This window comes from Hyperolius riggenbachi, chromosome 10 (assembly GCF_040937935.1).
Source record: "Hyperolius riggenbachi isolate aHypRig1 chromosome 10, aHypRig1.pri, whole genome shotgun sequence".
Classification (NCBI taxonomy): domain Eukaryota; kingdom Metazoa; phylum Chordata; class Amphibia; order Anura; family Hyperoliidae; genus Hyperolius; species Hyperolius riggenbachi.
The window spans coordinates 268,323,581-268,393,891 of NC_090655.1; the positions used below are offsets into that span (position 1 = coordinate 268,323,581).

At 47.1% G+C, this 70,311-nt stretch overlaps 2 protein-coding genes across 2 annotated transcripts; both read right to left on the reverse strand.

The window, feature by feature from the left end:
- Positions 1-6,514: 6,514 nt before the first annotated feature.
- On the reverse strand, positions 6,515-43,487 carry LOC137537184 (zinc finger protein 665-like). Its single transcript, XM_068259296.1, has 4 exons — positions 43,392-43,487; positions 42,697-43,279; positions 38,133-39,158; positions 6,515-7,923 (listed from the first exon to the last, which is right to left on the reverse strand). The coding sequence occupies exons 1-4, from the start codon at positions 43,485-43,487 to the stop codon at positions 7,166-7,168; spliced, it is 2,463 nt and encodes an 820-aa protein (XP_068115397.1). The 3' UTR covers positions 6,515-7,165.
- On the reverse strand, positions 8,392-12,949 carry LOC137535856 (S-antigen protein-like). Its single transcript, XM_068257739.1, has 5 exons — positions 12,866-12,949; positions 11,074-11,152; positions 10,730-10,827; positions 9,779-10,617; positions 8,392-8,401 (listed from the first exon to the last, which is right to left on the reverse strand). Exons 1-5 carry the CDS (start codon positions 12,947-12,949, stop codon positions 8,392-8,394), a joined length of 1,110 nt encoding a protein of 369 aa, XP_068113840.1.
- Positions 43,488-70,311: the final 26,824 nt, after the last annotated feature.

Genomic DNA, 70,311 nt, shown 5'->3' on the forward strand with positions numbered 1-70,311 from the left:
CATTTCCAGCACAGGTGGGAGGAGTCAGATGAGAAAGCGGCTATTTGTCTGGGGGTCAAATGCCATCTAAACAAGATTTTTCCTGAGGTTTCCCAGTGTGTATTACATTTGGAAATGAACAGTGTGGTCCTATTAGCTAGGAGTAGTTGTTCAGTAGTTATGTTGCTACCCAGGTCTAGTGCTCAAACAGCAGAGTAGCGTTGTAGCGGGGAGGTTTGTGCTGTATTCAATGTTTTATACCAAACAGCCATGCTGCTTTTAGTAAGGCCCTTACTGTTTAACATGGTAGCTATTTTGGCATGTAGACGTGGGGTAGTTAGGCCTTTTGTTTTGACCAAATGAAAAATTCTATGATATGTAAATAGTTGGGAGTAGGGCAAGGAAAACTGTTTGGTGAGTGTGAGGAAGGATTTGAGGTGGTTATTATCGAAGAGATTGTGTAGATGGTCTATTCCTGCTTTTTCCCTGTTTAGTACATGGGATTCAAAGATCACCCAGGGTTTCAGCGACGTTGGGGCCCACCAGTGTCTTATGGTGTCCAGGAGTGAGGCCCTGTGGTACAACTCTAGGTTGGGGAGACCCATCCCTCCTACTGTCTTTGCTAGGGTCATTACCTGGAATGAGGTGCGGATTTTCTTCCCTTTCCATATAAAAGTGTTGACACATTTCCTTATATCAGTAAACCAGGATTTGGGGATCAGTACATGTACCGTGCGGAAGACATAAAGTATCTTGGGTAAGAGAAATTGCTTAAAGGCTGCGATCCGTCCTGACCTGGACAACCAAAGGTTGGACATAGCTGAGCATTCTTTCCGTATAGCCTCCAGTAGAGGTACATAGTTTAGTTTAAACAAATTAGTTGCTTGTCTGGCTAGTTGTATGCCCAAATAAGTTACCGCTTCATCAGCCCAAGGGAACGAGAATGACTTTAAGAGGGACGTTTTTAACTGCTGGGAAATATTTAGGCCCAACACAAAGGATTTTGTTTGATTAAGTTTGTATAGCGAGGCCGCGGAGAAACTCTGGAGGTCTTGTAGAAGGGCAGGTACGGACGAGGTTGGATTTGATACAATTAAAGCAACGTCGTCTGCGAACATGCTGATTACATGTTTGAGGCCCCCCTGTTCTATGCCTGAAATAGCTGGGTTGGATCTAATTTTCTGGGCAATTGTTTCCATTAGTAAAACAAATATCGGGGATAGTGGGCAGCCCTGTCTTGTTCCATTAGTTATGGTGAAGGATTTGGAGATAAAGCCTGCTGCATTGACTCGGGCGGATGAAGCGGTATAGAGAGCCATTATTGCTGACTTAACAGTTCCCGCGAAACCAAATTTGTCTAACGTGGCTTTGAGAAAGGCGCCAGTGAACTCTGTCGAACGCCTTCTCAGCATCTAGTGTCAGTAGCAATGAAGGCGTCCGACAGAGCTCAATGTGTCTCAGTATATTCAACATGCGCCTAGTAGCGTCGGAAGCCTGACGACCCCTAGTGAAACCCACCTGGTCCTGCGCGAGCAGTGTCGGGGTGATTTCCATGAGCCTATTGGCTATTAGTTTCGCGTATAATTTAACGTCCGAATTCAAAAGGGAAATGGGTCTATAGTTAGATGTAATCGTAGGATCCTTCCCTTGTTTGGGAATCACAGTGATCGTGGCTTCCAAATATTCTGCAGGAATTAAGCCACTATGGGCAAACTCATGGAAAAGGTCTACCAGAAGAGGGGAGATGATATGATTCATAGCCAAGAAAAACTCTCCGCTAAACCCATCAGGCCCTGGAGCCTTATTTCGTTTCAAGGACCTAATTGCTTTGGTAATTTCCTCCATAGCAAATGGTTGATTTAACCGGTCTAGTTGAGATGTGTTTAACGATGGTAGTTTAATGGAGTCCAAAAAGGAGGTAATAGTTTCATCTGTGGGCTGGGGGGTGTTAATATCATCTTTAAGGTTGTATAGTTTGGAGTAATAATCACAGAAGAGATCCGCTATCTGCTTGGGATTATAAACCATCTGTTTCGTTGTTGGGTGCAGTAGCGAATGTATTTTGGCTTTGACTTGTTTATGCTTTATGTATTTAGCTAGGTGGGCCCCGGCTTTGTTGCCTTGAAAGTATGAATTAAGTTTGGCTTTATGAATATTAAACTCGTATTTAGTCTGCAACAACACCTGCAGGTCGTGTCGTGATTGAAAGAGCTGTCTTTCTATCTGGCAGGATGAGTTCTGCTTGTGTAGTCTTTCCTGGCTTCGAATCAGGTCGAGTAACTTGGTAATTTTGTAGAGTCTCTCTCTCTTCTGGATCGCGCCCTGCCTAATCAAAATGCCTCTCATGAAGGCTTTGTATGCTGCCCATATTGTTGAGGATTTCAACGTGGGGTTGCGGTTGGTGTCTATAAATTCTTGGCTCATTTTGGACAAACTGTCTAAGAATTCCGGGTTGGAGATGAGAGATGCATTAAATCTCCACATGAAGGGCTTCGGTGTTGTTAGGTTGTCTCTTAACTCAATATGGATAGGGGCATGGTCTGTCCAAAGCATATTACCAATTGATGAGTCTATTACTGATTGTAGTAGGAGCTTATCTGTAAGAAATAGGTCTATTCCCGTATGAGTTTTATGAACGTTCGAGAAGTATGTATAATCGCGATCTGAGGCGTGTAATATTCGCTACGGATCGTAAAGATCGTTCCAATTCATTAACTTGTCGATAGTTTGTTGGGGGGATTTATGTGAGTGATCTATTGTAGCTGGGCAGGCGTTGAAGTCTCCTCCCAGTAGTAACCGGCCTGTTTGGCAGGCTTTGGTTTTGGTGCATAATTTTTGCAAGAATGCTTTTTGGCCAGCGTTTGGCGCATATAGTGCGACTAAAGTAATAGGCTCATCGTTGACATGACCAGCAAAAATGACGTATCTACCGTTGGGGTCAGTGATTACTGTATCTGGGGTGACCTTTAGATCTCGATGGAAAGCCATCATAACTCCTCTCTTTTTTTTTGTAAATGAGCTATGATAAATGAGGGGGAAGTTAATGTTGGTACAAAGATGGGTATCTTTCCCAAGAAGGTGTGTCTCCTGTATAAAGAGGATCTGGGATTTTTGCGTCTTGGCCTCATTCCACAAGAGGTGGCGTCTATAAGGAGTATTCAGTCCCCGAACATTTAATGACAGGATTTTTAGTGGCATATCTTCAAGAAAAGGAAAGCTAACAATCTCTGGCTGACATACACCCACTTATATAGCATATTTCGCACATTTGACCACCTATACATCAACATACAGAATTTGAGAGGAGAGATAGTAAACAAATAAACCTTAATACAACAACATAAACTCTTTACAGAACCGGAGGGAGAATCCCTCATGCGTCAGCACCTTAACGGTAGTGTGACACTGTTCTCTGTCCACTATCGGTGGTAGGGGGGTAAAGGGAGCAAAAAGCGCTCAATTTTTGCATGACGGCAGAAGTATACACCGCGCACCCATGTGCCGGGGGGATATGGAAGTCAGCGCGAAGATTGTTTGTTCCAGTCAGGTAATACCTTGGCAGATCTAGGAGGTGGTCTGTATGGAGGGGTAACCTGTTGGACTTGTATATGCAACTGCTTGAAGAGGGTCAGACCAGCTTCGGTGTCCACGATTACGTATTTCTTATTTTTGTACGAAAATCTCAACTTTGTAGGGAAGCCCCAGTTATACGGGATCTGAAGCTGCTGAAGGGCTTTTGTAAACGGCTGTAGATCTTTCCTGAGTTTCAGCGTGGCAGCAGAGAGATCTGCATAAATCTGAATGTTCTTATATTGCTCTGGCAGAGACGCTTCCTTCCTTGTTGCTTGCACTATGCCTTCTTTAACATGGTAGAACATAAAGCGTGCAATTACATCCCTGGGTACAGAGTCCGTCAGGAAAGGTGGTTTGGGGAGACGGTGCGCCCTGTCTATGGTTAACTCGATCTCTGACGTGCCTGGCATGAGGGCTTTAGTGAGGTTGTGTAAGAAGTGCTTTAGCTCATGCTCTTGCACTTGTTCTGGGATGCCTCTGAACTTCAAATTGTTCCGGCGGTTCCTATCCTCTAGATCAGCGGACTTTGCCTTTAACCATCTAATATCTTCTGTAGAGGCTGTAGCTGTGTCCACCATAACATTAAATTCTTTCACCACCTCGCTCACCTTCTCCTCCACTGTATTTATTCTATTGCCCAAGGCTGCTATCTCTGTATGAATTCCTGCGTTTTGTGATGATATTTCTGCCAATAAAGAGGAGTGGAATGGTAAAAGAATGTCTTTTATAAAGGTTTGTGTGGCGTTAGTGTCAGTGGCAGGAAAGGCCTCTATGGAGAGTGACATGCTGTCTGGGTGTGCTGCCATGAGGTTCTGGCTGCTTACCGAGGCTCCGGAGTCCATCCTCGGTCTGGATTTGGCTGGGCTGCCTGTGGGTGAAGTGTCGCCGTTCTGCTGTGGGCACTCGTCCTGCTCTGTGTGTTTTCTTCGCCGCGCGAGGAAACTGCCTGTGTTAGGGCGGCGTCTCCTGCTAGCGCGGCGCCATCTTGGGCCTGTTCTGTCCGCCTAGACCGAAAGAAGTCCGTCAGTTTGCGGGGGGCTGGCGGGCCCTGCTTCCTCTTCTTCGAGACATCTGTCTCTAGCGGCATCTCCTCCACACTCTGCATGTCTTCCCCGGCTGGGTTGGAGTCGCTGTGAGCCACTAGGTCTGCCGTCCTGCGGGAGCCTCTCTACAGCGCGTCCGTTCCTTCCACAGCGGAAGCCACGCCCCCCCGTGAAGAGAAAGTTGAGAGACGCAAGACCCAACACTCTGGATGAGCTAAAGGCTGCTATCGAAGCATCCTGGGCCTCCATAACACCTGATCAGTGCCACAGGCTGATTGCCTCCATACCACGCCGCATTGAAGCAGTAATTTCTGCAAAAGGATTCCCGACCAAGTATTGAGTGCTTAACTGAACATAATTATTTGAAGGTTGACTTTTTTTGTTTTAAAAAAAACACTTTTCTTTTATTGGTCGGATGAAATATGCTAATTTTTTGAGATAGGAATTTTGGGTTTTCATGAGCTGTATGCCAAAATTATCAATATTAAAACAATAAAAGGCTTAAACTACTTCAGTTGTATGTAATGGATCTAAAATATATGAAAGTCTAATGTTTATCAGTACATTACAGAAAATAATGAACTTTATCACAATATGCTAATTTTTTGAGAAGAACCTGTATAACCCAGCCCGAACATCTGCGCAAAACTCCTGCCTAACAACAAACTGAACCCCTGCAGGAAGATGTCACATACAACCTGGCCAAACAGCAACACACCAAGGCAGCAAGGAATGCAATACAGTATGCGTGCAACAGTCACCTGAGTCCTTAGAGCTGAGGCAATCAAGGCAAAGTTATCACAATACAGATGCGTGGTCAGACAGGCCGGAATCAGGGCAGGCAGCGTTCATGCAGTTTCCTTAGACAGTCTGAGGTTGGCAACAGATAGTCAGGTAGAAGCGTGGTCAGAAGCAAGCCGGGTCGGTAACAGATGATCACAGAACAGGCCAGGTCAATTACGGGAATCCAATCTGCAAGAAGCTGATCCAGAGACACAGAACTCTGGAACAGACACTTGGTGTGAGCGCAATCTCAGCTACAAGCCCACCATTGGCTATCACGGGCGAAGACTGAGGGCGCTCACCTTTCCCATATACTAGGACTAACCAATCAACAAAAACCAGATTCAAAACCATCCAATCATATTGCGGCGTGTCAGCTGATACGCATGCTGCTATTGTTTACAGCGGCAGAGCGCGTACTGAGGACACGTCCGCCACTTGGCCAATAGGGAAGGAGCGCCATGCCCTCCACTTACCTCAGAGCACCGCCACCTGTCAGGAGCTTGCGCCCCAGCATGGTTATCAGCGTTCTGCCGCCATGATCGGCAAGATCTTACAGATGCATTGCCAAACAAATTAAAATGTCCTTTGTGATCAACCACTCATATATGATGTGGACACTCTATAGAAATAAATATAAATGGTTCCCCAACTCCCATCATCTTTGGAAAATAATGGAAACCTCAAGATCCGATATTTGCTCTTTAGATGGATCATATAAATGGTGGAGAAAGAATAACCTATCCTATATAATAAAACCCATGTCCCTGCATCCTCCTGTGTACATGTGTCCTTGCGTCCTCCCCTGTGTCCATGCGTCCTCCTGTGTCCCTGCGTCCTCCTGTGTCCCCGCGTCCTCCTGTGTCCATGTGTCCCTGCATCCTCCTGTGTCTCTGTGTCCTCCTGTGTCCATGCGTCCTCCTGTGTCCCCGCGTCCTGCTGTGTCCCTCGGTGTCCCTGCATCCTCCTGTGTCCCCGCATCCTCCTGTGTCCATGTGTCCTCCTGTGTCCCTGCATCCTCCTGTGTCCCCGTGTCCTCCTGTGTCCCTGCATCCTCCTGTGTCCCTCGGTGTGCCTGCGTCCTGTGTCCGAGCGTCCTCCTGTGACCCTGCATCCTCCTGTGTCCCTGCGTCCTCCTGTGTCCCTGCGTCCTCCGGTGTCCCTGTGTTTTGGCTAGAGCACATGTGTGACAGGTGGGCAGAGTCTGCCCACCTGTCACATGCGTGACAGGTGGGCAGAGTTTGGACAGCACAGGAGACTGGTGCAGGGGGTGTGTTCGACGGTGCGTGCGCAATGTGACTTGCATGTGATTGTGCACTGACCATGCATGTGTGCGTTGCAGCAGCAGATCCAGCTGCCGTGGTCCTGGCCAGTTTATCTTCATAGAAATATAGGCATGTAGAAAGCGCGAGCGGAGATAACTGTATGCTGCAGGAAGAGAGCATCTCTTCTCTCAGCCAGTCCTGAGCACAGGGAGGGGAGGGGCCCGGCACAGAAGGCCACGTGTTTATGTCCGGGTGGCTGGAGGAGCACATGGGTTAGTAACCTATACAGCATATATGGCAGCTGTCCACCCCAGTCTTCCTCTCCCTCACTCCCTATTCTCAGCACTCTCATCAGTAACCTGTGCTGTGCCTGTGAGGCAAAGTATTAACTTCAACTCTCCTGAACATTTTTAATAATCCCACAGTATTCTACAGAGTACATATTCATGTCACTACCTGTTCCCCAGAGAAGCACAAAATCTTACCCAAGTCCTCCTGTGATATTTCCCACACTCAGCACGATTAGGGCTTCTCACCAGTATGAGAACCTTCATGTATAATAAGGCTTGATTTACTACTGAAAACATTTCCCACACACAGCTTCTCATCAGTGTGAGTTCTCTCATGTCTGACAAGACTTGTTTTACGTCCAAAACATTTCCCACACTCAACACATGAATATGGCTTCTCACCAGTGTGAGATCTCTCATGTATAACAAGGTGTGATTTACGCCCAAAACATTTCCCACACTCAGCACATGAATAGGGCTTCTCACCAGTGTGAGATCTCACATGTCTAACAAGATGTATTTTAATCCCAAAACATTTCCCACACTCGGCACATGAATATGGCTTATCACCAGTGTGAGTTATCTCATGGTTGGCAAGGCCTCCTTTGTCTCCAAAACATTTCCCACATTCAGCGCATGAATACGGCTTCTCGCCAGTGTGAGTTCGTTCATGTATGTCAAGACTTATTTTACGCCCAAAACATTTCCCACACTCCGCACATGTATAGGGCTTCTCACCAGTGTGAGTTCTCTCATGATTGACAAGCTGTGATTTACACCTAAAACTTTTCCCACACTCAGAACATGAATAAGGCTTCTCACCAGTGTGAGTTCTCTCATGACTGACAAGCAGCGATTTACGCCCAAATCTTTTCCCACACTCAGAACATGAATAAGGCTTCTCACCGGTGTGAGTTCTCTCATGACTAATAAGACTGTTTTTCTGCCCAAAACATTTCCCACACTCACCACATGAATAGGGCTTCTCACCTGTGTGAGTTCTGTCATGCATGTCAAGATTACTTTTATGCCCAAAACATTTCCCACACTCAGCACATGAATAGGGCTTCTCATCAGTGTGAGATCTCTCATGTATGACAATATATGATTTATGAGTAAAACTTTTCCCACACTCAGCACATGAATAGGGCTTCTCACCCGTGTGACATCTCTCATGTCTTACAAGCTCTGATTTCCAAACAAAACATTTCCCACACCAGGAACAGGAATAAGACCCTCCAGTAGGGGGAGAGCTGTGCTGGGTATGGGGCCACTCAGGGTTAGACAGGTGAGGGGAGTCTGGGGGAATATTTGGGGTCACCAGGATATCTGCAGGAGACTCTTGTCCAGTGACATCATCATCCGTTGTACAGTCTGTGGATACAGAGAGAAGAGTCTCTGAGAGGTTCCTGATGCCGGGACTCTGCCCTGCAAATAGAGAAACATCATCACTTCCTGTTAGAGAATTCTGAGGGGAAGAACAATTATTATTAGGGATGAAAGGAAAGAGGATAGTCGGCACTGCTGTACAACTTCCTTTATTTGGCAATGAGCAGACAAGTAGGCTGTGTGTTACATCATCACCTCACAGTCCATAAGAAGAGACTAAACACGTACGGGGGGAGGGGGGGGGATAATGGAGGGTGCTGGGAGCCTGATGACAGTGCTTCTTCTGAGGCTATACAATACAATACATAGATCAATAGGGAGGGTCAGTGAACTGCTGATAATTCCAAGTTGATGCAAAGTTTATGCAGCTTGGAAATGGGCCAGATGCAGCAGCTGCATACAATTACATATCATTAGCATACAATTTGCACCATCTCAGAGTTATCAGCATGTCACTGCCCATCAATAGTTATCAGCCTGACAGAGAACTGCAGAAGGTTGTGCTTATTACAGGCGGCCAATCACATGACTATGTCCAAAAGAAAGACAGGGCAGCAGTCACATGACCAGGGTGTATGAGCGTGCAGAGAGTCACCCGAGTATCAGCTTCAGATCACAGTGTGCTGCATGGCTGAACAAGAGCCAGGAAGACTGGAAACAGCGGCTGCAGCCACCGGAGCAGCATTATAATGGGACTTTTGTATCTTTTGCATTGAACCCAATACAGTCAATTTCAAGTAGAAGAGCTGTGCGGGATTGTTGTGGAGAATCACAGGACTATAACTTGCATGCAAATTCTATGTAGCCCCTTCATTACTTCCTCTACTAATCCTGTGTGCCCTAATGCCTAGCCTCCTCTGCCCTGTATGTGCCTAAAATAAAACTCCCGCACCAAATGCCCTTATCCACCCTCTAAATGCCAAATCCTCACCTCATAACCCGGTACCCAAATGACGGCCAGTTGTAGCTGATCGTCTACAATGACTAATTCCTATATAGAAGCTGATTGGCTCCAACATGCATCAGGTGGTGGGTCTTAGTGTTTCTTTTTGCTGGCTGCAAAAGTTGGGTAGTCTGCACTGGCTGATGGGCAGTGACAGGTAGTGGGTTTAGCAGCAGATGGTGGGTGATGCTGGCTGGTGACAGTAAGTAGTGAGAGATTATATTTTTAAAGTTTACATTTCCCTGGTGGTAGTGGGTGGAATGATTCGAAAAACATCATCATCCTCTCCTAGAGTCAGGCTGAAAGCTGCCTGCAGGGGGCGCATTCCTCCCTCCCTTCCCTCACTCACAGCCCATGATACCGCTCTACACTGGCCACATATGTAAGGGGTGGGGCCTCTTCCAACTGCAGAATCATCATAACCCCCGGTCTAAATGGCCGGCCAAGTTTACTAATCATGTGGGAAGGGGGGGGAGTAAACAGCCAACAAGTGGCTCCACAGAGCTCCCATACCTTAAAAGCTCCACATTAAAGGAGCATGAAGAGCAAAGAGTGGAACTTGGTGGCGCTCCAGGTGCAAGTCTGGAATGGCTGTGCCTAAAAAAATACACCGACTCACCTGCTCTGCCCTCTGCAAGAATGTCCTGCACTTTAATTGTCTCCATCACATCTCCATCCTCCTCAGACTGCTGGTCACTCCTCACATACGTCTCTTCCTCTTCCTTAATTTTCCTCATCATGTCACCCTCCTCCATAGACTGCTGATCACTCCTCACATACGTTTCTTCTTCTTCCTCTTTAATTGTCCTCATCATGTCACCCTCCTTTGCAGACAGCTGATCACTCCTCACATACGTCTCTTCTTTATCCTCTTTAATTATCCTCATAATGTTACCCTCCTCCATATAATGCTGATCACTCCTCACATACATCTCTTCTTCTTCCTTAATTTTCCTCATCGTGTCACCCTCCTCCATAGACTGCTGATCACTCCTCACATATGTCTCTTGTTCTTTCTCTATAATTGCCCTCATCATGTCACCCTCCTCCATAGACTGCTGATCACTCCTCACATACGTTTCTTCTTCCTCCTCTTTAATTGTCCTCATAATGTCACCCTTCTTTGCAGACAGTTGATCAGTCCTCACATAGGTCTCTTCTTCCTCCTCTTTAATTATCCTCATCTTGTCACTCTCCTCCATATAATGCTGATCACTCCTCACATACATCTCTTCTTCTTCCTTAATTTTCCTCTTCATGTCACCCTCCTCCACAGACTGCTGATCACTCCTCACATACGTCTCTTCCTCTTCCTCTGTAACCCCAGCATTCATACATATCAGATTTCCGCCCTCAGTACAAGAAATGAGAGAGAATTTAAATTGCGAACACAGATAACAGCATATGCAGAAATAAACAATGTCACACAGCTTGTGGTCTCTGGGGACTTTTAGCCCCATCTACCTGATTATGGTGACGGATGGTGCGGTCTTCCTGTGGACAATCTTCACAATAAAGAGGACCTGTACATCTCTCTGGTGGGTCTCTGTTACTGGATCCATCTGTAGGAAGCACACACACTGACTGAATACATTGTCTCTATGTGTTTATCAGATGATGGGAGATCTAGGTGGAATAAAGAGGACCTGTACATCTCTCTGGTGGGTTTCTGTTACTGGACACATCTGTAGGAAACATACACACTGACTGAATGCATTGTCTCTATGTGTTTAGCAGATTATGGAGGGAGCTGGGAGGAGCCTCCATACTGCTCTCTCCTTTTCTAAGAAATGAAAGTCTCCTCTTACCCGGTGATGTGAGGGGCGGCTGATTCTCCATCATGGTGTCCTTGTAGAGGTCCTTGTGTCCTTCTCTATACTGCCTCTCCTGCATGGAGAAATAGACGGTGACATTCTCACACCGTATAGGAACCTGACACACACAATGATACAGTCACCTCCCAGACACACCCCTTCTTGTACTGGATAATTTCCATAATTCCCAGCACCTCTCCTGTCAGAGGCTCTATCACCTTCCCGATGACTTCCAGAATCTTCTGCTTGTTGTGTCCCTCAGATAAAATTACATTACATACTGGAGGATATTGGCAATGCTGGGGGACACAGAGGGTGGGGGGGGTAGGGGCATTACTGGGGTGGGGGACATTACATACTGAAGGGTAATGGCAATGCTGGGGAAAACATGGGGGACATGGCTATACTGAGAAAGAAATAGCATAACTGGGGTGGGGGACATTACATACTGGAGGATAATAGCAATGCTGGGAGACACGGGGGGACATTACATACTGGAGGATAATGGCAATGCTGGGGGACACAGGGAGGACATGTCTATACTGGGGGAGAAATGGCATTACTGGGGTGGGGGACATTACATATTGGAGGATATTAGCAATGCTGGGAGACACGGGGGGACATTACATACTGGAGGATAATAGCAATGCTGGGGACACAGGGAGGACATGTCTATACTGGGGGAGAAATGGCATTACTGGGGTGGGGGACATTACATATTGGAGGATAATGGCAATGCTGGGGGACACAGGGGGGACATGGCTATACTGGGGGAGAAATGGCATTACTGGGGTGTGGACATTACATACTGGAGGATAATGGTAATGCTGGGGACACAGGGAGGACATGGCTAAACTGGGGGAGAAATGGCATTACTGGGGTGGGGGACATTACATACTGGAGGATAATGGCAATGCTGGGGGACACAGGGAGGACATGGCTAAACTGGGGAAGAAATGGCATTACTGGGGTGGGGGACATTACATACTGGAGGATAATGGCAATGCTGGGGGACACAGGATGGACATGGCTATACTGGGGGAGAAATGGCATAACTGGGGTGGGGGACATTTCATAATGGAGGGTACTGGCAATGCTGGGGGACACAGGGAGGACATGGGTATACTGGGAAATAAATGGCATTACTGCGGTGGGGATATTACATACTAGAGGATAATGGCAATGCTGGGGACACAGGGAGGACATGGCTATACTGGGGGAGAAATGGCATTAATGGGGTGGGGATATTACATACTGGAGGATAATGGCAATGCTGGGGGACACAGGGAGGACATGGCTATACTGGATGGACATTCTGTCCTGTCTCTATCATATGACTGAGCTGAATTAATACTAGGAAGAGGAAATGGCAACTATAGTCAGCACTAGTCTAATTTAGTGGAACCAACAGGAATCCCCAAAATCACTTCCATTGCAAGAAATAGAGGTCTCCGCAATTACTATCCATGCCACCAATCAGCTAAACTTTTATGAGGCCCTTAGCTCCTGTAGGCACTCTTAATCAATGCCACCTGCCCCTACCCTATAGATATGAGTTAATTGGGCAATTTTTATTCTCATGCAATTAACACTGCACATAGTTCATGGGCACTGAGATAAAGTCAGAGTTTGGAGGAATACAAGAAGTTAATGGTGAATACATTAAGTACTAACTGGGCCCCCTATGCTCCAGGGCCCCATAGCAGCTGCTATAGTTATTGCTGCGCCCCTGATATCCACCCCGACCTCTGCTCTGCTCGATATATAACAAAAGTCACACGATTACCTCTTCTCCTTCACCCCCTGCAACTTCTCTTCCGGCTGTGGTACACCTCTTCCTACCTGTGACATCACTTCCTTTCTGTGACATCACTTTTTATCACTTCCTGTGCGCGATATCGCCATCTAGTGGTGAATAGACTAACTGCAGCCTCTGTTTGTGGAATCTCCTGCACTCAGCAATCTATTATTATTATTACTACTATTATTGTTATCATTTTCTGTTGCTACACAACAGCCTCATCTACAGACATATCACATATAGAAAGAACAATAATAATGAATAATAAAGAATACTAACAATAATATAAATCATTATTAGTCCCCAGATGGTTGCTGGATGTGTAGAGCTGCCATATGGATGTGTTGCCATAGTTACAGGAAGTGTCAGTTTCTTGCAGCAAACAGACATGATTATATAGGTGGAAGAGGACTTTGCCTGTATCCCCTCCCACATTGTAACCACTCCCTCATCTATGGGTGGACTTGGGGCGGGCACTTTGCACTGACACCTCTATATACATGCTCAGACTGCCATTATCCATACCTCCCAACTTTTTGAAATGAGAAAGTGGGACACTTAAGCCACACCTATGCCACACCCTGACCACGCCCCCATCACAACCCTAGTCACGCTTACCATAAAGATTTCATAAGAAAAATGTTCTTTTATCATTCAAACCACACTGATCCTTTCTATCCTGGTTCATTTTCCTTCATATTAACATTTTAAAATTAGTAATATATCAATTTAAAGGATGAGAATAAAGTTTAGAGTCAATTTAACACATTTTTTAGTAGAGAAATATATATATATTTACATAGAAAGAGGGCCAAAGTCCTGAAAGAGGGACAAATGAGGGGGAAAAAGGGACATAGGGACAGGGCTCCCAAAGAGGGACTGTCCCTCCGAAAGAGGGACAGTTGGGAGCTATGATTATCATGTTAGCTATGAGTAAGGACTGATAGTCCGAAACATGTCAGCTATGTACGCTTGCCATGGTTGTTCTTGGATACGTCCATAATAAAGGATTTACGTTTTACTGACAAGTGCGGACCTCTTCTCTTCTTCCCAGTACTTTGGATTTGCTGCCCAGGTCCAGCACTGCAGTAAAGAGTGGTGGAGTAGAGCGGTGTTCACCTTGCCTTGTATACTTGAATCCAGCTATACACCTGCTCCTCCACCCTATCCGAGGATTCCATACATCCATTATTGGCTTTTTAATGGCTACAAAGGAGCAACGTTCCCTCAGGAGCAATACCCTTGCTTCTGCCCTGCCAAACGCTATTGGCAGGGGACACCAAAGAGATGGCAAGGACCAGAATCCGGAGGGACCCTCCGCGCCACCGTGGCTTCTGCAAAATCCACACTGCAGGGAAGTGAAACTGCTGCGGCTCCTTTAAAAGATGATCACCGCTTTTCAGCCTCCCCAACTCCATTACCTGACTGAGGATCGGGATGACAGAGGTGAACCTGCGGGTGTTGGTGCAGCAGTGATTGGACCGACAGTGTCACTGAGGGCATGGTCGCATCTACAGAAAGACTGTGAGTACCAGCGAATGGTGGGAGCAGGGGAAGTGAGCCGCCGGTGCTCCAACGTTTTGTCCTACTCGTCGATTTTGCCTACTTTACCTTCTGCGCGTGCTCAGTACTTTCCACGCCCACTCTGCACATGCGCATTTAGTTTTTCTCATTTCCCCTCATCGTTTTACCCTACGGGTGTGCGGAATAATAGCCTGTGATTGGAGGGAGTGCAGCGGCAAGTGTGTCCTAATGAGCAGGCCCCTTTCTAGGGGCCGTGCAGCCGCCCTGAGCACAGATTAATCATCTATAACTGCTACATTTTCAAACTTATTTCCATTATTACTTTATTAGCAATAACATACAGTGAAACACATATACAATCAGCCTATTTCCATAGTAGGTTAATTCGATTTGTAGGTCTCCTCGATGGAGTGTCCATCATTCTGTCATTAGCGTAGGACATTTTGACAATGTAGGACAAAACGTTGGAGCCTCGGCATTCGATTGGGTCTTGGTCTAGTCACTCACAGAGGAGGGAAGTGACGTCAGACCAAGGTGCACGCCCCAAGGATCGCTCCAGTGTGATGAGTAGTGAATTGGCAGCTTCTGGAGGAGCCGTGTATCAGCCTAAAGCAGCCCATACACTCAGCCGATTTTCTGGCCGACCGATCGATCGCGATCGATCGATCGATCGATCGATCGCAAATCGGTTGGCCAATCGACCGATCGACGGCCGATTTCGATCGATTTCGATGGATTTCCATCGAACTAGCAGGGTGGAAAATGTAGGTCGATCTGATGAGATTGCTTATCAGTTTGCATTGGCCTTAATGGAAATCTGATGGCAAAAAAATGCCATCAGATCGAATTTCAACAGATTTCAAACTGAAATCTATTGGAATTCTATCCTGGTAAAAAATGTTCTAAAAACGCATCAGATAGATCATCAGATGCATTTCTTATCTGTCTGCTGCCAATCTGACGAGTGTATGGGCACCTTAAGCCTCAGTACAGAGACATGGTAAGCGATCTCTTGAATGCTCCCACTTCTGCCAGCACTGCTTATCTCAACACTCAGCCATCTGTTGCTGCTTATCCCTGCTTATCTGCTGTTATCTTATCTGTGTTCCCTGCTGCTAACAGTGAGGTCGTTCATGAGAAGCACTCACATGGACTCCTTGTCACTGAGACAGATTCGTCTAGCCAACAGACTGTTTCTCTGTGTATACAACCATACCTCCCAACTTTTTGAGATGAGAAAAAGGGACACTTAAGCCACACCCCTGGTCACGCCCTCACCACGCCTCTAGACACGCATACCATAAAGATTTCATAAGAAACATATATTGTTTTATAATTTTTATTTAAAAGTTTCTTTTTATTTAACGTTTATAAACATAAAACATTGAAATACACACCTGACCCTCACACACAGGTGGGTATCAGGTGCACCAACACAGAACATAAACATACACATGAATGCACACCGCTACTGCCCCAACTCACCCGGATCCCCCCCGCCCCTCCCCACCCCGACCCCCCCCCCCAACAAGTAAGACTCTTACAGTTTATACTGGAATACTTAGAAAGTGACTTACAGATACTACTTCTCATCTTAACATGTATAGCAGAAATTACTACAAAATACGGCATTAACAGTAAGTAAGGGGTGTTTAAATTACATAGTACTGCTCTTATTGCTGGTCCATAGCTTCCATATTTTATCAAATTTCTGAGGACACCCTCTAGCCACATATGCTGCTTTGTATAGATGTAGGGAATCGTTAACCAGTTTTTTCCAGTATTGTACAGAAGGTGGAACAGGGTTTTTCCAATTTAATACTATTGCCTTCCTGTAGTAGTACAATAGCAGCCCGACTAACGTTCTCTGGGCACGGGAAGGGGCAAGTTTGGTAGTGTCCCCCAATAAACAGTAAGCTGGCTCCACTGGAGTATGTATTTTGGTAATCTTAGATATGTGGTCACAAATGGCTTTCCAGCTGGGGGACAGCACTGGAAAGGACCAGAACATGTGATCTATGTCTGCGTCTGTAGCATTGCACCTCCAGCACTGAACTGGGCTGGAGGAATTAAACCTGGACAGTTTTGAGGGAGTTACATATGCCCTGTGTAATATCTTAAATTGAATTAACCTGTCTCTGGTTGCTATCAAGTAGTTAAATGGTTTAACCCAAATGTCCTCCCATTCTTCATCATCAATGGCTGGTATCAGACCTTCCCATGGCTGTTTAAATACCGTAAGGTGTGGTTCCGTCAGCAGTATAATACATTGGTAAAGTGCCGAAAGGGCTTTCTTGAGGTTTTCTCTTAGAAGTATGTCCTCCACATCTGAAGTGGCTAATCTAACCGGGTTTTTCCCAAATTGGGCATCAAACGCATGACGCAGCTGAAGGAACCTAAAGAAGTGCGTGTTTGTAAGAGAGAAATTTTCCTTCAGTACATCAAATTGCTTAAGGTCACCCGCCTGTACTATGTGTTCTAAATGTGAGACTCCTTTGGTTATCCATACTATTGGGTCAGGGATGGAAATATTGTTTTATAATTTAAACCACACTGGTCCTCTCTATCCTGGTTCATTTTCCTTCATAGTAACATTTTAAAATTAGTATTATATCAATTTAAAGGATGGGAATAAAGTTTAGAGTCAATCAAACATATTTTTAGTATAGAAATATATATATTTGCATAGAAAAAGGGACAAAGTCTTGAAAGAGGGAAAAATGAGGGTGAAAGAGGGACAGAGGGACAGGGCTCCCAAAGAGGGACTGTCCCTCCGAAAAAGGGACAGTTGGGAGCTATGATACAACAAACACATGATAGTGCACGTGAAGTTTCTGACACCTCTGTTAATACTAAAGAGCAGCATATCATCCCTCTGGGTGATCTTGCCTATGATAAGGATCGTTGTCAGAAATTTGCGACCGTGTTTTCTAGAAACTCCAACTTAGCAGATCTAGATCCAGACTTAAACATGCGGACTGCCTTTTTGAGGCTGGAAGATGTACTAGCCAAAGAAACTAAAGTCTGGTGGGACTTGTCGAGTCTTAAACAATATGTGGCTGAAGGAATTATTCCACGTGGATTGCGCATTAAAAAAGTTCCAACCACGATTTATTCAGAGAAATTTGTAGCAGAGTGGAACGAAATTCTAACTGACTGCTCACTGAAATTAATGCGCCTCATTATTGCATACGAGGAAGATAAGCTTATTGAGCTGAAATTGAAAGTAGCGGACATTAAGAGCACAATCCATAAGCCCCACAATCTAGATATGTATAATGATTTAAACACTAAAATGTTGGACAGTATAATGAGAATGGAGTTGTTAATTACTGATATGAAACGTACTAAATATATAAGGGACACTGATGACTATGTGAAACAGGTTGTACATGAGTGGGGTCGGTGGGAAAGTACACCTAGGTCTCCCGGCTTACACCGCCATAGGTCACGATCTCATGATAAACGAGAACACAAACGCAGAGTCAGTTTTAGCTCACCTGAGGCCACTGTGGTACGGGATGTCCCAAAGAAAACACCCACAGCTCCCATCATGGGTGCCAGCTCTCTGCCGAACACCTGCTCACATACGCCAGGAATGGTTTTGGGCCATGATATGGTGCCAAAAAACTCACAGGGCCAGCCATCGTATTACAGGAGGCAGAGACACTACAAGATGAAGGGAGGGTGGGGAAGAAAATTAGAAGAGCAGGTGTTAAAAATCACAAAGTAAGGTGCAATATGTCCGCTCAGGATGGACAAACGAGCAATGTGGTCAACCTGTCTCATTATGTTTTAAGTGATATTGAAATAAAAGTTCTTTCAAAGGGTCTTTCCTTTGCTCCCACCCATCATTTGAATGTCTTTGAGACCCTCCTAGATGTGAATCGTTTTGTGAGATCACTTCTGCTCAGGAAGCATTTTGATGATCCTGGGGAGGCCCAGCGGTCTATTTCTTCCTCACACGAAGCGAATATACCTAATCTTGGTGACTTCAGGGACACCCGTGCTAGATGGGCATTGGACTCCTTAGCATCAGATAGCACTGGTCTGGTGACCCTGAGGGATACTAAACAGGTACGTGTGAGGAATTCAGATTTTTATCCAGTCTCAGGGAGGTCATCTCATGTGGAGAATTTTCAGGAGTTGTTGAGAAGGATCTCCTCTCACTAGCCTGGGGATCCACAGGTATGGGTCCATCCAATATCACTGCTGCAGAACGTACTGCTCTTAGAAGCCTCCAGGAAAATAATGCTATTGTCATTCGTAATGCTCACAAAGGAGGATCAGTAGTGGTATTGGATAGAGACGCATACAGAGACGAAGGTATGAGACAGCTGGGGGATGGTGATACATATACAGCCCTTAAAGGGGATCCCACCATTGAATTCCAGAGGAGACTGGTAAACCTTTTGTCCTGCGGACGGAGCATGGGCATCTTTGACCAGAGGATGATGGAGTATTTGGGAGTGAAATCCCCCGTAATACCTATTTTTCACCATCTACCTAAAATTCACAAGCCGGGCTCTCCCCCGGAGGGTAGGCCCATTGTGGCTGGCATTGGATCTCTGGGGGAACGCCTGGGCTGCTGGGTGGACTCTCTCCTGCAGCCCCTGGTCAAGCGGTTGCCCGGGTATGTGAGGGATACCAAGCACCTATTGGCTAGCTTGGAGAGCGTCAGTTGGCGGGAGGGTTATTCATGGGTAACTATAGATGTGAAATCGCTTTACTCATGCATTCCCCATGCTCTGGCACTCCAAGCCATTGACTTTCATCTCACCTGATACTCTGATTACTCCACTGACCTCTGCACTTTCATCCTCATGGTTGTCGAGTACCTCCTGGCCCACAATTACTTTATGTTCGACGGCAGGTTCTTCCTCCAGAGACAGGGGGCCTCCATGGGCGCCAAGTTCTCACCATCCCTTGCGAATCTTTACATGGAGTGGTGGGAGGAGCGTCACGTCTTTGGGGGAGCCTGCCACCTGATCGAGAGTGTTGTGTGGTACGGGAGGTACATCGACAATCTGTTGTTAATTTGGAGGGGAAACATTGCACAGGTGGATTGTCTGATGGAGTATTTCAACACCAACAATATTAATTTACAATTTACATATACAGTGGGGGTTGACTCCATCAGCTATCTAGACCTGGTGCTAAAAGGTGACTGTACACAGGGCCACATTTTGACCACCACATATAGGAAAGCGTGCAGTGGGAATACTGTCTTGAGGGCAGATAGTTGCCATCCTGCCCACACAATTCATGGAATACCTGTAGGTGAGTTCATAAGAGCCAAGCGGAACTGCTCAGATGCATGCAGTTTAGAACAGGAGTTAGATACTGTATAGTTGAAACCCGTCTAAAGGCAAGGGGGTACCCAAGGTGGTGCATAAGGCGGAATAGAACCCGAGTAGCCAATAAATCTAGATCGGACTTGGTTAACCCTCCAGAGCCATGGAATTCCACACCCCCCAAGCCCACGTTTGTCACGATGTATTCCTCTGAATTTAAACAGGTCACCCACATCATTTCGAAATATCTCCCAGTATTACAAGCAGACGGGCTCCCACCTTAGGGCAAATTCTCTCCCCTAATTTGTGCAATTCCGGTTCCTCTGCGAGGACCTGGTTGGCTACCGTTGGCTCGCATAGATGTGGTATATCAACCTGTAGATATTGTTCCGTTCACTCCAGGTCCAAAATTGCTGTCTCTGCCTCTAGTGGCCGGAGTTATCGAATTAAACAATTTATCAACTGTGGTACGAGCTATGTGGTGTATCTCATTTCCTGCAGCACCTGTTCGCTGCAGTATGTGGGATGCACCACGAGGCCTTTGAGGCAGAGGATAGCAGAGCACTATCTAGGAGCCAATTGGCAGACTTCCAACATTACGAACATAGCTAAGCACTTCCGTGAGGTTCACCAAAGCGATATGATGGGTTTTTCCTTTTGTGGGATTGAAAGGGTTGTGCCTTCTAAGAGAGGAGGGGATCTCTATAGGAGATTGTTGCGGAGGGAGGCCATATGGATCTTTAATTTGAATACTAGAATGCCACACAGCTTGAATGCCAGATGGGATTTGGCCACCATTACCTGAGGTCGCTCCTTGGGGCTTCCCCTACCCTCGCCTATACCATATTTCATCCCAGCTGTGTCATCTGGTTGATTTTCCATCATCCCCTTGCTGTCGGCTCTTCAGCCCTAAACAATTGCTATGGGCTTGTATTGCCTCACTGGTGTCCCTTTTCTCGATCTGGGAAGATTCTGAGGGGTTTTTGTTCTTGTTCCTTTATCTGCACACTGTTTTTACCTTATTTTATTTGATTGTATACATTATTACATATCTTTTATATACTTGCAAACAGACTTGATTATATAGGTGGAAGAGGACTTTGCCTGTATCCCCTCCCACATTGTAACCACTCCCTCATCTATGGGTGGACTTGGGGCGGGCACTTTGAACTGACACCTCTATATACATGCTCAGACTGCCATTATCATGTTAGCTATGAGTAAGGACTGATAGTCCGAAACATGTCAGCTCTGTACGCTTGCCATGGTTGTTCTTGGATACGTCCATAATAAAGGATTTACGTTTTACTGACAAGTGCGGACCTCTCCTCTTCTTCCCAGACTGGAATAAAGAGGCAGAATTACTGGAGAAATATTATGGACTGGAATGGCTATTTTAAATATGACGTTTTGAATCAGGATGATACATTTATTGGCTAACTTAGAGGTAAATTAAAAGTAAGCTTTCAGCTAATAAGCCTTCATTGGACTTCTCTGCAAATACTGACAAGATGTCAAAAAACACAGCTTATATACACAGGACACAGGACATTCAGAGGAGCAACATTCATTTGCAAACATAAATAGATGTAATTAGATGCCTTATTTGCCACTTCAGGAGGGTCAGGAGGAGGCATACTAGCTAATTCATGACTAATAGATAAGACCACTAGTAGAATTACTGGATAAATATTTTGGACTGGGATGTCTATTTTAAATATGATGAATGACATTATATGAAACTCTGGTAACTATTGTTAGATATAATAGTATTAGTTTAACATTGATTCTCCTTTTGCCATGCTAGCAGCAGGGGTGCAGCTAAGGTTTTGGTGGCCCCAAGCAGTCCATAACTTGAGGCCCCCTCCATGAGGTGAACACATAGGTAGTCACACCACAAAAAAGCGGTGCGCGAAGCGCGCTGCAGCAAAAATGGGCATGGCCAAAACATGATGTGGGTGGAGCCAAATACTAGCAAAATACAGGTAGCCCCTGGTTTATTTATTTTAAGTATTTATATAGCGGTGACATATTACGCAGCACTGTACAGAGTATATTATCTTGTCACTAACTGTCCCTCAATGGGGCTCACAATCTAGTTCCTACCATAGTCCTATGTCTATATCATGTAGTGTAGTGTATGTATCGTAGTCTAGGACCAATTTAGGGGTAAGCCAACTAATTTATCTATATGTTTTGGGGATGAGGGAGGAAACCAGAGTTCCCAGAGGAAACCCACGCAGACACGGGGAAAACATACAAACTCTTCGCAGATGTTGATCTGGCTGGGATTCAAACCGGGGACCCAGTATAGGTAAGATAGGTAGGTGCCCGCAGTATAGGCTAGATAGGAAGGTTCCCCTCAGTATAGGTTAGATAGGTAAGTTCCCACAGTGTATGTTAGATTGGTAGGTGCAGGCAGTATAGATTAGATAAGTAGGCACATGCAGTATAGGTTAAATAGGTAGGTACCGCTCAGTATAGATTAGATAGGTAGATGCCCCCAGTATAGGTTAGATAGGTAAGTGCATGCAGTATAACTTAGATAGGTAGGTACCCCTCAGTATAGGTTATATAGGTAGATGCCCCTAGTATAGGTCAGATAGGTAGGTGCACGCAGTATAGGTTAGATAGGTAGGTACTCCTCTGTATAGGTTAGATAGGTAGATGCCCCCAGTATAGATTAGATAGGTAGGTGCATGCAGTATAGGTTAGATAGGTAGGTACCCCTCAGAATAGGTTAGGTAGATGCCCCCAGTATAGATTAGATAGGTAGGTGCATGCAGTATAGGTTAGATAGGTAGGTACCCCTCAGTATAGGTTAGGTAGATGCCCCCAGTATAGGTTAGATAGGTAGGTGCCTCCAGCATAGGGCGGGGGGAGTGGGCAGAGAGAAGTTTAAACTCACCTTCCTCGATCCCCGCACGCAGCCTCTATCTTCACCCTGTCCCAGCGTCCATCGCATCGGTAAGAGCTCCTTCTGTGATGACATGCGGTTACTTTATCACAGGGGGCGCTGTTACCATAGCAACAGACGCTGGGACAGGATGAAGATAGAGGCTGCATGCACCATGCAGTGATCGAGGAGGGTGAGTTGAAACTTCACTCTGCCCGCTCCCCCTGCTGCTGTGCACACCCTCCTGGCTCCTGCCGCTCTCCCTGATGCCTGCACCACTTAAAAATGGGCCTGTGGGGAGCTGACAGCAGCAGAGTGAGGCCCCCCTTAGTGTGAGGCACCAACCGGGGGGCGTGGCTCGCCTTTACGCTGGTGGCGCCCCTGGCTAGCAGATATTGCCTTTAGGGATGGCAGAACATGTTTGCTGGCAAATGGTTCCCAATGAACGTGCACTACTAGCGTGCTGTTCACCGCCGCCCTATACTTTCCCATAGGGCCATTTTTTCACCCTTCACACTGAAGTAAGGAGGGACAGGATTGCCAATCAGGCATGATTACCACCAGGGCTACTCCCCCTCCCCTTCCCATAAAAGACACAATGCTGGCAACCATTTTCATTCTGTATCAGTCAGTAAGTATAGGGGGAAAGAGCTGCTGCTGCAGATACAGAGACAATGAGAGATAGGCTGTATTGTAATATAGTGCAGTGCCACCTCTCCGGACCCTCAGTCACCGCCATGTCACATCTCCTGACGCTCCCTCATCCTTCTACTGTCATGTCACCTTTCCTGACCCTCACCCACCCTTCTACTGTCCATTTCACCTTCTACTGTCCATGCCACCTTCTCCTGACCCTTCTACTGTCATGTCATCTCTCCTGACGCTCACTTACCCTTCCATTAAACATGTCACCTCTCCTGATCCTTACCTATAGTTTCCCATATTTTCCCATTGTGCCATTTTTTTACTCTTCTCCCTGGAGAGGAACCCAAGGTGGAAGGGTTTATGTTTATGTTCAGCACCCAGGCCACTCCACCCCCATAAAAGGCCCAATCCTAGTCAGCCATTATCATTCCACAATAGTCAGTGTAGAGAGAGGAGCTGCTGCTGATACAGGGACAGTGTTAGAGAGGCTGTAGTGTGATATAGTGCTGTGTAGCAGTCGGTGTAGGGGGAGGAGATGCTGCTGGTGATACAGGGACAGTGTTAGAGAGGCTGTAGTGTGATATAGTGCTTTGTAGCAGTCGGTGTAGGGGGAGGAGATGCTGCTGGTGATACAGGGACAGTGTTAGAGAGGCTATATTGTGATATAGTGCTATGTAGCAGTCAGTGTAGGGGAGGAGCTGCTGCTGATACAGGGACAGTGTTAGAGAGGCTGTAGTGTGATATAGTGCTGTGTAGCAGTCAGTGTAGGGGGAGGAGCTGCTGCTGCTGATACAGGGACAGTGTTAGAGAGGCTGTAGTGTGATATAGTGCTGTGTAGTAGTCAGTGTAGGGGGAGGAGCTGTTGCTGCTGATACAGGTACAGTGTTATGCTGAATACACACGGTTCGTTCCCACATCGAATGCGGCGCTTGATTCCCGACGAATCGATTATTTCCGAACATTTCTGAGCGCATTTCGATGATTTTTAGGTCGATTGACATGTAAAGTATGGCAAATCGACCTAACGATCCATCGAACTGCGAATCGGACATGTCGGAAATAAATGAATCGACGGGACTCGAGTGCGGAAACGAACCGTGTTTATCCAGCATTAGAGAGGCTGTAGTGTGATATAGTGCTGTGTAGCAGTCAGTTTAGGGGGAGGAGCTGCTGCTGATACAGGGACAGTGTTAGAGGGGCTGTAGTGTGATATAGTGCTGTGTAGCAGTCAGTGTAGGGAGAAGAGCTGCTGCTGATACAGGGACAGTGTTAGAGAGGTTGTAGTGTGATATAGTGCTGTGTAGCAGTCAGTGTAGGAATAGGAGATGCTGCTGCTGATACAGGGACAGTGTTAGAGAGGCTGTAGTGTGATATAGTGCTGTGTAGCAGTCAGTGTAGGGAGAGGAGCTGCTGCTGATACAGGGACAGTGTTAGAGGGGCTGTAGTGTGATATAGTGCTATGTAGCAGTCAGTGTAGGGAGAAGAGCTGCTGCTGATACAGGGACAGTGTTAGAGAGGTTGTAGTGTGATATAGTGCTGTGTAGCAGTCAGTGTAGGGATAGGAGACGCTGCTGCTGATACAGGGACAGTGTTAGAGAGGCTGTAGTGTGATATAGTGCTGTGTAGCAGTAATTGTAGGGGGGGGGGGGTGGCTGCTGCTGCTGCTGATACAGGGACAGTGTTAGAGAGGCTGTAGTGTGATATAGTGCTGTGTAGCAGTCAGTGTAAGGAGAGGAGGTGCTGCTGCTGATACAGGGACAGTGTTAGAGAGGCTATAGTGTGATATAGTGCTGTGTAGCAGTCAGTTTAGGGGGAGGAGCTGCTGCTGATACAGGGACAGTGTTAGAGAGGCTATAGTGTGATATAGTGCTGTGTAGCAGTCAGTGTAGGGATAGGAGATGCTGCTGCTGATACAGGGACAGTGTTAGAGAGGCTGTAGTGTGATATAGTGCTGTGTAGCAGTCAGTGTAGGGAGAGGAGCTGCTGCTGATACAGGGACAGTGTTAGAGGGGCTGTAGTGTGATATAGTGCTGTGTAGTAGTCTGTAGGGGGAGGAGCTGCTGCTGCAGATACAGGGACAGTGTTAGAGAGGCTGTAGTGTGATATAGTGCTGTGTAGCAGTCAGTGTAGGGGGAGGAGCTGCTGCTGCTGCTGCTGCTGATACAGGTACAGTGTTAGAGAGGCTGTAGTGTGATATAGTGCTGTGTAGCAGTCAGTGTAGGGAGAGGAGCTGCTGCTGATACAGGGACAGTGTTCGAGAGGCAGTAGTGTGATATAGTGCTGTGTAGTAGTCAGTGTAGGGGGAGGAGCTGCTGCTGCTGATACAGGGGCAGTGTTAGAGAGGTTGTAGTGTGATATAGTGCTGTGTAGCAGTCAGTGTAGGGATAGGAGATGCTGCTGCTGATACAGGGACAGTGTTAGAGAGGCTGTAGTGTGATATAGTGCTGTGTAGCAGTCAGTGTAGGGATAGGAGATGCTGCTGCTGATACAGGGACAGTGTTAGAGAGGCTGTAGTGTGATATAGTGCTGTGTAGCAGTCAGTGTAGGGGGGAGGAGCTGCTGCTGATACAGGGACAGTGTTAGAGAGGCTGTAGTGTGATGTGTAGCAGTCAGTGTAGGGGAGGAGCTGCTGCTGCAGATACAGGGACAGTGTTAGAGAGGCTGTAGTGTGATATAGTGCTGTGTAGCAGTCAGTGTAGGGAGAGGAGCTGCTGCAGATACAGGGACAGTGTTAGAGAGGCTGTAGTGTGATATAGTGCTGTGTAGCAGTCAGTGTAGGGGGGAGGAGCTGCTGCTGATACAGGGACAGTGTTAGAGAGGCTGTAGTGTGATGTGTAGCAGTCAGTGTAGGGAGAGGAGCTGCAGCTGCTGCTGATACTGATACAGGGACAGTGTTAGAGAGGCTGTAGTGTGATATAGTGCTGTGTAGCAGTCAGTTTAGGGGAGGAGCTGCTGCTGCAGATACAGGGACAGTGTTAGAGAGGCTATAGTGTGATATAGTGCTGTGTAGTAGTCAGTGTAGGGGGAGGAGCTGCTGCTGCTGTTACAGGGACAGTGTTAGAGAGGCTGTGATGTGATATAGTGCTGTGTAGCAGTAAGTAATTGTAGGGGGGGGGGGGCTGCTGCTGCTGATACAGGGACAGTGTTAGAGAGGCTGTAGTGTGATATAGTGCTGTGTAGCAGTCAGTGTAGGGGGAGGAGCTGCTGCTGCTGATACAGGGAAAGTGTTAGAGAGGCTGTAGTGTGATATAGTGCTGTGTAGCAGTCAGTGTAGGGAGAGGAGGTGCTGCTGCTGATACAGGGACAGTGATAGAGTGGCTATAGTGTGATATAGTGCTGTGCAGCAGTCAGTGTAAGGGGAGGAGCTGCTGCTGCTGATACAGGGACAGTGTTAGAGAGGCTGTAGTGTGATATAGTGCTGTGTAGCAGTCAGTGTAGCAGGAGGAACTGCTGCTGCTGATCCAGGGACAGTGTTAGAGAGGCTGTAGTGTGATATAGTGCTGTGTAGCAGTCAGTGTAGGGGGAGGAGCTGCTGCTGCTGATACAGGGACAGTGTTAGAGAGGCTGTAGTGTGATATAGTGCTGTGTAGCAGTCAGTGTAGGGAGAGGAGCTGCTGCTGCTGATACAGGGACAGTGTTAGAGAGGATGTAGTGTGATATAGTGCTGTGTAGCAGTCAGTGTAGGGAGAGGAGCTGCTGCTGCTGATACAGGGACAGTGTTAGAGAGGATGTAGTGTGATATAGTGCTGTGTAGCAGTCAGTGTAGGGGAGGAGCTGCTGCTGCTGATACAGGGACAGTGTTAGAGAGGCTGTAGTGTGATATAGTGCTGTGTAGCAGTCAGTGTAGGGGAGGAGCTGCTGCTGCTGATACAGGGACAGTGTTAGAGAGGCTGTAGTGTGATATAGTGCTGTGCAGCAGTAAGTGTAGGGGGGCCAGCTGCTGCTGCTGATACAGGGACAGTGTTAGAAAGACTGTAGTGTGATATAGTGCTGTGTAGCAGTCAGTGTAGGGGAGGAGCTGCTGCTGATACAGGGACAGTGTTAGAGAGGCTGTAGTGTGATATAGTGCTATGTAGCATTCAGTGTACGGAGAGGAGCTGCTGATGCAGATTACAGGGACAGTGTTAGAGAGGCTGTAGTGTGATATAGTGCTGTGTAGCAGTCAGTGTAGGGGTTGGAGCTGCTGCTGCTGCTGATCCAGGGACAGTGTTAGAGAGGCTGTAGTGTGATATAGTGCTGTGTAGCAGTCAGTGTAGGGGAGGAGCTGCTGCTGATATAGGGACAGTGTTAGAGAGGCTGTGATGTGATATAGTGCTGTGTAGCAGTCAGTGTAGGGGGAGGAGCTTCTGCTGCTGATGATACAGGGAGAGAGGCTGTAGTGTGATATAGTGCTGCGTAGCAGTAAGTGTAGGGGAGGAGCTGCTGCTGCTGATACAGGGACAGTGTTAGAGAGGCTGTAGTGTGATATGGTGCTGTGTAGCAGTTAGTGTAGGGAGAGGAGCTGCTGCTGCTGATACAGGGACAGTGAGAGCTAGGCTGTAGTGTGATACAGTGCTGTGTAGCAGTCAGTATGGGGAGGAGCTGCTGATACAGGGACAGTGTTAGAGAGGCTGTAGTGTGATATAGTGCTGTGTAGCAGTCAGTGTAGGGGGAGGAGCTGCTTCTACCGTCCATATTTTATTTATTTAAGTATTTATATAGCACTGGCGCTGTACAGAGTATATATTGTCTTGTTACTAACTGTCCCTACACAATCGTGTAGCGAATGTATCATAGTATAGGGCCAATTTAGGGGGAAGCTAATTAACTTCTCTGTATGTTTTTGGGATGTGGGAGGACACTGGAGTACCCGGGGGAAACCCACACAAACACAGGAAAAAAACATACAAATTCCTTGCAGATGCTGACCTGGCTGGGATTTGAACCGGTGACCTAGCACTGCAAGGATCCCCTAAAGTAGATTGCTTACCACTACACCACTGTGCTGCCCTCTCTCCTGACCCTCACTTACCCTTCTACTGTCCATGTTACCTCTCTTGATCCTCACTCATCCACTAGACAGGATACCTCTTCTGACCCTCACACAACCTTACACTCCCCCATGTCACCTCTCCTGCCCCTCACCCACTTTTCCACTGTCCATATCATCTCTCCTGCTCCTCGTTCACCCTGCCACTCCCTCCCTCATGCCCATTTTACCTGGGTACCTCTGTGCGGTGTAGGTGACCGCTCAAGAGAATGTATTCTTTTGTAGTAAGACCCCAACTTTTAACGTAGTTATAGGGATAGCAGTGCTTCCTGGATGATTGAATTCTGTAAATCCATTTGTATGATCGTTTGCATGTGAGTGTACAAAGAGTTAACTCACCTTGTTTTAAAAGATTGATAACAACTTCATACAGATAATGGTAACTACTGTAGGACCAGGCTTGGATTTTTTTTCTAAACCAATCAGAAATCTGAAACACATTGTCCTTTCAAAGATCATTAGAAGTATTAGAGAGGTGACACATAAGCATACAAATCTCTCTCAATACGCACTCCTAGGAGTTCTGGTTCACCAGGAGCTTGCTGGGTAATCTGCAACTCTGGATGCTTCAAGTCCTATTCCATAGAGCCACATTAATCCATGCCAGGCACTGATGAGGATCAACCAATGTGAAACAGTCTGTATACATGTTGGATTATTGGAGCTCTGTACAATTAACAAGATGACATTCCATTGAGCTCCAGTGTTCTGTCACCTTTTAGCTGCACATTTCAAAGTCCAGCGCTACTCTAATTAATAATGGTTCTGGAGGTGTGTTTAGCTTACAGGGACAACAAATGATAATTTGCATATTCTGCAGTGATGAATCGTGGGAGACATCATATGCTCACTCCAGTCTGAATAATCTCAAATACTTTCTGTTTTAAGAAAGAAAACTTTTGTTTTGCATAACATTTTAGTAAGTGTACTTTTTGGTCCTTTGTAGCCACTTACACAGGCCTAGGAGTTTTGGTTCACCCTGAGCTTGCTGGGTAATCTAAAACATAGCAGAAGGAGTGTGAGGGGTTTCTCATGGGATTGGGCTGTCTATGGCCATTATGCTTCATGTATTCCAGTTACTCTGGAGGGTCTGACCAAATTCTGCTATAATCTCTGTATCTGATGGATGTGAGTCACCCAACACCAGTAACAGATCATCTGCATAATATGTGATTTTATCTGATAAACCTGCTACTACTAAGCCTTTCTCCTGTGGTTGGGGTGTAAGTCTAATGCCAGGGGTGCCATGGCTGGAGCCAATAATAGGGGTGATAGAGGGCACCCCTATCTATCCCCACACAGGAGGAGCCTCTGTCCCCAGCACCGCCATGTCCACATTCCCATACACCCCCCATATATTATTCATGGTCCTCTTCCTCACAATGACCCCAGCGTGACCCCCATGGAGAAGAGGAATAATTACTGTGTTTACACAAGAAGCAAGGAATTCTGGGACAGGCATAATGTCTTTATTCAATAAAGAAACAGGTCTGTAAAACAAAGAGAATACAGCAATACAAGCAGTATTACAAAAATCACTAAATGATGAAGTTACAGAATATCTGGAGGAATAACAATAAACAAAACTGGAGCTCGGATCTCAACAAAACAGAAAAGCTCTGAATCTCAGATCGAAAGGATCACTTTCAGGTCTCCTTGCAATGCTCAGGAACTTTGCACTTGCCGGTGCAGGGAGAGGACCTGGATCCAGTGAGACCTCCCACCTGGATTTATTGACCTACTAGCTTCCCTTGCTACTCTGTTGCCCCCCTCACTGAGTGCAGCCCCCCAGAAGATTAGTGAAAAGGAATGGTCATTAATCTCATCGGAAGCTGCGCAGCTCCTCTTCCTAGATCGTGCCACCCACGCATGTCCTGTAAGCTGGAGCAGCAGGCCCTGTGCTACTGCACATGCAGCCTCGCACAGCCATGATTTAGGAAGAGGAGCCCCGATGTTAAGGGGGAGCTCGCTCTGCTACGGGTGCTTAAGACAAGCGAGGAAAGCCTCAATAGGATCCTGAGGCCTCCCTCTCTTAAAGGATACCCGAGGTGACGTGTGACATGATGAGATAGACATGGGTATGTACAGAGCCAAGCACACAAATAGCTATGCTGTGTTCCTTTTTTTCTTCCTCTGCCTGAAAGAGTTAATGATCAGATATGTAAGTGGCAGTTTCTGTCTGAGTCAGGACTGGGTCAGACTACAGTGTGACCCTCACTGATAAGAAATTCTAACTATAAAACACTTTCCTAGCAGAAAATGGCTTCTGAGAGCAGGAAAGAGATAAAAAAGGGTCAATAGTTCATAGATTTTAGCTTTGGCATACTTCAATGAATGTGTCATTGAGCAAAAACAATAAAACAGTAAAAACTAGATTTAAATATAAAATAAAACTGTGGAATATCTTAAAAAAAACATTTTAGGAGGAAGAGGATAGATACAAATGTTTATTACATTAGTTTATTTTCACCTTGGGTGTCCTTCAAGGGTAAGTATCAGACTTCGGCTCAGCTTCACTTCGGCTCAGTTTCACGTTAATAAAAAGTTTGTTCAACATTGACCTTTTTCATTTTTATAAGGGTAATTGTAATGATTATAACTGTGCAATACCATATACCCAGTGGCGGACACAGCCAGCAGCGGGCCCCTGTGAAAAATACCAATTGTGGGCCCCTAACAGGCAGCTAAAAGTGGTGTGGCCATAACTAAATTGGGTGTGGTTACACGTTGCATATATTTTCCAATACAGTCTATGGCAACCTTCCCTGAGGCCCAGAAATATTTCTTGATGCATACATGTGACAACTGCATTACACAGCTTCCTGAACAAGAACAAAGCTTAACCCCAATCCTACATCAAGACAGCATGACATGACAGGCACTGTCTTTTATACTTGAAAACACACCTGAGGCGAGAGGGATATGGAAGCAGACATATTTATTTCCTTTTAAACAATGCACATTGCCCGGCTGTCCTGCTGATTCTCTGCCTCTAACACATTTAGCCATAGAACCTGAACAAGCATGCAAATGAGATGTTTCTGACTAAAGTGTGGAGCTGACTAGAGCAAATGCAAATCAATCTAGGACTGACTAGCCAAAGACGGTGCAGTTTGCAGTGGGAGGGTGCAATCTAGACTACCTGGCTGGAACCCAGTACAGAGGGTGAGTAAGCTAGAAGGCAGGAGGTGCCGTGGGAAGACAGGACAGTGGATTGTAAACAGAGGGTGACTCCAATATGTTTTTTTGAGGGTGCTATGCAAGTGATAGATCAACAGTAGGGGTAGTTGACCTGCCGCGGCAAAAATTTGGCTTGTCCGTGCACTGCAAAGTGGGTGTGGTAATTATGGGCCATGAGCAGGGCCAAATGTACACGAACTTAGTAAGTAACTCACTGACAGTGGACATCAACAGGAAACTTTGAATGAAGCCCCCGCTCCTAACATAAAGTGATGTCCTACTTAAAATACATATAGCGGAGATTAGATTGTAAGCTCTTCTGAGGACAGCCAGTGACATGACTATGTACTCTGTACAGTGCTGCAGAAGATGTCAGTGCTATATAAATACATAATAGGACAGTAGACTATGACTGTGGTAGGATTAGATTGTGAGCTCCTCTGAGGACAGCCAGTGACATGACTATGTACTCTGTACAGTGCTGCAGAAGATGTCAGTGCTATATAAATACATAAAAATAATATGGTAGGACAGTAGACTATGACTGTGGAAGAATTAGATTGTGAGCTCCTCTGAGGACAGTCAGTGACATGAATATGTACAGTGTAAACTGCTGTAGAAGATTTCAGTGCTTATCAATACAGTCCGACCATAGTGCTTGCTTCATTGGTCTGAAACAATGTCCTCCGGTCTGTTCTCGTGCCTGAACACTTAAGGTGGGTGGACGAAACAATTGCCAGGGAAAGTGGGTGGGTGCGTGGGCTGGATGATTACCTGGTGGGGGTGGGCAAATAAATAGCCTGGTAGGGGTGGGCAAATAGGTAGCCTGGTGGACAAATAGATATCCTGGTGGGGGTGGGCAAATAGATAGCCTGGTGGGGGTGGGCCAATAGAAAGCCTGGTGGGGGTGGGCCAATAGAAAGCCTAGTGGGGGTGGGCAAATAGATAGCCTGGTGGGGGTCAAAGGGTAGGTAGATAGACCAGTAGCCTGGTGAGGGTGGCTATATATACTGTATATAGCCTGGTGGGGGTAGGATAATAGATAAATAGCCTGGTGAGGGTGGTCAGATAGATAGCCTGGAGGGGGTTGGAGGGTGGGTAGATGGATAGATAAACTGGTGGGGGGTTAGATAGCCTGGTGGGGGTGGGCAGATAGATAGCCTGGTGGGGGTGGGAGTGTGGGCAGATAGATAGCCTGGTGAGGGTGGGCAGATAGATAGCCGGGTGGGAGGGTGGTCAAATAGATAGATACACGGGTGGGCAATTAGATAGGTAGCCTGATGGGGTGAGAGGCCCGACTCCTATCCTTCCTCACCTCGGGCTGCCCCCCGCCTCGTTACGCACGGCGGAAGAAATATAACAGTATGAAATATGACGGTATGATAACCGCCTCAAAAAAATACCATGGTATGTTCGAATTACGTTATATGCAGTGGCGGACACACGGCTGTGCAGGCCCACGAGGGCCCCTCAAGTTCTGTTTTTTTTTGTCCCTGGGGGCCTGACTCCTCCTCCCTCACCTCAGGGGGTCCCCCTCCCGTTATGTGCGCAAGAAGAGCGGAAGATACCGGAAGGCTCCAGCAGGCTAAAGCAGACACTAGAGTTCCAGCCTCCAGGCCCACACTGTCTCCTCCTCTGTAATGCCGCTCGCACTAAATCAGGAAGCAATGCAAGCGGCATTACAGAGGAGACAGCGCGGACCAGGAGGCTGGAGCTCTAGCATCTGCTTTAGCCCGCCGGAGCCTTCCTGTATCCTCCGCTCTTCCAGCACGCATAACGGGAGGGGGGGCCCCAAGTTGAGGAAGGGATGGAAGAGTCGGGCCCCCAGGGACAAAAAAAAAGTAAAGAAAAAACCAAAAACCCCGGCGATACTTAATGGGCCCCTCAAAAAACGGAACCTGAGGGGCCGCTTGCACAGCCTGCACAGCTGTATATCCGCCACTGCATATACAGTGGTTTGCAAAAGTATTCGCCCTCTTGAAGTTTTCCACATTTTGTCATATTACTGCCACAAACATGAATCAATTTTATTGGAATTCCACGTGAAAGACCAATACAAATTAATTATTCAGCCCCCTTTGGTCTGAGTGCAGTCATTTTACCATAGACATTGCCTGATGAGTGCTAATGACTAAATAGAGTGCACCTGTGTGTAATCTAATTTCAGTACAAATACAGCTGCTCTGTGACTGCCTCAGAGGTCGCCCAAAAGAATATTGGGAGCAACAACACCGTGAAGTCCAAAGAACACACCAGACAGGTCAGGGATAAAGTTATTGAGAAATTTAAAGCAGGCTTAGGCTACAAAAAGATTTCCAAAGCCTTGAACATCCCACGGAGCATTGTTCAAGCGATCATTCAGAAATGGAAGGAGTATGGCACAACTGTAAACCTACCAAGACAAGGCCGTCCACCTAAACTCACAGGCCGAACAAGGAGAGAGCTGATCAGAAATGCAGTCAAGAGGCCCATGGTGACTCTGGACGAGCTGCAGAGATCTACAGCTCAGGTGGGGGAATCTGTGCATAGGACAACTATTAGTCATGCACTGCACCAAGTTGGCCTTTATGGAAGAGTGGCACGAAGAAAGCCATTGTTAACAGAAAAGCATAAGAAGTCCCGTTTGCAGTTTGCCACAAGCCATGTGGGGGACACAGCAAACATGTGGAAGAAGGTGCTCTGGTCAGATGAGACCAAACTGGAACTTTTTGGCCAAAATGCAAAACGCTATGTGTGGCGGAAAACTAACATTGCACATCACTCTAAACACACCATCCCCACTGTCAAATATGGTGGTGGGCAGCATCATGCTCTGGGGGTGTTTCTCTTCAGCAGGGACAGGGAAGCTGGTCAGAGTTGATGGGAAGATGGATGGAGCCAAATACAGGGCAATCTTGAAAGAAAACCTCTTGGAGTTTGCAAAAGACTTGAGACTGGGGCAGAGGTTCACCTTCCAGCAGGACAAGACCCTAAACATAAAGCCAGGGCAACAATGGAATGGTTTAAAACAAAACATATCCATGTGTTAGAATGGCCCAAGGAAAGTCCAAATCTAAATCCAATCAAGAATCTGTGGCAAGATCTGAAAACTGCTGTTCACAAACGCTGTCCATCTAATCTGACTGACCTGGAGCTGTTTTACAAAGAAGAATGGGCAAGGATTTCAGACTCTAGATGTGAAAAGCTGGTAGAGACATACCCTAAAAGACTAGCAGCTGTAATTGCAGCAAAAGGTGGTTCTACAAAGTATTGACTCAGGGGGCCGAATAACTACGCACACCCCACTTTGCAGTTATTTTTTTAAATGTTTGGAATCATGTATGATTTACGTTCCACTTCTCACGTGTACACCACTTTGTATTGGTCTTTCACACGGAATTCCAATAAAATTGATTCAGGTTTGTGGCAATAGTATGACAAAATGTGGAAAACTTCAAGGGGGCCGAATACTTCTGCAACCCACTGTATATCATGGTATTTTTGAGGCGGTTATCATGCCATCATATTTAATATCGTTGCAACCCTACCCCAGTCACTAACATACAGAGCTTTCCTACCACCCCTTGCCTTCTAACAGAGCATGCTCCCAGTTATATGTACCAGTGTGGCGGAGGGGAGGTCTCAGCTTGACAGGAGGAAGGAGTCTGCTGGCATTAATGACGATCAGAAGCAAACAGGTCAGCAAGTAAGTATTCTGGTCCCAGCATTCATCACAGGTTTTGGGAAACAAAAGATACAGAACTGCCTTATGCTTGTGATACAAGCCTGAATGGAGGAACAGGGGTTGATCACAGTTTGCAGCAACACAGACACTGAGACAGGGAATGCTGTGCAATAATGTTTATTGCAAAAATGTGCATACAACAATCTAATGCAAATTAAATACAAACACATGAATACACACTATAAACAGCTTTCACCATACAATGATGGCGTATAGACGAGCACCCACTGTTGGTCAGAGACAGAGGATAAATGTATACAACCAATCACAGTACAAGGGAGCAGGCAGAAATCACGGTCAGAACAGAATATAGTTTTGGCAACAGAGAAGCAGACACAGGAAATCAGGAACAAGAGAGAACCAGAATTGTCCAGATAGTCAGGTCTATGAGCAGGAAGTTCTGGCACAGGTTGCTGCTTGCAGGGCTCTAATATAATAAGGCCACACCTGCTGCATGATTGAAATGCAAAGTCAACACAGAGCAACCTTTGCAGTGGCAGAGCTGTCTCTAGACAGCATAGAGCCACCTACTGGTGGAACAGTGGTAGTCCAAAACACAAAGTCCCTAGAGCCATCTGCTGGTGGAATAATGGAAGTCCATGATAGTTCAAGTCAATGCTGCCACCAGCAGGCAGAAATTGGCAGAACGTAGTTCCTAACAGCTTGCTTTCACTACAGGAAACACAACCTGCATCCTGCTACCCACAACCCTGACCCACAACCCTCTTAGAATCAATACAGATCCCCGGACCCAACCTGCATTTCGGGTAACCCCGGTACCCGACTCAATGCAGGCATCTACTTCATGATTCAAATACAGAGCAATTGTATTAGTTACTTATGCATACAACTATCCTCCAGCATTTCCTAAAATGTTTTCCTGAATTATTCCCCTTTACTTTAAAAATGAGGAGGGGATCTTATATAATGGGATGTGCGTCCTCTTGTGGATAGGCAGAATATTCACAGTAAAAATGGTAGTTTTGCCAAAAATCCCAATTCAAAGAAAAGACATTCAGAGAATACAAAGAGATCCTTTCCTCTATCTGGGGTAATAACAGACATGCGGTTACAGAGAGTGTGCTGTGCAGACTCAGGCAAGCTGGCGGTCTGGCACTTCCCAATATGATGCCATATTACATTGCTGCACAGATTTTCCAATTATCTTTGGTGAACACGAAAGAAGAATCCCTCTTTGGGTTAAAATAGAATCAGATCAAATCTCCCAAAATCAATGGTCTGATGTTATGTGGCCTTCAAACAGATGCATTGCCAAACAGATTAAATGTCCTTTGTGATCAACCTCATATATGATGTGGACACTGTATAGAAATAAATATAAATGGTTCTCCAACTCCCATCATCTTTGGAAAATAATGGACACCACAGGATCCGATATTTGCTCTTTAGATTAATCATATAAATGGTGGAGAGATAAAAATCTATCCTATATAATAAAACCCATGTCCCTGTGTCACTGTGTCCTCCTGTGTCCCTGCGTCCTCCTGTGTCACTGCCTCCTCCTGTGTCCCTGTCTCCTCCTGTGTCCCTGTGTCCTCCTGTGTCCCTGCATCCTCCTGTGTCTCTGCCTCCTCCTGTGTCCCTGTGTCCTTCTGTGTCCCCAGGTCCTCCTGTGTCCCTGCCTCCTCCTGTGTCCCTGCATCCTCCTGTGTCCCTGCATCCTCCTGTGTCCCTGCATCCTCCTGTGTCCCTGCGTTCTCTTGTGTCCTCATCTGTCCCTACGTCGTCCTGTGTCCCTGTGTCCTCCTGTGTTCCTGTGTCCCTGCATCCTCCTGTGTCCCTGCATCCTCCTGTGTCCCTTGCGTCCTTCTGTGTCCCTTGCGTCCTTCTGTGTCCCTGCATCCTCCTATGTCCCTGTGTCTCTGTGTCCCTGCGCCCTCCTGTGTCCTCCTGCGTCCCCGCGTCCTCCTGCGACCCCGCGTCCTCCTGTGTCCCCACGTCCTCCTGTGTCCCTGCCTCCTCCTCCTGTGTCTCCGCGTCCTCCTGTGTCCCCGCCTCCTCCTGTGTCCCCGCCTCCTCCTGTGTCCCCGCCTCCTCCTGTGTCCCTGCCTCCTCCTCCTGTGTCCCTGCGTCCTCCTGTGTTCATGTGTCCCTGCGTCGTCCTGTGTTACTGCGTCCTCCTGTGTCCCTGCTTCCTCCTGTGTTCCCGCGTCCTCCTGCATTCTCCTGTGTTTTGGCCAGAGCACATGCATGGTACGTGGGCAGAGTTGGGACAGTACAGGAGGACAGGTGCAGGGGGTGTGCTTGAGGGTGCGTGCGCATTGCGACTCGCATGTGATTGTGCACTGACCGTGCGCGTGTGCGTTGCAGCGGCAGTTCCAGCTGCCGTGGTCCTGGCCAGTTTATCTTCATAGAAATATAGGCATGTAGAAAGCGCGAGCGGAGATAACTGTATGCTGCAGGAAGAGAGCATCTCTTCTCTCAGCCAGTCCTGATCACAGGGAGGGGAGGGGCCCGACACGGAAGGTCACGTGTTTATGTCCGGGTGGCTGGAGGAGCACATGGGTCAGTAACCTATACAGCATATATGGCAGCTGTACACCCCAGTCTTCCTCTCCCTCACTCCCTATTCTCAGCACTCTCATCAGTAACCTGTGCTGTGCCTGTGAGGCAAAGTATTAACTGCAACTCTCCTGAACATTATTAATAATCCCACAGTATTCTACAGAGTACATATTCAGGTCACTACCTGTTCCCCAGAGAAGCACAAAATCTTACCCAACCCCCTGTCCCTGCATCCTCCTGTGATATTTCCCACACTCAGCACGATTAGGGCATCTCACCAGTATGAGAACTTTCATGTATAATAAGGCTTGATTTACTACTAAAAATATTTCCCACACACAGCTTCTCATCCGTGTGAGTTTGCTTATGTTTGACAAGATGTGTTTTACATCCAAAACATTTCCCACACTCAGCACATGTATAAGGCTTCTCACCAGTGTGAGATCTCTCATGTCTATGAAGATTTCTTTTATGCCCAAAACATTTCCCACACTCAGCACATGAATAGGGCTTCTTACCAGTGTGACATCTCTCATGACCAATAAGATTTCTTTTAATCCCAAAACATTTCCCACACTCAGCACATGAATATGGTTTATCACCAGTGTGAATTCTCTCATGTCTGGCAAGGTCTCCTTTGTATCCAAAACATTTCCCACACTCAGCACAGGAATAGGGCTTCTCACCAGTGTGACATCTCTCATGTCTAACAAGATTTCTTTTAATCCCAAAACATTTTCCACACTCAGCACATGAATATGGTTTATCACCAGTGTGAGATCTCTCATGGTTGGCAAGGCCTCCTTTGTCTCCAAAACATTTCCCACACTCTGCACATGAATAAGGCTTCTCACCAGTGTGAGTTCGTTCATGTATGCCAAGACTTACTTTATGCCCAAAACTTTTCCCACACTCAGAACATGAATAGGGCTTTTCACCAGTGTGAGTTCTCTCATGACTGACAAGCAGTGATTTACGCCCAAAACATTTCCAACACTCAGAACATGAATAAGGCTTCTCACCAGTGTGAGTTCTCTCATGACTAATAAGATGTTTTTTCTGCACAAAACATTTCCCACACTCACCACATAAAAAGGGTTTTTCACCAGTGTGAGTTCTCTCATGTTTGACAAGGCCTCCTTTGTCTCCAAAACATTTCCCACACTCAGCACATGAATAGGGCTTCTCACCAGTGTGAGATCTCTCATGTCTGACAAGCTGTGATTTCCAAACAAAACACTTCCCACATGTGGAACAGGAATAAGACCCTCCAGCAGGGGGAGAGCTGTGCTCGGTATAAGGCCTCTCAGGGTTAGACAGGTGAGGGGAGTCTGGGGGAATATTTGGGGTCACCAGGATATCTGCAGGAGACTCTTGTCCAGTGACATCATCATCCGTTGTACAGTCTGTGGATACAGAGAGACGAGTCTCTGAGAGGTTCCCGATGCCGGGACTCCGCGCTGCAAATAGAGAAACATCATCACTTCCTGTTAGAGAATTCTGAGGGGAGGAACAATTATCATTAGAGATGAACATGACATGACTATGTCCAAAAGAAAGACAGGGCAGCAGTCACATGACCAGGGTGTATGAGCGTGCAGAGAGTCATCCGAGTATCAGCCTCAGATCACAGTGTGCTGCGTGGCTGAACAAGAGCCAGGAAGACTGGAAACTGCGGCTGCAGCCACCAGAGCAGCATTATAATGGGACTTTTGTATCTTTTGCACAATAAAGTAAATTTCAAGTAGTAGAGCTGTGCGGGATTGTTGTGGAGAATCACATGACTATAACTTGCATGCAAATTTTATGTAGCTTAAAATTCAGCATTCAGAAATGTGACAAGCTGCAAACACTCTGCATTACATGTGCATACAAGTCAGTTATGTGCACCTCCTGTGTGCCCACTCATTCCTTCTTCTGTACCTCCTGTGCACCCCGTCATTCCTTCCTCTGCTCATCCTGTGTGCCTCCTTCATTCCTTCCTCTGCACCTCCTGTGTACCCCTTCATTCCTTCCTCTGCTCCTCCTGTCTGCCCCCTTCATTCCTTCTTCTGCACCTCCTGTGTGCTCCTTCATTCCTTCCTCTGCACCTCCTGTCTGCCCCCTTTATTCTTTCCTCTGCTCCTCCCGTGTGTCCCCTTCATTCCTTCCTCTGCACCTCCTGTGTACCCCTTCATTCCTTCCTCTGCTCCTCCTGTCTGCCCCCTTCATTCCTTCTTCTGCACCTCCTGTGTGCTCCTTCATTCCTTCCTCTGCACCTCCTGTCTGCCCCCTTTATTCTTTCCTCTGCTCCTCCCGTGTGTCCTCTTCATTCCTTCCTCTGCACCTCCTGTGTGCCCCCTTCATTCCTTCCTCTGCACCTCCTGTGTACCCCTTCATTCCTTCCTCTGCACCTCCTGTCTTCCACTTTCATTCCTTCCTCTGCTCCTCCTGTGTGCCCCTTCATTCCTTCCTCTGCACCTCCTGTGTGCCCCCTTCATTTCTTCCTCTGTACCTCCTGTGTGCCCCCCTTCATTCCTTTCTCTGCTCCTCCTGTGTGCCCCTGCATTCCTTTCTCTGCACCTCATGTGTGCCCCCTTCATTCCTTCCTCTGCTCCTCCTGTGTGCCCCTTCATTCCTTCCTCTGCACCTCCTGTGTGCCCCCTTCATTTCTTCCTCCGCACCTCCTGCGTGCCCCCTTCATTCCTTCCTATGCACCTCCTGTGTGCCCCTTCATTCCTTCCACTGCACCTCCTGTGTGCCCCCTTCATTCCTTCCTCTGCTCCTCCTGTGTGCCCCTTCATTCCTTCCACTGCACCTCCTGTGTGCCCCCTTCATTTCTTCCTCTGCACCTCCTGTGTGCCCCTTCATTTCTTCCTCCGCACCTCCTGTGTGCCCCCTTCATTCCTTCCTATGCACCTCCTGTGTGCCCCTTCATTTCTTCCTCTGCACCTCCTGTGTGCCCCCTCATTCCTTCCACTGCACCTCCTGTGTGCCCCCTTCATTCCTTCCTCTGCTCCTCCTGTGTGCCCCTTCATTTCTTCCTCTGCACCTCCTGTGTGCCCCTTTATTTCTTCCTCCGCACCTCCTGTGTGCCCCCTTCATTCCTTCCTATGCACCTCCTGTGTGCCCCTTCATTTCTTCCTCTGCACCTCCTGTGTGCCCCTTCATTCCTTCCTCTGCACCTCCTGTGTGCCCCTTCATTCCTTCCTCTGCACCTCCTGTCTGCCCCCTTTATTCTTTCCTCTGTTCCTCCCGTGTGTCCCCTTCATTCCTTCCTCTGCACCTCCTGGGTGCCCCGTCATTTCTTCCTCCGCTCCTCCCGTGTGTCCTCTTCATTCCTTCCTCTGCACCTCCTGTGTGCCCCCTTCATTCCTTCCTCTGCACCTCCTGTGTGCCCCTTCATTTCTTCCTCTGCATCTCCTGTGAGCCCCCTTCATTCCTTCCTCTGCACCTCCTGTGTGCCCCTTCATTTCTTCCTCTGTACCTCCTGTGTGCCCCCTTCATTTCTTCCTCTGTACCTCCTGTGTGCCCCCCTTCATTCCTTTCTCTGCTCCTCCTGTGTGCCCCTGCATTCCTTTCTCTGCACCTCATGTGTGCCCCTTCATTTCTTCCTCCGCACCTCCTGTGTGCCCCCTTCATTCCTTCCTCTGCACCTCCTGTGTGCCCCCTTCATTTCTTCCTCTGCATCTCCTGTGTGCCCCCTTCATTCCTTCCTCTGCACCTCCTGTGTGCCCCTTCATTTCTTCCTCTGCACCTCCTGTGTGCCCCTTCATTTCTTCCTCTGCACCTCCTGTGTGCCCCTTCATTTCTTCCTCTGCACCTCCTGTGTGCCCCTTCATTTCTTCCTCTGCACCTCCTGTGTGCCCCTTCATTTCTTCCTCTGCACCTCCTGTGTGCCCCTTCATTTCTTCCTCCGCACCTCCTGTGTGCCCCCTTCATTCCTTCCTCTGCACCTCCTGTGTGCCCCTTCATTTCTTCCTCTGCACCTCCTGTGTGCCCCTTCATTCCTTCCTCTGCACCTCCTGTGTGCCCCTTCATTCCTTCCTCTGCACCTCCTGTGTGCCCCTTCATTCCTTCCTCTGCACCTCCTGTGTGCCCCTTCATTCCTTCCTCTGCACCTCCTGTGTGCCCCTTCATTCCTTCCTCTGCACCTCCTGTGTGCCCCTTCATTTCTTCCTCTGCACCTCCTGTCTGCCCCTTCATTCCTTCCTCTGCTCCTCTTGTGTGTCCCTTCATTCCTTCCTCTGCACCTCCTGTGTGCCCCTTCATTACTTCCTCTGCACCTCCTGTGTGTCCCCTTCATTCCTTCCTCTGCTCCTCCTGTGTGCCCCTTCATTCCTTTCTCTGCACCTCCTGTGTGCCCCTTCATTCCTTCCTCTGCACCTCCTGTGTGCCCCTTCATTTCTTCCTCTGCACCTCCTGTGTGCCACCTAAATTTCTTCTTCTGCACCTCCTGTGTGCCCCTTTATTTCTTCCTCCGCACCTCCTGTGTGCCCCCTTCATTCCTTCCTCTGCACCTCCTGTGTGCCCCTTCATTCCTTCCTCTGCACCTCCTGTGTGCCCCTTTATTCCTTCCTCTGCACCTCCTGTGTGCCCCTTCATTTCTTTATCTGCACCTCCTGTGTGCCCCTTCATTTCTTCCTCTGCACCTCCTGTGTGCCCCTTCATTCCTTCCTCTGCATCTCCTGTGTGCCCCCTTCATTTCTTCCTCTGTACCTCCTGTGTGCCCCCTTCATTCTTTCCTCTGCACCTCCTGTGTGACCCCTTCATTCCTTCCTCTTCTAACTACAGGGGCCTCTTCTGACTACAGAATCATCATAACTTTCCCTCTAAATGGCCGGCTAACTAAACCAATAATGTGGTGGGGGAGGAGTAAACAGCCAACAAGTGGCTCCACAGAGCTCCCATAGCTTAAAGGCTCCACATTACAGGAGCATGAAAGGGCAAAGAGTGGAAATTGGCGGAGCTCCAGGTGCAAGCCTGGAATGGCTGTGCCTAAAAACAGCATTGACTCACCTGCTCTGCCCTCTGCAAGAGTGTCCTCCACTTTAATTATTCTCATCACATCTCCATCCTCCGCAGACTGCTGATCACTCCTCACATATGTCTCCTCTTCTTCCTTAATTTTCCTCATCATGTCACCCTCCTGCTTATACTGCTGATCACTCCTCACACATGTCTCTTCTTCTTCCTTAATTGACCTCATCATGTCACCCTCCTCCATAGACTGCTGATCACTCCTCACATACGTCTCTTTTCCCTCCTCTTTAAATTTCCTCATCATGTCACCCTCCTCCATAGACTGCTGATCACTCCTCACATACGTCTCTTCTTCCTCCTCTTTAATCGTCCTTATGTCACCCTCCTCTGCAGACTGCTGATCACTCCTCATATATGTCTCTTCTTCTTTCTCTTTAATTGTCCTCATCATGTCACCCTCCTTTGCAGACTGCTGAGCAATCCTCACATAGGTCTCTTCTTCCTCCTCTTTAATTGTCCTTATCATGAGACCCTCCACCATAGACTGCTGATCACTCCTCATATAGGTCTCTTCTTCTTCCTCTGTAACTCCAGCATTTATACATATCAGATTTCCACCCTGAGTGCAAGAAATGAGACATAATTTAAATTGTGAACACAGATAACAGCATATGCAGAAATAAACAATGTCACACAGGTGGTGGTCTCTGGGGACTTTTATCCCCATCTACCTGATAATGGTGGGGGTTGATGCGGTCTTCATGTGGACAATCTTCACAATAAAGAGGACCTGTACATCTCTCTGGTGGGTCTGTTACTGGATCCATCTGTAGGAAACACACACACTGACCGAATACATTGTCTCTATGTGTTTATCAGATTATGTAGGTATCTAGATGGACAATTCTGGGAATAAAGAGGACCTGTACATCTCTCTGGTGGGTCTCTGTTACTGGATACATATGTAGGAAGCATACACACTAACTGAATACATTGTCTCTGTGTGTTTATGTATGTCCACAAGTATGTCCACCCCGACCTCTGCTCTGCCCAATATATAACAAGTATGTCCACCCTGACCTCTGCTCTGCCCAATATATAACAAGTATGTCCCCCCGACCTCTGCTCTGCCCAATATATAACAAGCATGTCCACCCCGACCTCTGCTCTGCCCAATATATAACAAGTATGTCCACCCCGACCTCTGCTCTGCCCAATATATAAAAACAATCACACAAATACCTCTTCCAACAATGTATCCTCCACCTCCTATAACTTCTCTTCCTGCTGTGATACGCCACTTCCTTTCTGTGACATCACTTTTTATCACTTCCTGTGTGCGAGATCGCCGAGATCTAGTGGTGAATAGACTAACTGCAGCCTCTGTTTGTGGAATCTCCTGCACTCAGCAATCTATTATTATTATTATTATTACTATTATTGTTGTTATCATTTTCTGGTGCTACACAACAGCCTTATCTACAGACGTATCACATATAGTAAGAACAATAATATTGAACAACACCAAATGTGATCAGGATAGTGACAGGTGTACTATGACCTCCTCTGTAACAAAGTATATCCACCCCGACCTCTGCTCTGCCCAATATATAACAAGTATGTCACCGCGACCTCTGCTCTGCCCAATATATAACAATTATGTCCTCCCTGACCTCTGCTCTGCCCAATATATAACAAGTATGACCACCCCAACCTCTGCTCTGCCTGATATATAACAAGTATGTCCACCCCGACCTCTGCTCTGCCCAATATATAACAAGTATGTCCACCCCGACCTCTGCTCTGCCCAATATATAACAAGTATGTCCCCCCCGACCTCTGCTCTGCCCAATATATGACAAGTATGTCCACCCCGACCTCTGCTCTGCCCAATATATAACAAGTATGTCCACCCCGACCTCTGCTCTGCCCAATATATAACAAGTATGACCACCCCAACCTCTGCTCTGCCTGATATATAACAAGTATGTCCACCCCGACCTCTGCTCTGCCCAATATATAACAAGTATGTCCACCCCGACCTCTGCTCTGCCCAATATATAACAAGTATGACCACCCCGACCTCTGCTCTGCCCAATATATGACAAGTATGTCCACCCCAACCTCTGCTCTGCCCAATATATAACAAGTATGTCCACCCCGACCTCTGCTCTGCCCAATATATAACAAGTATGTCCACCCGACCTCTGCTTTGCCCAATATATAACAAGTATGTCCACCCCGACCTCTGCTCTGCCCAATATATAACAAGTATGTCCACCCCGACCTCTTCTCTGCCCAATATATGACAAGTATGTCCACCCTGACCTCTGCTCTGCCCAATATATAACAAATATGTCCCCCCCCCCCCCCGATCTCTGCTCTGCCCAATATATAACAAGTATGTCCACCCCGACCTCTGCTCTGCCCAATATATAACAAGTATGTCCACCCCGACCTCTGCTCTGCCCAATATATAACAAGTACGTCCCCTCCGACCTCTGCTCTGCCCAATATATAACAAGTATGTCCACCCCGACCTCTGCTCTGCCCAATATATAACAAGTACGTCCCCTCCGACCTCTGCTCTGCCCAATATATAACAAGTATGTCCACCCCGACCTCTGCTCTGCCCAATATATAACAAGTATGTCCATCCTGACCTCTGCTCTGCCCAATATATAACAAGTATGTCCAGCCCGACCTCTGCTCTGCCCAATATATAACAAGTATGACCACCCGACCTCTGCTCTGCCCAATATATAACAAGTATGACCACCCCGACCTCTGCTCTGCCCAATATATAACAAGTATGACCACCCCGACCTCTGCTCTGCCTAATTTATAACAAGTGTGTCCACCCAGACCTCTGCTCTGCCCAATATATAATAAGTATGTCCATCCCGACCTCTGCTCTGCCCAATATATAACAAGTAAGTCCACCCCGACCTCTGCTCTGCCCAATATATATAACAAGTATGTCCACCCCGACCTCTGCTCTGCCCAATATATAACAAGTATGTCCGCCCAGACCTCTGCTCTGCCCAATATATAACAAGTATATCCACCCCGACCTCTGCTCTGCCCAATACATAACAAGTATGTCCAACCGACCTCTGCTCTGCCCAATATATAACAAGTATGTCCACCCCGACCTCTGCTCTGCTCAATATTTAACAAGTATGTCCACCCCGACCTCTGCACTGCCCAATATATAACAAGTATGTCCACCCCGACCTCTGCTCTCCCCAATATATAACAAGTATGTCCTCCCCGACCTCTGCTCTGCCCAATATATAACAAGTATGTCCACCCCGACCTCTGCTCTGCCCAATATATAACAAGTATGTCCACCCCAACCTCTGCACTGCCCAATATATAACAAGTATGTCCACCCCGACCTCTGCTCTGCCCAATATATAACAAGTATGTCCACCCCGACCTCTGCTCTGCCCAATATATAACAAGTATGTCCACCCCGACCTCCGCTCTGCCCAATATATAACAAGTATGACCATCCCGACCTCTGCTCTGCCCAATATATAACAAGTATGACCATCCCGACCTCTGCTCTGCCCAATATATAGCAAGTATGTCCACGCCGACCTCTGCTCCGCCCAATATATGACAAGTATGTCCACCCCGACCTCTGCTCTGCCCAATATATAACAAGTATGTCCACCCCGACCTCTGCTCTGCCCAATTTATAACTAGTGTGTCCACCCCGACCTCTGCTCTGCCCAATATATAACAGTATGTCCACCCCAACCTCTGCTCTGCCCAATATATAACAGCAAATCACACAGTTACCTTTTCCAGTCGTGTGAACTCCCCACCTCTTGCAATTTCTTTTCCTGCTGTGGTACCACTTCCTGCTCGTGACATCACGTCCTTTCTGTGACATCACTTCCTATGTGTGATATCGCCATCTAGTGGTGAATAGACTAACTGCAGCCTTTGTTTGTGGAATCTCCTGCACTCAGCAATCTATTATTATTATTATTACTATTATTGTTGATATCATTTTCTGTTGCCACACAACAGCCTCATCTACTGAATGTATCACATATAGTAATAACAATAATAATGCATAACAAGAATACTAACAATAATATACTGTAAATCATTATTAGTCCTCAGATGGTTGCTGGATGTGTAGAGCTGCCATATGGATGTGTTGCCATAGTTACTGGAAGTGTCAGTTTCTTGCAGCAGACTCGGAGGAAGAGGCAGAATTACTGGAGAAATATTTTGGACTGGGATGTGTATTTTAAATATATAGTTTTGAATGAGGACGATACCATTTATTGGCTAACTTAGAGATCAATAAAAAGTAAGCTTTCAGTTAATAAACATTCATCAGACTTAGTTCCTGCATATTGACCAGATACAAAAAGAGGACACCGAGAGCCCAATATGGTGTAGTATGTAAAACAATGGGTAATAGAAAGTAAGTAAACAAATGACGCTTGCAAGTACACACTATGCGCTGATAGGAGAACACTGACACAGGCTTCGGAGAAAAGCCGATACGCCCACTCTGTTTAAAATATGTAAATCAAATCACCAGAGGTGGCGCTCACAGCAATGTCACATCTATATTACAGTTCAGATGCCTAAGGCAAATATAAGCAGAACAGCGCAATTCCAAATTCCACCATCCACTATGACAGAGAAGCATTCAACCTACAATATCTGTGCTTCACTGAGGATATATACATACACCACCTATCACAGAGTCAATGAGCAAATATGGTAGTCCACTTCCAAACTCCACATTAAAAAGCAAAATTTTGAGAGAAGCATATGCACTTGAGTCTCTATGTTTCACTGGATCAAAAATGTTCATATTCAGCATATAATTCCTATTTTTCCTTGTCTGTGCATAAAGTTTGACCACGTAGATGGAATAAAACACCACAAACACACCCTAAGTCAGCAACTCACTGTGTAGTGCGACTTATGCCAGGTCTATTCAGGCCTTGGGACTGTTCCCTGGTCGTCCTTCACCCAGTGGCAATGGCTGTAATCTTACTTAAGCTTGTATCCTCATCCTATACACCTCAATAAAAAAGAGCTCCCAATAGTGTAAAACTGTGACTTTAATTAAAACTTTGAAATACAATTCCACATGGGTATTAGTGCATAGAGTTTCCCGGGCTCTCCTCCGCTGTGCAGGCCAGTAGGCAAAGCGATCCCTTGATCTGGAGGGGCGTTACCGCCACGCACACGGTACCGCCGATCCCCTCCACTCCTGGTCACGCCACCCTCCACGTGTAGATCTATTCGGTGTCTGGCTCCGCCTTACTAGTTCTGATGAGTCGATTAACGAAACTAGTAAGGCGGAGCCAGACACGGAAGAGATCTACACGTGGAGGACGGCGTGACCAGGAGTGGAGGGGATCGGCGGTACCGTGCGCGCGGCGGTAACGCCCCTCCAGATCAAGGGATCGCTTTGCCTAACGGCCTGCATAACATGTTACTAAGCCGGGGAAACTCCAATCCAATCCAAAAAAGCTTTATTGGCAGGACCAAATACATTTAGCTTTGCCAAAGCAAAACAAAGCATTAACATGGGGAGGGGGTTGTGGGAATAAGGGAAGGGTATAGGGGGTTGGGTTATGTAGTCCTTAGGGTACGGAGGATGTAAGGTACTAAGGGACAATATGGGGGGCTGAGATATTTGGTCCATAGGGGGGTATTGGAGGTATACAGCCCATGTGGTATCATGCAATTGGCTGATGGTGTAATGGTTAAGGGCTCTGCCTCTGACACAGGAGACCAGGGTTCGAATCTCGGCTCTGCCTGTTCAGTAAGCCAGCACTAATTCAGTAGGAGACCTTTGGCAAGTCTCCCTTACACTGCTACTGCCAATAGAGCGTGCCCTAGTGGCTGCTGCTCTGCTCTGGCGCTTTGAGTCCGCAAGGAGAAAAGCGCAATATAAATGTTATTTGTCTTGTCTTGTTCCTTCCAGTTGGTGGCAGGCTGTGAGTCCTGTGACATATCGGGCAGCTATTTGCACGGTTGTTTCCTCCTCCCCCAGTAGGATGTAGTTTCCTCTCCTCATTTGTGGAGGTAAAATCCTGGATCTCTATGCGCTAATACCCATGTGGAATCTGTAAGTGCAATTGTATTTTAAAATTCTAATTAAAGTCGCAGTTTTACACTATTGGGAGACCTTTTTTATTGAGGTGTATAGGATGAAGCTTAAGGAAGATTACAGCCCTTGCCACTGGGTGAGGGACAACCAGGGAACAGTCCCAAGGCCTGAATAGACCTGGCATAGGTCGCACCACACAGTGAGTTGCTGACTTAGGGTGTGGTGGTGTATTATTCCATCTACGTGGTCAAACTTTATGCACAGACAAGAAAAAATAGGAATTATATGCTGAACATGAACATTTTTGATCCAGTGAAGCACAGAGACTCAAGTGTATATGCTTCTCTCAAAATTTAGCTTTTTAATGTGGAGTTTGGAAGTGGACTACCTTATTTGATCATTGACTACCTTATCTGATCATCCAAGAAGGAGTATATAACAGTGTAGTCTCATATAACGCTAGGCGCCTCTGCATTATATGACATTACACTGTTATAAACCCCTTCTTGTTATTGCCTGATGAAGCAGGAATATACCTGCGAAACGCGTTGCTTTGTATTCTGTAGTATGTGAATATATGTATTTTGTTTGAAAATCGACAGTTCTATGTCTACTTCAGGGAGGTAAGTCCACCACTGCCTCCCTAGAAAATGTTCAAGTTTTTAGCATATTTTTATCCTGTTGCCTTTTCTGCGATATTGACAAGAGGTTAGAAAACACAGCTTATATACACTGGATGCACAGAGGAGCAACATTCTTTTGCAAACATAAATAGATGTAATTAGATGCCCTATTTGCCACTTCAGGAGGGTCAGGAGGAGGCATACTATCTAATTTATGACAAATAGATAAGACCACTAGTAGAATTACTGGAGATATATTTTAGACTGGGATGTCTATTTTAAATACGATGAATGACATTATATGAAACTTTGGTAACTATTGTTAGATATAAGAGCATTAGTTTAGCATTGATAATCCTTTTGTCATGCTAGCAGATATTGCCTTATGGCAGGACATGTTTGCCGGCAAATGGTTCCTGGGGAACGTGCACTACTTGCGTGCTGGCAGGTAGTGCAACCAATGCAGATAGTTCACTCCCACCCTATACTTTCCTATAGTGCCATTTTTCACCATTAAAGTCAGGCTGGACAGGTTGGCCAATCAGACATGATCACCACCAGGGCCACTCTCCCCCCCTTTCCCATAAAAGACACAATGCCGGCAACCATTTTCAATTTGCATCAGTCAGTAGAGGGAGAGGAGCTGCTACTGCAGATACAGAGACAGTGAGAGATAGGCTGTATTGTAATATAGTGCGGTTCGCACGCACTGTCGCAAACCGCAATTGACTTCAATGGGGAGGCGAACTTGGAAAAGTAGAAACACTTATGCTGGCCAGAAAAGTGATGGAAAAGATGTTTCAAGGGGTCTAACACCTGGAGGGGGGCATGGCGGCGTGGGATACACGCCAAAAGTCTTGGGGAAAAATCTGGATTTGACGCAAAGCAGCGTTTTAAGGGCAGAAATCACATTGAATGCTAAATTACAGACCTGAAGTGCTTTAAAACTTCTTGCATGTGTATACGTCAATCAGGTAGTGTAATTAGAGTGCAATTAGAGTACTGCTTCACACTGACACACCAAACTCACTGTGTAACGCACCACAAACAGCTGTTTGTGTAGTGATGGCCGTGCTGGACTACTGCGCAGTGCGCTCCATGGTGAGATTGCTCTTCCTCACTCAGTGATGTCAGGTTAGGTAATGTCTGACTGCCTGATCAACTTTCCATGGTTCTTTCTCTACCATTGTTAAAGCTTACATCTATTTTTTTTAAATTACACTTTCTACTTGCTGTTCAGTACCTGCATCGAGAATCTATTATGGAGGGCAAGTCTGCCATTGTGACCAAGGGTAATGGCCGGGGAATCAGGGTTCGATTCCGGTCCGAAGTGGGAGCCTGAGACCCATGCTGTATAAGTCATGTACCTGCCCTGACCACACTTTGCAGACCAGGAATCTGTGGTCAAATGGACCCTTGACCCAGCGTAAGACAAACCAAGTCGAAAGCATTTGCCAAGTATGTGTTATGGATGGCAAATCTGCCATTTATTCAACTGTGTGAAACTTTCTTTGGTACTTTCTCAGTACCATGGTGTCCACAGCGGGTAACAAACAGGCCGAGGAATCCTGCTTCAATTCCATTCCAGAGTTGGAACCTAAGAAACGGCTACCACAAGGAAGGCAGCAGGCACGGCAGGGGATATACTAGTCCTGACTGTAAAAGTAAAAGAAAGAACCGATGACCAGGACTTTTTCGAGGCCCTGCTGTAATGAATCAACTTTAAATCCCTTAACGAGAATCTGTTATGGAGGTCAAGTCTGCCATTGTGACCACTGACCATGGGTAATGGCCGGGGAATCCTCCTGGTCTGATTTCGGTCCGGAGTTGTAGCCTAAGAAACGGCTCCCACCACACATCCACACATCCAGGCAAGGAGGGCAGCAGGCAGTCATGCACGTCCCGAGGTAGTGACCAAAAATAACTATACAGGAGGACTTTCGAGGCCCTGATGTGTATGTGAAATGAATCAACTTTAAATCCTTTAACGAGAATCTCTTATGGCGGACAATGACGACACCACTTGCCTTTCAGGAGAATCTGTTGTGGAGGGCAAGTCCATTCAAGTTAAAGGTATGCAGTGACTGCCAGGTATAATACAATGTGCAGTCACAGATGCAGTGAAAGGTATGCAGTGACTGCAAACAGCCGTTTGTGTAGTGACGGCCATGCTGGACTGGTGCGCACCATGACGAGAGTGCAGGTGATGGTGGCTTTACAGCCCATATGGTCTCCCGGCTGATGTAGCTGTATGATAGAACAGTGACTGTCCAGCTGATCAAATTTGGTCTGACCACAATGAAGCAACGACCTTATTATATTTGGTGTGCCAACCCCCGAGACACTCATATAGCCGGCGGTCATTGCTTCATTGTAATACGCAAGCCCCTTCACCGTGGCAAGGTAGTGATCACGAAGGGGGATTGGGACATGTACATGCCTTTTGTTTTGTTGTTGCAGCTGCCCACAGTTCAGCCAGAAAAATTAGGCAGGCATGTAGACACCCCGGAAAAATTATTATAGCAGCCGCTGCTAGCAGCGGCCTAAAAAATTCAGGAATCCGCCTGGAGTCCTAGACCCTGTTGGTGGTGGCGGAGAATGCAGTCAAGCGGCCGGCAGGCAGTGGTGCTGTGTTGGAAGCGACTTAGTCTTGGGGCAGGCAGCCAGCAGTCACACGGCGTGCAGGCAGAGATGCTGTGTGTGGGGACTGACTTACTCTTTGGACGGGCAGTAGCCATCTGGGATCCATGCATCATTTATTTTGATAAAGGTGAGGTACTGAACACTTTTGTGACTTAGGCAACTTCTCTTCTCAGTGACAATGCCTCCAGCTGCACTGAAGGTCCTTTCTGACAGGACGCTTGTGGCAGGGCAAGAGAGAAGTTGGATGGCAAATTGGGACAGCTCTGGCCACCAGTCAAGCCTGCGCACCCAGTAGTCCAAGGGTTCATCATTGCTGCTCACAGTGTCTACATCCACAGTTAAGGCCAGGCCTGCCGGTCCAGGCATTGGTGGAGGGTGGATCCGGAAAGGCTAAGGCGAGGCGTTGGACTAAAGAATGTCTGCATGTCCGACATCACCATGACATCGCTGGAGCATCCTGTCCTTGCCTGCGTGGACATGGGAGGAGGATTACTGGCAGTGGTACCTTTATTGCGTTGTGCTGTCACATCACCTTTAAACGCATTGTAAAGCATAATTGCCAGCTTCTTCTGCATGTGCTGCATCCTTTCCGCCTTCAGGTGAGTTGGTAACAGGTCCGCCACTTTGTGCCTGTACCGAGGGTCTAGTAGCGTGGCCACCTAGTACAGGTCATTCCCCTTGAGTTTTCTTATACGGGGGTCCCTAAACAGGCTGGACAGCATGAAAGAGGCCATCTGTACAAATTCGGATGCAGACGTACTATCCATCTCCTCTTGCTCTTCCTCAGTGACATCACGTAAGCCCTCTTCCTCCCCCCAGCCACGAACAATACCACGGGAACGTGGAGCAGCACAAGCCCCCTGCGATGGCTGCTGTTGGTTGTTCTTCTGCCGCTGCATCTTCCTCCTCCACAGAAACTTCTTCCTCGTCATCCTCCGAGTCTGACTCCTCTTCTTCCCCACACAACTCTTCTTCCTCCTCCTCCTCCCCCTCCCCCCCCCCCCTGTGCTGCCGCGGGTGTTGAGGAAACATCTGGGTCTGATGAAAATCGCTCCCATGAATCTTCCTGCCGTAACTGTTCCTCTTCAAGCTCCTCCACAGCTTGATCCACCATTCTACGCACGGCACGCTCCAGGAAGTAAGCGTAGGGGATCAAGTCGCTGATGGTGCCTTCAGCGCGACTCACCAGGTTGGTAACCTCCTCAAACGGCCGCATGAGCCTGCATGCATTTCGCATCAGTGTCCAGTTCGGTGGCCAGAACATCCCCATCTTCCCAGATTGTGTCCTTCTACTGTAATTGTACAGGTACTGGGTGACGACTTTCTCCTGTTCTAGCAGGCGAGAGAACATGAGCAGGGTCGAATTCCAGCAAGTCGGGCTATCGCATATCAAGCGTCTCACCGGCAAGTTGTTTCTCCGCTGAATGTCCGCAAAGTGTGCCATGGCCGTGTAAGAACGCCTGAAATGCCCACACAGCTTCCTGGCTGCTTCAGGACATCCTCTAAGCCTGGGTACTTTGACACAAATCTTTGAATGACCAGATTCAGCACATGTGCCATGTAGTGTACATGTGTCAGCTTTCCCAAATTCAAAGCGGAAAGGAGATTGCTGCCGTTGTCACACACCACGTTGCCGATATCCAGCTGGTGCGGGGTCAGCCATTGCTCCACCTCTTTGTTAAGAGCAGCCAAGAGAGCTGGTCCAGTGTGACTCTCCGCTTTGAGGCAAGACATGTTTAAGATGGCGTGACACCGTCATACCTGGAGATGGGGCTGTGTAGCTGGAGAGGAGGAGATGGCAGCACCACTAGAGTTGAACTGCCACTCAGACAAGGAGGAGGATGACAGCGAAGAGGATGTAGCAGGAGGCGAAGGAGAGGAGGTGGCAGGAGGCCTGCCTGCAAGCCGTGGTGGTGTCACAAGTTGGTCCGCTGCGCAGCCACGTACTCCCTGCTTGCCATCGTTCACCAGGTTGACCCAATGGGCTGTGTACGTAATGTAGCAGCCCTGCCCGTGCTTGGCAGACCAGGCATCCGTGGTCAGGTGGACCCTTGACCCAACACTCTTTGCCAGAGATGACACCACTTACCTCTCAACTTCACGGTACAGTTTGGGTATGGCCTTTTTAGAAAAATAATTGCGGCCTGGTATCTTCCACTGCAGTGTCCCAATGGCCACAAATTTACGGAAAGCCTCAGAGTCCACCAGCTTGTATGGTAATAGCTGGTGAGCTAATAGTTCCTGCTGTTAGTGGTCCCACCGCCAGGGTCCACACAATGCATTGCCTGCTGCCAGTGCCACACGTCACTCCTCCTACTGCTGCTGTATTTATCCTCCTGCTGTCAGTGGTCCCACCACCAGGGTCAACATAATACATTGCCTGCTGCCAGTGCCACACGTCACTCCTCCTCCTGCTGCTGTATTTATCCTCCTGCTGTCAGTGGTCCCACCACCAGGGTCCACACTATGCATTGCCTGCTGCCAGTGCACACGTCACTCCTCCTACTGCTGCTGTATTTATCCTCCTGCTGTCAGTGGTCCCACCGCCAGGGTCCACACTATGCATTGGCTCCGCCCCTAGGAGTTCAGTGTGTGTGTGGCTGTGGAGGAGAGAGGACCTCTCCTGCTGAGCTCCAGCGGATCCAGTGGTTGGAGTGAATCTTTGGAATACCTTGCCTGTGATCTGGGACCCTGTCAAGGCCAAGCCGGTGAGGAGGGGAGAAGGACTTCATTGGAGGGGTTTGGGCTCCCCTGAGCTGGAAGGCTCTGGGGGGGCCTGGGCCAGAGAAGCATCCCTGTCCTCCGCGATGGAGGCTCATAAAGCTGGTGGCAGTGGTTTTTCAGTCGGGGAAACTGTGAGTAAAACAGTTGAATGGCATCAGAAGGTTAAAAAGTCCAAGGATGCATTAAAAGACTTACAATTTGAACTTAAAAAACGTATAAATAAATATGGCCAATCATGGAAGCCAACCTTTTTGAAGACAAATCCACAGTTAGTTAAGCTCCAATTTCAAATTGAAGAGCAGAGTGCTTTGCTTGCAAAACTTGAGGAAGAAGGTGGAATGTTCTCAGAAGGTTTAAAAAATCAGCAAAGATTTGAAAAAATGAAGCAAGTAAAGGAAGTGGTTGAAGAAAAGGGAAAGAAAGATGAGAGTGCCTTGAGACAGAATTTTCAGCCGGGTGGGACTCCAGTATCTGCAATGACTCAGCAGAATGTAGCAGGTTCTATGGGAGCTGGTGCAGCCTCTCATGTGACTGAAACAAACAGTGGTTTTTTGATGCAGTCTGCTCAAAGCCCAATGAGTGGGACACATTTTGTTAATAATACTCCATTGCAGTATGTGTCAAGTATGCAAAGTATTCCCAGTCCTTACCAAACTTTTTCCGGGAATTTTCCAAATGCACAATATATGCAAAGTCATGTGAATTTTTCTAACATGCAAAATTTTCCTTTTTCCCAACCTTCACCCTTTTTCCCCTATGTGTCTCAAAATATGAATCCCAATGTGAATTATCCCAATGTGGTTAATCCCTTCCCAGTTTGTTCTTCCCCGTTTATGTCCTCCCCTGTCATGTCTTATGAGAATGGACAACGTTTTGTTTCAAATAACCTGGTGGTGCAGCCTTCACCAGAGGCTGATACGCGGAGAACTGCGGAGATTGGGGAAGCTTCTGCAATGCTGTCTCAATGCCAGCAGGTTGCAGAAGCTAATTGCAGTGGGGGGATAGCTCCTGAGGCAGCGTTTTCGTGCCGACAGGGCTTGCCCCTCTCTAAGATGGCGGCGGAGGCGGCGGGCAGTGGAGTGAGCAGAACCGGAAGTGATGCTAGCGTCACTTCCGGGTGCGCGGCGGTGACAGAAGGGGCGGCTGGCGGTGATCAGGGGAGTAAGAGCGGCGGAGGAACGGCGGTTTCCGTGCCAGGAGGTTTGGGCACATGTGAGGAAGTGCCTAAATCTTCGGAGGGCCTGGTTAAGAACACCAGAGAAGGAGGAGGAAGTGGTGGCGCTAAGTCAGGTATGACAACAGCCTTTGAGGCTGCAGCAAACGTTTTTTCAAAAAAAAATGTGCAAAAAGATGAAGGTATGGAGGTGTCAGAGGCTAGTGGGAGAGAACAGGGAAAGGGTGGAAAAAGAAGCCTGGTGCAAGCTGGGAAAAGGAGAGGGGATGAAGGGGATCAGGTTGGAGAAGGGAAAAAGAGATTAGTAACAGTGAGGAAAGAAGGAATTGAGAATAAGGAAGGTGGAGGGGAAGGTGATAATAAAATTGTAGTGAACAAGCAACAAGTTGTACAGAATGGGCAGAATGCGATACAAAGAAGTGATGTTGGTATTTCTTATGCTCAAATGTTGGAAAAAAGAATGGATATAGGTGAGATTGCAGCAAAAAATGACGAATATGGAATGTCGGCAAGGAATCGTAGAAATTTAGTACGTGTTTGCTTCAAAAACAGTGATGGTATAACATATACCCGTAAAACTTTTATTCAATTGCTGATGAAAATGGGGTTCAAGGCGGTGGATTTTTACGCAATTTTGGCTCCCGAAAACCCCCCCTCTTTTTTCGATGTTAGCTTCTTGTCCCCGACTGGTCTGGATGCTTTCTGGGAGAAATACGAGTCTACTTGGAAGTTGAGTGAGGAATGGAAGGGATTGTCTCCTCAGACTGTGTCTAGACAGTCGTTGGACAAGAAGATAACGATCGTGGTCCCGAATGAATCCATACCTGTGCATGATTTATTAGTATGGCTAAAAAATTATGGAGTACCGTTGTCAGCTCCAAAAAAGGTTATGGATGAGTTCGGGATCTGGGGGGGTGGTTGGGAGCTAATGGTAAGATTGAACAGAGTGGGGAATATTGTAAAACATATCCCCACATCTGTTTTCATTGGCAGAGACAGGGTGACGGTCTTCTATCAGGGACAGCCGCGTGTGTGTCACAAATGTGGGTCGCGTAGTCATTACAGTATCTCTTGCAAGGAACTTAAATGTTCCCGGTGTCATGCCTTAGGTCACCTGGCAAAAGACTGTAAAGATATTAGATGTAGTATCTGTTTGAAAATAGGTCATCCTTATTCGCAGTGTCCCGAGTCATTATCCAATATGGGGGAGGAGGTTTACAAAGAGATGGAGAAAATTCTAAGGGAAAATGAAAACGAGGTTGTCCCTGGTGGGGGACCGTCACAGTCAGAATCCACCGCCTTGAAAGCCCAAACCATTATTCCCCCGTTCCTGTCGGTTTTGAAATCGGCAATTCCACCTCTTCCTCCTCCTTCCTTGACTGTTACGGGTGCAAAGACCCTTGAGGCACCTATAGGAGAAGAAGCAGACCATGTCTTTAAGATCGACGACCTAAATAGGGAGAAAAATATATTTTCAGTCCCTAAAGGGGATGTCTCATTAAAGGAAAAAAGTGGGGGGAATAAAAAAGAAGAGGAGAAGTGTGTAGAAAGGAAAAGTGGAGTTAAAAAATCTGAAAAGCTAAATATAGCAAGTAGTAAGAAAATTTCAGAAATAGAAAAAAGCAAAATGAAACAAAAGGTGGTAGAGGAGAAAGATGAATCTGGGTTCACTACGGTAATGAGTAAAAAAGACAGAAGAAAAATGATATCGGAGAAAAAATCGAAGGAAAAATTAGAGGAGGTTATGAGGAATAAGACTGTTATTACGGGAAATAAATATGAAACATTATCTGATCGTAGTGATAATGAGGATTTGGATGTGACAGCTGAGAGAATGGAGATATCTTCTTCAAAAGAAGAGGGTACTTCAGTTTAAGAAAGGGTAAGCAATCTTTCATTTATCTTGATGGAGGTTCCCCCCCCTTTGAAACTAGTAACCATTAATGTTGCTAGTATGAGATCTGTAAGTGCTCGTAGGGAAGCCATATTTTTTCTCGGTCAGATTGATGCCGACATTTTATTTTTGCAAGAGACCAGGCTTCAAACATTATCAGATATTAGTGAAGTCAAGAGGGAGTGGTACTATGGTCCCTCTTATTGGTCTCTTGCGGCTGAGCCTTACACTGGGGTGGCGGTCCTTTTTAAGACCGACATGGTAACTTTCCGGCGGGTAAGTGAAATTGAGATGGGTAGGTGTTTGGTCTTGGACGTCTCTGTGAGGGGGCAGGACTTGAGGCTGATCAACATTTACGGCCCTCAGTCTGAGAGGGAGAGAAAGCGCCTCTTCACTAGTGTTGGGCGAACATCTAGATGTTCGGGTTCGGGCCGAACAGGCCGAACATGTCCGCGATGTTCGGGTGTTCGACCCGAACTCCGAACATAATGGAAGTCAATGGGGACCCGAACTTTTGTGCTTTGTAAAGCCTCCTTACATGCTACATACCCCAAATTTACAGGGTATGTGCACCTTGGGAGTGGGTACAAGAGGAAAAAAAAATTTAGCAAAAAGAGCTTATAGTTTTTGAGAAAATCGATTTTAAAGTTTCAAAGGGAAAACTGTCTTTTAAATGCGGGAAATGTCTGTTTTCTTTGCACAGGTAACATGCTTTTTGTCGGCATGCAGTCATAAATGTAATACATATAAGAGGTTCCAGGAAAAGGGACCGGTAATGCTAACCCAGCAGCAGCACACGTGATGGAACAGGAGGAGGGTGGCGCAGGAGGAGAAGGCCACGCTTTGAGACACAACAACCCAGGCCTTGCATGAGGACAAGAAGCGTGCGGATAGCATGCTTTGTACCACCATGCAGTCATAAATGTAATAAAGATAAGTGGTTCAATAAACAGGGACCACGCGGCAACGCTAACCCAGCAGCAGCACACGTGATGGAACAGGAGGAGGCGCAGGAGGAGAAGGCCACGCTTTGTGAGACACAACAACCCAGGCCTTGCATGAGGACAAAAAGCGTGCGGAGAGCATGCTTTGTACCGCCATGTAGTCATAAATGTAATAAAGATAAGAGGTTCAATAAACAGGGACCACGCGGCAACGCTAACCCAGCAGCAGCAGCAGCAGCAGCACACGTGATGGAACAGGAGGAGGCGCAGGAGGAGAAGGCCACGCTTTGTGAGACACAACAACCCAGGCCTTGCATGAGGACAAAAAGCGTGCGGATAGCATGCTTTGTACCGCCATGTAGTCATAAATGTAATAAAGATAAGAGGTTCCATAAACAGGGACCGGCAACGCTAACCCAGCAGCAGCAGCAGCAGCAGCAGCACACGTGATGGAACAGGAGGAGGCGCAGGAGGAGAAGGCCACGCTTTGTGAGACACAACAACCCAGGCCTTGCATGAGGACAAAAAGCGTGCGGATAGCATGCTTTGTACCGCCATGTAGTCATAAATGTAATAAAGATAAGAGGTTCAATAAACAGGGACCACGCGGCAACGGTAACCCAGCAGCAGCAGCAGCAGCAGCAGCACACGTGATGGAACAGGAGGAGGCGCAGGAGGAGAAGGCCACGCTTTGTGAGACACAACAACCCAGGCCTTGCATGAGGACAAAAAGCGTGCGGATATAGCAGCAATGCTTTTTGCCGCCATGCAGTCATAAATGTAATACAGATGAGAGGTTCAATAAACAGGGACCGGAAACGCTAAACCATCCCAGATGTTCATCGGTCATGTTACTTGGTTGGGGTCCAGGAGTGTTGCGTAGTCGTTTCCAATCCAGGATTGATTCATTTTAATTTGAGTCAGACGGTCTGCATTTTCTGTGGAGAGGCGGATACGCCGATCTGTGATGATGCCTCCGGCAGCACTGAAACAGCGTTCCGACATAACGCTGGCTGCCGGGCAAGCCAGCACCTCTATTGCGTACATTGCCAGTTCGTGCCAGGTGTCTAGCTTCATGCCCGGTTTCAGGTCCAGCGGTGCCAGCCACAAATCCGTCTGTTCCTTTATTCCCCTCCAAATTTCCTCCCCTGTGTGCTGCTTATCCCCAAGGCAGATCAGCTTCAGCAACGCTTGCTGACGCATGCCAACAGCTGTGCTGCACTGCTTCCACGATCCTACTGCTGCTGGTGCTGGGTTAGCATTTCCGGATGAGGTACAGCTTTGAGATGCGTTGGAGGAGAAGGAGTCAGAGAGGTAGGTGCTGCTGTTGTTATCCAGCTGTTTGCGGCGTGGGCAACACCCGCGCCGTAGCAGGTGAGGAATCGCTGCCAGGCTCCACAAGGTTCACCCAGTGCGCGGTAAGGGAGATGTATCGACCCTGGCCGAACGCACTCGTCCAGGTGTCAGTGGTGAGGTGAACCTTGCAGGCAACGGCATTCTTCAAGCTTCGGGTCTTTTAGCTGACCACGTGCTCATGCAACTCAGGCACTGCAGAGCGCGCAAAGTGGTAGCGGCTGGGAACAACGTAACGTGGGATGGCCACTGACATCATGCCCTTGAAGCTGTTTGTCTCCACCACTCGATATGGCAGCATTTCGCAGGCCAGAAGCTTGGCTATGCTGGCTGGCTGTTACTGCCACGGCCCGGGGGTCATTTGCTGGCAATTTCCTCTTGTGCTCAAACATCTCAGAGACAGACAACTCAACCGTAGCGCTGCACACCGAAGGGCTGTTGGTTGTTGTGTTTGATGAACACTGGGAGACCTCAAGAGCACTAGTCCGGAAAGTGACAGTGTCAGCATCGTCTGATGTTTGTGAATGTTGTGAACCACGCAATGGCTGGGCTACTGCTGCTGCTGAGGCGGGTCTGGTGGTGAGTCTGGTGAACCCAAGGGAGGCAGTGTTGCTGGTGGTACCCTGTCCTGCCGCGTTTGCCCACAGAGTGGGATGTTTGGATAGAATGTGGCGGCTCATGCTGGTGGTGGAGAGGTTGTTAATACTTTTCCCCCTGCTCAGGCGGGTCTTGCACACCTTGCAAATCGCCATGGTAACATCCTCAGTGCAGTCTTCAAAGAAAGCCCAGACTTTAACTGGCTGAGGACTCGGACCTCGTGCGTGATGTGCTGGTGCTGCTTAACCCACTGCTGGACGCTTGAGAGGTCATCCAAGTAATTATCTGGTCCTGTTCTTTTGGATCTGTGAGGGTTGTTGTCCTGGACAACATGGGCAGTATTGAGTGGGTTTTCTTGGGTGCTCCCCTGTGGCCTGTACGTGAACCGTCAGGGGAAACACCTCTTCCCTTGCCCCTCCCTCTTTCACCGGATTTCTTCCTCATTTCACTTATCCTTAAAGTACACGCTGACTGGCAGCAGTACAGTGGCAGTACAGAAATGCTATACAGTGGTGGGTGAGCGGTGTACCACTATTGTCAGCAGTGACACAGAGCACAATGCTATACAGTGGCGGGTGAGCGGTGTACTACTGTTCCCAGCAGACACAGAGTGGAAGTAAACACAATGCTATATAGTGTGGCTGAGCCGTGTACACAGAGTGGCATTAAACACAATGCTATATAGTCTGCTATATAGTCACCCCGAACAGGGTGATGTTCTGCAGAACCCGAACAGTGGCAAACACTGTTCGCCCAACACTACTGGGAGGGAACGCAGATTTTAGTACCTAAACACACGATACAACATGTTTTCCGGGGTCGGACTCTGAGGCACATACAGATGGTCCCGATCATCATCCTCATCATACAACTCTTCTCCTGAGTCTGACCCACCCACCACCTCTGCCACCCCAACATCCCCAGACACAGACCCCTCATCGTCCTCAACATTAACTTGGGATGCTGGCCTGAGCCAGACCTCCTCCTCCACATCAGGCCCCATCATCTCCTCAATGGCAGCCCTCATTAATCGCTCTGGCGACGGACTGATGGACACAACGTTCTCCTCCGGGGAGGGCTGCTGCTGACCACTGGCTGCTGGGGTGGATGTTATAGCTTGCGTGGGGCGTTGGCTGTTGCTGTTGTTGGGAGTGCTGCTCACAGCGGAGGTCTCTGGGGAACTCATGTTGAGCTCATATAGTGGTTGACGGTGAGTGGAGTATTACTGATCCCAGCAATATACACACTGACTGGCAGAGTACGCAATGCTATATAGTGTGGCTGAGCGGTGTACACAGAGTGGCAGTAAACACAATGCTATATAGTCTGGCTGAGCGAGCGGTGTACTACTGTTCCCAGCAGAATCAGAGTGGCAGTAAACAATGGTATATAGTCTGGCTGAGCGGTGTACACAGAGTGTCAGTAAACAATGGTATATAGTCTGGCTGAGCGAGCGGTGTACTACTGTTCCCAGCAGAATCAGAGTGGCAGTAAACAATGGTATATAGTCTGGCTGAGCGGTGTACACAGAGTGTCAGTAAACAATGGTATATAGTCTGGCTGAGCGAGCGGTGTACTACTGTTCCCAGCAGAATCAGAGTGGCAGTAAACAATGGTATATAGTCTGGCTGAGCGGTGTACACAGAGTGTCAGTAAACAATGGTATATAGTCTGGCTGAGCGGTGTACACACAATGCTATATAGTCTGCTATATAGTGTCAGTAAACAATGGTATATAGTCTGGCTGAGCGAGCGGTGTACTACTGTTCCCAGCAGAATCAGAGTGGCAGTAAACAATGGTATATAGTCTGGCTGAGCGGTGTACACAGAGTGTCAGTAAACAATGGTATATAGTCTGGCTGAGCGAGCGGTGTACTACTGTTCCCAGCAGAATCAGAGTGGCAGTAAACAATGGTATATAGTCTGGCTGAGCGGTGTACACAGAGTGTCAGTAAACAATGGTATATAGTCTGGCTGAGCGGTGTACACACAATGCTATATAGTCTGCTATATAGTGTCAGTAAACAATGGTATATAGTCTGGCTGAGCGAGCGGTGTACTACTGTTCCCAGCAGAATCAGAGTGGCAGTAAACAATGGTATATAGTCTGGCTGAGCGGTGTACACAGAGTTTCAGTAAACAATGGTATATAGTCTGGCTGAGCGGTGTACACAGAGTGTCAGTAAACAATGGTATATAGTCTGGCTGAGCGGTGTACACAGAGTGGCAGTAAACACAATGCTATATAGTCTGGCTGAGCGAGCGGTGTACTACTGTTCCCAGCAGAATCAGAGTGGCAGTAAACAATGGTATATAGTCTGGCTGAGCGGTGTACACAGAGTGTCAGTAAACAATGGTATATAGTCTGGCTGAGCGGTGTACACAGAGTGTCAGTAAACAATGGTATATAGTCTGGCTGAGCGGTGTACACAGAGTGGCAGTAAACACAATGCTATATACTCTGGCTGAGCGAGCGGTGTACTACTGTTCCCAGCAGACACAGAACAGTGAACAGAATGCTATATAGTGTGGCTGAGCGAGCGGTGTACCACTATTCCCAGCAGACACAGAACAGTGAACAGAATGCTATATAGTGTGGCTGAGCGGGCGGTGTACCACTATTCCCAGCAGACACAGAACAGTGAACAGAATGCTATATAGTGTGGATGAGCGAGCGGTGTACCACTATTCCCAGCAGACACAGAACAGTAAACAGAATGCTATATAGTGTGGCTGAGCGAGCGGTGTACCACTATTCCCAGCAGACACAGAACAGTGAACAGAATGCTATATAGTGTGGCTGAGCGAGCGGTGTACCACTATTCCCAGCAGACACAGAACAGTGCACAGAATGCTATATAGTGTGGCTGAGCGAGCGGTGTACCACTATTCCCAGCAGACACAGAACAGTAAACAGAATGCTATATAGTGTGGCTGAGCGAGCGGTGTACCACTATTCCCAGCAGACACAGAACAGTAAACAGAATGCTATATAGTGTGGCTGAGCGAGCGGTGTACCACTATTCCAAGCAGACACAGAACAGTGAACAGAATGCTATATAGTGTGGCTGAGCGAGCGGTGTACCACTATTCCCAGCAGACACAGAGTGGCAGTAAACAGAATGCTATATAGTGTGGCTGAGCGAGGTACACAGAGTGGCAGTAAACAGAATGCTATATAGTGTGGCTGAGCAAGCGGTGTACTACTATTCCCAGCAGACACAGAGTGGCAGTAAACAGAATGCTATATAGTGTGGCTGAGCGAGGTACACAGAGTGGCAGTAAACAGAATGCTATATAGTGTGGCTGAGCAAGCGGTGTACTACTGTTCCCAGCAGTGACACAATGACAGGGGGGACCCTGGCTAGCGTGGCTGGAGCGCGAACTACCCTGCCTGCCTACCCAAAGCTAAACCCACAGACAAATGGCGGAGATATGACGTGGTTCGGGTATTTATTTACCCGAACCACGTGACCGTTCGGCCAATCAGAGCGCGTTCTTGTCCGAACCACGTGACCCGTTCGGCCAATCACAGCGCTAGCCGAACGTTCGGGGAACGTTCGGCCATGCGCTCTTAGTTCGGCCATATGGCCGAACGGTTTGGCCGAGCACCGTCAGGTGTTCGGCCGAACTCGAACATCACCCGAACAGGGTGATGTTCTGCAGAACCCGAACAGTGGCGAACACTGTTCGCCCAACACTACTCTTCACAGAGATCAAGCCATTCCTATTTACAGCCCAGGAAGTGGTCTTTGGTGGTGATTTCAATACCGTAGTTAGGCTTAAGGACAGGAGAGGTGCCAAGACCCGCCTGGGCTATGATAGTAATTTTTTGAATAGCATGGTTAGGGATGCTGGTCTGGTGGATGTGCATATAAAGCACACCCCAGATGACACGGGTTTCACTTATTTCTGTGGAGAACGTAGGAGTAGGATAGATAGGTTTTTTGTTAAGGAGAGCTCTGCTACCTCATCCCCAGGGGTGCGGGTGGTAGAGTTCTCTGATCACTGTATGCTATCTATGGTATTGAATGTTTCAGATGTCCCTCCTAAGGGGAGGGGTATTTGGAGATTAAATTCGTTGCTTTTGAAAGAGGAAAGTATAAGACAATCTTTCAGGGATTTTTTTCAGGCACAGGTTACTTTGCTGGACTGTTGTGACAGTAGGTCTGAGTGGTGGGAGATGGTTAAAAAACGGGCAGTAGGTCTTTTCAAGAACCTAGCGAAAAGAAGAGCTTTTGGTAAATATGTTGCCTACCAGCGTCTGAGACGGAAACTTGAAATCGCTGTCTCGGGGGAGGGCAATCCTGTAGAGATTGAAAGGATCAAGAGTTTGTTGCGCAAAAGTCAGTATGATCGGCATGCTTCTTTGCTTCTGGAAAGGGATTATGGGAAAAATCACTCGCCAGACCCTTATCAGAACTGTAAACAAAGTGTAGCAGTTAAGATCATTTATGGTCTCAAAGATAGTACAGGATCTCTGGTGAAGTCCAGAGCAGGGATCCTGGAAATCGTGAGATCTTTTTATGCAGAACTTTTGGGTAACAGATCTCTTGATGAAACAGTGATGGAAACTTTCTTGGGTGATATCCCAGGACTGGAAAATTTGGACGTTCCTCTTGTGTTTTTGACAGAAAGAATTTCTGTTGAGGAAGTGGTGAAAGCCATAGAGCAACTTGCTATAAAGAAAACTCCAGGGCCAGATGGCTTGACGGCCGAGTTTTATAAGGTTTTCAAGGACATTTTGGCTCCTGAATTGGCAGAAGTTTACAGTCGCAGCCTTGCAGAGGATGAGCTTCCTCCCTCTATGAGAGAATCAGCAGTTATTCTTTTATCAAAGGGTAAAGATTCTTCAATGATTGAGAATTGGTGGCCCATCAGCCTTCTCAACGTTGACCGAAAGATTCTGGCTAAAATAATTTTTTGGCGTTTAAGTCAAGTGGCAAATGTGGTACTTTCTCGCCAGCAGCACTGTTCTGTCCAGGGGAGGAGTACTCTTTCAGCCGTATTGACGGTCCGGGAGATTCTGGAGAGATGCAGGGCTGCTGGTTGGGGGAAATACTTACTGGCGTTGGATCAAGCTAAAGCTTTTGATCGTGTCAATCACGAGTATCTATGGATGCTCCTTAATAAGTATGGTCTGCCGGGGAGGTTCATTAATTGGCTTAAAATTTTATACAAAGGTGCTGAAAGTTTCCCGCTTGTTAATGGTTGGGTTGGACAAACCTTTGAGGTTAGATCTGGGGTGCGGCAGGGGTGTCCTTTGAGTCCCCTGCTATATGCTTTTGCCATTGATCCTTTCATAAGAAGGATTGAGGGTGGAGCGTTGTGCGGGGTGCCGTCGGGCATTCCTGGTGTATCTCCTCTCAGGGTTGTTGCCTATGCTGACGATGTGACTGTGGTGATCTCTGGGCAGGAGGAGGCAGAAGGAGTTTGTATGGAGGTTGGCCGTTACTCATCAGCATCAGGCTCCAAGATCAACCAGGATAAGTGTGAGGCTTTCTGGATGGGTAGGGAAAATGAGAACTTCTTGCTTCCGGTCTCTTTTCCAGCACCAAAAGAAAAGATCAAAATACTCGGCATAGAATTCGGCCCAGGTGATTATGGTCGCCAAAATTGGGAAAGCAGGCTAAAATGTGCTGAGGTTAAGGTGATCCGATGGAAAGGTTGGCGATTGACTTTCAGAGAAAGGATTGACATAATCAAAACTTATTTGATTCCAATTATGTTATATGTCAGTTTTGTCTGTATTTTGCCAGTATCTCTTCACACAAGGATCTACAGCTTGTTTTTCCAAATGCTTTGGGGAAATAAGATGAACCACGTTAAGAGAAATATCACTTATCGATCAAGGCAGAAGGGTGGCTTAGGAATGGTCAACCCAGTGGTTTTCTTTTCTCTGTTATTTATTAAAAACAACTTTGGTAGAATGTATGCGGAGGAACTGCCTGGGTGGATGGGTATTTTCCAGTCCTGGTTTAAACCTTTTCTCAGGCAATGGGAAAGTGGTGGTTTGGTGAAAAGACTGAGAGCCAGTACTGATTATCTTCCGGCCTATGTTGCACCGTGTCTGAAAGTGATCCGGCAATGGGAACTGACGAAGGAGGATATTATCTCGATCCCTAGGAAAATCCTGGTGGAAAGAGTGGTTGAAACCTTTTTTCAGGACCCATTGGCCCTGAGAGATTGCCCAAGCCCCATTATGGAGGAGGGTTTGCGCTTGCTATGTTCTCCTAGGATTCCTAACAAATTCAGGGATTTGGCTTGGCTTTCCTTTCATGGCAGACTCTTTGTTAGAGGAAATTTGAAGTTCATAGGAGATCGGGATCGTGGTTGTCCTCATGAGGAGTGTGGAGGTGTGGAGGAGACCATGGACCATTTCCTGGTGGACTGTTCCTTTAAGAAAGAGGTATATAAACAGGTGGGTAGGGTTCTAGGTATCCCTTTCCTTGAGCGTCTCAGTTACGCGGAGTGGACATATGGTGCATTCAATAACCGGGGGTCATTTAATTTGGACACTTTATTTCTAGTTAGCTTAGTGATTCGATATTACACTTGGAATGCACGGTGCCAAATTACGATTCATCAGAAAGTCCTCCCTGTCCAGGTGGTGGTGCATGGCATTATTGGTGAGGTTGGGAAAATTCGGGATCTTGAAGAGAAGAGGTTGAGTCGGGAGGAATGGCGTCTGTTTTGGCAGAACATCAGACCTCCTTGATTTGGCCAATTCTCTTTGTGGTGAGCTTTCTATTTCTTTTTCACTTAGTTAGGAACCCAAAATTGAGGAATGGCTTGCAAACATAGGAGGAGTGAGATTGCTTAGCCTTTCTTACTGATATATGTAAATAGTGTAAAATAGTGTATAGTGTATATAGTGTGATATTGAAGTTGAATAACTGTGATTTAAGTTATCTTGGTTCTTGAGTTTCCACTTTTCAGGAAAAATGGACTTGATATGAACTGAATATTAAGCTATTTGAGGCGAGAGGCCTAATGTTTGTTCTTGTATTTATTTTGGTTACTTTCATATTTTTGTATAAAACAAGTTGCGGTATTCTTAATAAAAGAATTACTATGCATTGCCTGCTGCCAGTGCCACACGTCACTCCTCCGACTGCTGCTGTATTTATCCTCCTGCTGTCAGAGGTCCCACAGCCAGGGTCAACACAATACATTGCCTGCTGCTAGAGCCACACGTCACTCCTCCTTCTGCTGCTGCTGCTGTATTTATCCTCCTGCTGTTAGTGGTCCCACCGCCAGAGTCCATACAATGCATTGCCTGCTGCCAGTGCCACACGTCACGTTTTTAGTTTTGTTTTTTTTAAGTACACCTATTTCAATGTGATTTCCCTTAAAAAAAAAAAAAAAAAACCCGAATTCGCGAACACCGTAACCCTGAATCGAATATGAATTCGAACCAAATTTCGTGGTCGAAGGCGAATTTGAATGTCATGCGGATCCGAATTCGAATGTACCCGAACCGAATTTTGGTACATCTGAGCATGCCTGAATGCAGCTAACCACTAGTATACTTACATTCAATTTGCACAGTGGGAGACATGGCAGCGCTTTCAAACAAAACAAAATGGCTTACATTTCAGGTGCACCTTTGAGCGCTGTGATTTTCTGTCTGTTTTTTTTTTTTTTTTAATGAAATGTGTATACCATTTATGATAAACAGCACAAGGAATATTATGTTTTTATCCTTAGATTAGTGTTAGGTCTTCCCCGAGTGGGTACGTCACCGCCATGGGGAAGTCTATGAGGTAATGATTTGTGCACATATTATCACTGAAGCTAACACCCCCCTTTGCCTGTAGTGAATGCTAGTTGTGTAATATAGTCCAGTATTGGAACTCTGCACATCCATGTAAATAAATCATTCAGGTATAAGTTTTGTTTGAAAGTGCTGCCATGTCTCCCACTGATTCAGACACTGCTGGTCAGAAAGACCAGCTGGACAGCCAGGCAACTGGTGTTGATTAAAAAGAAATAAATATGGGGGCCTCCATAGGTCTTACACACGGGGTTCCTTTGAAGTCAGGTGGGGAGGATGGCCAATCAGACATGATCAGCACCCAGGCCACTCCACCCCATAAAAGGCCCAATCCCAGTCAGCCATTTTCATTCCACAATAGTCAGTGCAGGGGGAGGAGCTGTTGCTGCTGATACAGGGACAGTGTTAGAGAAGCTGTAGTGTGATATAGAGCTGTGTAGCAGTCAGTGTAGGAGAGGAGCTGCTGCTGATACAGGGACAGTGTTAGAGAGGCTGTAGTGTGATATAATGCTGTGCAGCAGTCAGTGTAGGGAGAGAAGCTGCTGCTGCTGATACAGGGACAGTGTTAGAAAGGCTGTAATGTGATATAGTGCTGTGTAGCAGTCAGTATAGGGGGAGGAGCTGCTGCTGCTGATACAGGGACAGTGTTAGAGAGGCTGTAGTGTGATATAATGCTGTGCAGCAGTCAGTATAGGGAGAGGAGCTGTTGCTGCTGATACAGGGACAGTGTTAGAGAGGCTGTAGTGTGATATAGTGCTGTGTAGCAGTCAGTGCAGGGGGAGGAGCTGTTGCTGCTGATACAGGGACAGTGTTAGAGAAGCTGTAGTGTGATATAGAGCTGTGTAGCAGTCAGTGTAGGAGAGGAGCTGCTGCTGCTACAGGGACAGTGTTAGAGAGGCTGTAGTGTGATATAATGCTGTGCAGCAGTCAGTGTAGGGAGAGGAGCTGCTGCTGCTGATACAGGGACAGTGTTAGAGAGGCTGTAATGTGATATAGTGCTGTGTAGCAGTCAGTATAGGGGGAGGAGCTGCTGCTGCTGATACAGGGACAGTGTTAGAGAGGCTGTAGTGTGATATAATGCTGTGCAGCAGTCAGTATAGGGAGAGGAGCTGTTGCTGCTGATACAGGGACAGTGTTAGAGAGGCTGTAGTGTGATATAGTGCTGTGTAGCAGTCAGTGTAGGGGGAGGAGCTGCTGCTGATACAGAGACGGTGTCAGAGAGGCTGTAGTGTGATATAGTGCTGTGTAGCAGTCAGTGTAGGGGAGGAGCTGCTGCTGATACAGGGACAGTGTTAGAGAGGCTGTAGTGTGATATAGTGCTGTGTAGCAGTCAGTGTATGGGGAGGAGCTGCTGCTGATACAGGGGACAGTGTTAGAGAGGCTGTAATGTGATATAGTGCTGTGTATAGTGGTGCTCAAATACCCCTTTTTAAAATTCGAGTTTGGTCGAATTCGAATAGTAAATTATTCGAGGTCAGTCGAATATTCGAGTCGAATAATTTTTACTATTTGATTCGACCTCGGACTTCGAGCTCACTATTCGAGTCGGTATTCGAGCTCACTATTCGAGCTGACTATTCGAATTGGCCTTAAATAGCTTCCAACACTTGTTTTGAGGGTGAATGATGCAAGAAACATCTTTTTTTCCAAGTAACAACAGCAAGTGATTATGTGGGGATGTTCCTTTAAAAAAAATGTGGAAAGAGAAGTTGTGTCCTTAATTTTGCTCAGTAGTGTTACTGTATATTCTTCTTCTTCTTCTTCTTCTTCTTCTTCTTCTTCTTCTTCTTCTTCTTCTTCTTCTTCTTCTTCTTCTTCTTCT

What these genes read in the sequence shown, in the direction of transcription:
- LOC137535856 (XM_068257739.1), bottom strand. Translation starts at nt 12,949, where the DNA reads ATGTCACAGAAAGGAAGTGATGTCACAGGTAGGAAGAGGTGTACCACA. An exon ending in GCCGCCCCTCACATCACCGG is followed by an intron (nt 10,828 to 11,073) that starts GTAAGAGGAGAC and finishes TGCTTCCTACAG; the next exon opens with ATGGATCCAGTAACAGAGAC. An exon ending in CCATCCGTCACCATAATCAG is followed by an intron (nt 10,618 to 10,729) that starts GTAGATGGGGCT and finishes TCTTGTACTGAG; the next exon opens with GGCGGAAATCTGATATGTAT.
- LOC137537184 (XM_068259296.1), bottom strand. Translation starts at nt 43,487, where the DNA reads ATGGATCCAGTAACAGACCCACCAGAGAGATGTACAGGTCCTCTTTAT. An exon ending in TCTTGCAGAGGGCAGAGCAG is followed by an intron (nt 39,159 to 42,696) that starts GTGAGTCAATGC and finishes CTCTATTTGCAG; the next exon opens with CGCGGAGTCCCGGCATCGGG. An exon ending in ACATGAGAGATCTCACACTG is followed by an intron (nt 7,924 to 38,132) that starts GTGAGAAGCCTT and finishes GAACTCACACAG; the next exon opens with GTGAGAAGCCCTATTCATGT.